General features: G+C 40.2%; 3 protein-coding genes and 1 pseudogene across 9 annotated transcripts; 1 reads left to right on the top strand and 3 right to left on the bottom strand.

Moving 5' to 3' along the window:
• Nucleotides 1-491: 491 nt before the first annotated feature.
• Nucleotides 492-21264, bottom strand: khdc4 (KH domain containing 4, pre-mRNA splicing factor). 6 transcript variants are annotated; one of them, XM_084047682.1, is made up of 15 exons: nucleotides 21107-21264; nucleotides 16612-16798; nucleotides 15916-15954; nucleotides 14989-15108; nucleotides 13272-13351; nucleotides 12938-12990; nucleotides 11820-12016; nucleotides 10538-10749; nucleotides 9870-9930; nucleotides 9082-9139; nucleotides 6998-7203; nucleotides 4559-4708; nucleotides 2984-3093; nucleotides 2121-2203; nucleotides 492-1092 (listed from the first exon to the last, which is right to left on the bottom strand). In XM_084047682.1, exons 1-15 carry the CDS (start codon nucleotides 21133-21135, stop codon nucleotides 839-841), a joined length of 1839 nt encoding a protein of 612 aa, XP_083903808.1. In that variant the 5' UTR covers nucleotides 21136-21264; the 3' UTR covers nucleotides 492-838. The 6 variants fall into 6 exon arrangements, 5 of the variants coding, with proteins under 5 accessions (XP_083903808.1, XP_083903809.1, XP_083903807.1 ...); XM_084047681.1 differs by having other exon boundaries at nucleotides 493-1092; nucleotides 2121-2206; XR_014600041.1 differs by having other exon boundaries at nucleotides 1031-1092; nucleotides 2121-2206; nucleotides 2984-3065.
• Nucleotides 21265-22249: 985 nt separating this feature from the next.
• Nucleotides 22250-25071, bottom strand: LOC311042296 (E3 ubiquitin-protein ligase TRIM39-like). The gene is made up of 2 exons (XM_084052942.1): nucleotides 24949-25071; nucleotides 22250-24320 (listed from the first exon to the last, which is right to left on the bottom strand). The coding sequence occupies exon 2, from the start codon at nucleotides 24316-24318 to the stop codon at nucleotides 22705-22707; it is 1614 nt and encodes a 537-aa protein (XP_083909068.1). The 5' UTR covers nucleotides 24319-24320; nucleotides 24949-25071; the 3' UTR covers nucleotides 22250-22704.
• Nucleotides 25072-44998: 19927 nt separating this feature from the next.
• Nucleotides 44999-54214, top strand: LOC311039527 (uncharacterized protein; the record flags this gene model as incomplete). Its single annotated transcript, XM_084049460.1, has 3 exons — nucleotides 44999-46585; nucleotides 47177-47220; nucleotides 52401-54214. The coding sequence occupies 3 exons, from the start codon at nucleotides 44999-45001 to the stop codon at nucleotides 53971-53973; spliced, it is 3204 nt and encodes a 1067-aa protein (XP_083905586.1). The 3' UTR covers nucleotides 53974-54214.
• Nucleotides 54215-55614: 1400 nt separating this feature from the next.
• LOC311039517 (free fatty acid receptor 3-like) lies at nucleotides 55615-56532 on the bottom strand (annotated as a pseudogene). The gene has a single exon. The product of its transcript is annotated as a free fatty acid receptor 3-like (transcript).
• Nucleotides 56533-60948: the final 4416 nt, after the last annotated feature.

Here is a 60948-nt window from a genome sequence, read left to right as displayed (position 1 = left end):
CAGCGGTTCTCAAACTTTTTCATGTCAAGGACCCCCAAAGTGATATGTATTTGGCCGTGGACCCCCCCATCTGTTCCAGGGACCCCCAGAAGCAAAGATTGGAGTTACAAATGTTCCCTTTAAAAATATATATTCAAAAGGTTTGCACAAATTTTCACGAATAAAAAAAAAATAGCAGATCTACAAGCTCATAGCCCTTCCAGCTCCAGACCTGCCCAGCTGGGAGGAGGCCAACGGGGCAGGCCGAGAACCAGGTGGAGGGATCACCTCCAGGCTGGCCTTAGGATCCCTCAGTCAGAGTAGGCTGGTTCACCAATAAACAATACTGGAATATTCAGAAAATATCAATGAATCACAAAAATATGACACACACTGCTTCATAAAAATTATCAATTTAAAAAAAGTTAAAATAAAGAAAAACCTAAATAGCACTTTTTGAATTATAAATCTTCCTTATAATCATTACATGAACAATTAATACAGACAAACCAGACCATGACAGAGATTAAAATGCAGCAATAAGTTACGTTTATTTCACAAAATTCAGTCTTCTACATAGAAGTCCAATCTGATCTGTACAAAAAGACTACATGACAGTTAAGGAAATGGAGAGGTTCTAGAGAAGGAAAAGAACAGATGTACAACATCATGTTATATTTATTTTAGTTTTTTGCGCTTCCTTTATCCGGAAAGGTTCATCATTCCAAACTAAACTGAAACCAGCTTTAAAAATCAAAAGTTTAAGAGGTTCACAAAATGTGTGTTGAGAATACAGAGAGGTGTTGAGACCATTTCTAATGTGACCCCCCGCCAAATGTCACTGGGTTCATTCCGCTCATCAGGGTGCCATCCAGAAAGGCATGGGCTGCGGCTGCTGCTGCTGGGGGGGGTGTGTTTTGGGGCGGGGGTGCGGTGGAGGCGGGGGGCAGCGGTAGCCTGGGGTCCAGGCTGAGGAAGAGGTGGGGGGAGGAGGGGGGTTGAGCCCCCCGGGTGGGTTACCTGACCCCCCCACCGCTAAGAGATCCTCCTCTTCGTCAGACGAGTCTCCGGTGTACGCGACCAGGCCGGCCTTCATCCTCTTTGCTGACGGCTCTGCGAGGAGGAGAGAGAAAGAGAGAGAAGGAGAGAGAGAGAGAGAGATGGGGGGAGACAAAAAGAAACAGACAACAACAAAAGAAAGAGAACAGAGCATGGTGGTGTGGGAGAAACGGGTTTCGTTAACGGTCAACATTCAAACGTTAATTAAATGTCACAAGGAGAGCAGCCATTGGTCGGTATAGGGGCCGTCCAATGGGAGTGGCAGGATGGCATCACATGGGCACCCCAGCCAGCATCGGTCACGCCCCCACAGAGACATGGAAGAGAAGAGAAAACACAGAAGAAAGAGAAAAACACAAGAACAGGAGAGAGCGTGGTTAGTGAGGAAAGAATACACAACCACAGACACTCCACACTGATGATGTCATCAGAGAGGACGGTACGGTAGGGGAGGAGGGGGTCCGACGGAAACCAAAGTCAAGGTCCTATTTTGTCCCGTTTTTCAATTAACCAGAATAACAGAAACATTAGTAATGATAGTGTCACTTTTTTTCCATTTTGTTTACCTATTCTTTTTAATGCAGCATTGTGTGATTTGGTTTATTTTATTCATAGTGTAGTATGGTAGAACTTTATATTTGATCTCATTAGAATCGTATGACTTCATTTATTTGTAATAGCTGTAATGCTGGATAGCTTGTTTGGATAACAATCCAGTCTAATCAATTGCATAGAATTTAAAAAAATGATGTTATATTGTTTTGAGTTATACGCTTTTTTTTATTACTTGTATGCAACTACCCGATGAGTCATAGATTACATACATATTTACAACTACCAGTATATTAATATTATTACGAGTATATTTACAACTATGAATAGATTCATATTACCAGCATATTCATATATTTTTACAACAACCTAACTGGAGGTGTGATTTTGTTTTTGTGTTTTCCAAAGGTTATACAAATAATGAAGTTGATGGTTATGAAAGGCTAATGGACTAAGGAACTCTGTCTATGAACTCTGTCTGCGGTCGTTTGAGTCAGAGGTCAGACAAGGCCGTGACATGAGGCCCTTACCCAGAGGGCTTTGCAGCACTCTCCTGTCCTCCATCTTGGGTCTCACTCCTCCACTTACAGGGATGGGTGGAAGCATCAGCTGCCTACTGGAGGAGGAGGGAGAGAGAGAGAGAGAGAGACAGGGAGATAGTTGAAACCATTACTTGATAACGGTTTTTGATACTTTTGTTTTGTAAATCCATTTGAAGAAAAAGATGACATTACAAATGAATTATGAAGCATTTATAAACCTTAATTGAAGAAAACTAAATAAATTCACAGGGAGATGTTTAACTATTTGACTGCCAGAGTATTTTCATAATGTACTCACCCAGTGCCAAGCGATTTTCGAGCGATTTTCGTGTTTTAGTAGTTTTAAAGTTGTCATAAATAGTTTACATCCATATTTATCGATCGATTCACTGTGTGTTTCCGGAGCAGGAGTCTCTGACTATTGCTCCGGAAGCAAAACATTGCATCCGGAGCTAGTGTCCCCTTCGCTACAGCCGGTTGGAAACACGCGTCTAGTAATCCATTATTTCCGTATCCGTTTGTGCTACAGTTTTACTGCTCCCTTCGGATTCAAGATCAGACCGTGACGGTCTATAAAACAACATTAAGTAAAAACTCGGGATTTCTCGTTCTGGCACTGAGGGCATTCAGAAAAAACTCGGGATATCTCGGGGCTTGGCACAGAGAGTTAAATGTGACAGCAGTAGAGAAAGGTAAATACAGGAAAAACCCAGAAAGAAATGGAGGGTTGACGGGTGTTGACTGTTACCTGCTAAAATCCCAGTCATAAAAACAAAATGATGACTAAAATTGCTCCTGTGTGTTGTGGCTTCTATAATTGTATTATTATCATAACATCATTATGAACTAACCTGTCCCTCTCACTCGGTGTGCCAGAGGAACTCTGTGTCGGGGGTCCTGAGGTCTCAGGGCTGTCCACTGGGAAGCCTGCACCTAAATGAGTCATATGAATGGGTCCATGCTATGAGCAGAAAGACACACAGGCAGGATTAGCACACAACACTATCTATGCATATGAATAAACCAACCTAATGTTTGATAAAACTACATCCACTTATTAAAGTCATTATGCACTGAATAAACCAGCCTAATGTTTGATAACACAACATCCACTTATTAAAGTCATTATGCACTGAATAAACCAGCCTAATGTTTGATAACACTACATCCCCTTATTAAAGTCATTATGCACTGAATATACCAGCCTAATGTTTGATAACACTACATCCACTTATTAAAGTCATTATGCACTGAATAAACCAACCTAATGTTTGATAACACTACATCCCCTTATTAAAGTCATTATGTACTGAATATACCAGCCTAATGTTTGATAACACAACATCCACTTATTAAAGTCATTATGCACTGAATAAACCAACCTAATGCTTGATAACAACACAACATCGACATATCAAAGTAATTGTTGCAAAAACAAATGATTTGTTCCTGAAACTTCCAGATTGTAGAGCTGTTAATCAGCAGTGTAACCCTGGTAACCAAGTCTACAACATTACGTCTCTATTGGAGGAAGAATGACACAGGGTTTAACTGTAGACGAGACACAACCAATAGAGAGAGGAGGAGGAGGAGGAGGGGAAAGTGCAGGAAAGAACAATATGAAGAGTTTCTTTCTAAATCAGAGATTCGCCTTTTAATACAAACCCAGACACATCTATAACATTATGACCATCATTAAGCTACTGGTAAGAATCCATCTACCCACCATTACCAGTTAGACACCTTTCTTAGCTTATCAAATGATTAAAGTTACAAAAGTATTACACATTTTTACAAACTTTCCTGAAGTTAGGGATCTTATTGATAGAATAAAAAGGACCAGGAAACATACTAAAGTAATAAACCAACCAACACATTACTTAAATAAATGTTTGCTTAAAAGGATCACTTCACCCATTTTCAACACATGTTCATTCAATTGGTCCTCACTAATTAATGCTCATCACAAAATGGTACCGTTTCCTTTCACTCACTCTGTGTCTCAGAGGAGGGCTGTGGAATCCTGCCTACCAGTGACATCATCGGTAGGCAGGTTTTGTCATATCAAACAATGTAGATTTTTTTGTCAATGCAAGAACAATGGCTTCTACTTCAGCATGCTAACTGTCTGGAAGAGAAAGGCTGTACTTTCTATTAGCTTGGAATCCCTATCGATGATGTCACTGGTAGACATGTTTCTGAACTGTCAACAGCCCACCAATGAGAGGCAGAATGAGTCGACGGAAATTGTGCCATTGAATAATGAGCATTAGTGAGGACCGATTATATGAATACATAAGGTTGAGAATAGGTGAAGTGCACCTTTAAGTGAAGCAGAGTGTGTATGTACTGTTTTGGAAGTCAACTCTTCGTATAGACAGTGAGAAAAGGTCAGATCTGAGCTGAGGTCAGACGCTGATGATCACCTGATATCCCAGAAGTCCACTGTCCTTCTCATCGTCAACTTCCTCTTTGAAGCGTCTCTTTTGAGTGGCTAGGGCTGTTGGAGGCGGGGCTTTGGGCGGGACCGGAAGTACAGGAGCAGACGGTGGGAAGGGAACAGGAGGAGGAAGAGTCTGACGAGAGAAACGGTGTAATTAAACTCTTCTGACAGGAACACAGCTTCTTTGTAACACAGGTGATGTACAGCCAGTCAGTAATAACATCAAATAATAATAACTTGAATTTATATAGCGCCTTTCATGAAACCCAAGGACACATCATTGCCTGACAGCAGCCCTCAATAACAACCACGTATTAAGAGATTATTATTGTATATATACACAATAGGTGTGATTTTGCTCACGGCGGATAGCAAAAATAGCCGATGTACAGCAAGCTCACAACGTATCACCCATGAGAAACGTTCTGAGTGTGTCGATCTGCTAGTTTCACGATAACAATAAAAGATTTAGTTAGAAAATCCACTACTGAAAATAGCTTGAACTAGCTCCTCGGAGCACAGGTCTCCGCCAGTACTGTTCCTGATTAATCCTGTCTTACCTCACTTCAAAAGATATAAATGATCTTTTGAAGTGACACACCTATTTAGGTCTCTATTTCATCATGCGTCTCGCTAGCCAATCAAAGCACACCCTTTCAACATATTGTCACGTGTCACGTGAAGCTTGACCAATGTTAGCTTGGTGGACACACGGAAGGACGAGAACGAAAACATAGTCTCCTGGCGGAGACAAAAAGAGCAGTGAGTTATGAGCAGTGAGTTATGGGTTATACTGGGCAACTAGGGCAGGTGTCAGCAATCTGCACTTACACAGAGGAGCTTCATGTGTGGCTTTTCAATGTTTTCTGATTATCGACATGATAGCGTTTGTTCATGAGAAGTCCCCTATTCCTTAAGTTCCAGTGAAATATCGATATTATCACGCTAATAGCATAAGACTACTTTAGCCCCGTTTCATGTTCCGAGTTTATGACACTGAGGTCTCGTCTCATTTCAATTTAAAGCTGCAATCCATAATTTGGTCCATCCTCACTTGGTCAGGGAAGATATTGTGCATCAGAGTTTCCGGCAGGACTACTACAACAGCAGATGTACTAGTTACACTGTACAGACACTCTTCCATTACAGATTGGTTAAAATGTTTTATTCATTCAAATACGTTCTGGATTGCAGCTTTAATACTTTATTTCAATGAAAATAATTAAAGGTAAGCTCAAACGGTTCATGGTCCATTGAGACATTGCTAAAATGTGATCGCTAAATGTACCCAAACTGGATGCATCTTAACATTGTTCTGAGCTTTGCAACTAAAAATGTCTAAGGGCAGAATCAGAATCAGGTTTATTGTCACATCACAGGTTTACAAGGTAAAAAAGTGGTTAAAATTCGTTTTGGCAGCTACACACTGTAGGACTTTTAAAGTGGTCGGGAGTCATCTGATTGTTAAGCATTTCACACTACAGGAGTCTCTTTCTTGAAATCGGCTGTCATATATCGTTGTGCTTTTCACTACAAGATTGATTAGGGATCACACACTGCAAGAGTTCCCTAGGATGTGATCCAGACCCGATATACATACATTTATTTTTATTCCAATTCATTTTAACCGACATCTCAAGAAAACGTGCAAGGCTCCTGTGATATATGCTCGAGACCGGACGCTATTGATTGTCATTTTGTCAATTCATTAACCATTTCTCTGCAAGTCTATCTCTCTCTCTCGGGAATACACATGACCTTTTTTTGGCAAACTATCCATATATCTGTCTGTTAAAACACACACACACACACACACACACACACACACACACACACCTCGGACTCTCCTGGCACTGTTCAGTCGGCGACAGAGACAAATAGATAGATCTAGAAACGCTCGGGAAGGCATAGCCGAGCCCTATTATTGCGGCCAGACCCTCTCGCAGAGCCTTTCAAACACAGCGAGCAAAAGCTCAGCAATCAAAGCCCGATCTGCGCCAGATCGGGGGTTCTGTCGGCGAGTGCCAAAAAAGGTCCCCGACAGCATAATCGGAGCAAATATCCTGCAGTGTGTACTAGCCCTTAGTGTATACAAATATATAAAATAGCATTTGGACCAGCCATAACATACAAACATACAGGATATCGTCTCTGTCAGGTGGAAACCTCATATGTCCAAAACTATTACTTTTCAGTATTCAAATAAAAAAAATTGCAAAAGCAGCAGATCTACAAGCTCCAAACGTGTCGCTTCGCCCTGCGCTTCGAGCTTGTGGATCTTCTACTTTTGATGCTTTTGTGTGACACTGTAGTATGATCAAGTAGAGCGTTAATTTATGGGGAAAAAACACAAAACGTTAGAATATGGAGATAAGAGGTTTCTGCCCGACAACAACGATACAGTAAAATAACTAGGTCTTACCTGTGGAAGGGCAGCGGCTGGGATAGGAGGGACCGGGAGGGGGTACTGGGGCGGGAGGGGAGGGGGAACAGAGTAAGGGGGAGGGGGGGCAGGTTGGGGTTGTGTAGGGGGAGGAGGGGGCATGGGGAACCCTGGCTGGTAGCCAGCAGGGGGGTAGTATGGAGGCTGGGGGGGCATCCCGTTTAACACCGGGGGCTGCATGAACCCTGAGGAGGAAGATGAGGAAGACGATGAAAGGTTGCTCTCGAGGGTCCCCATTAACCAATAACAAGCTCATGTTCATCAGGCTTAAGGCGTAGGCATGGTATGGTAATCACTTACCATACCTTTAAAGAAAATACATTTTTCGGTAGGTGTCAAAATCTCAGCCATTCAGGAGAAAGTACCCATTTTTAAACTTCATTTGTATAGTGTTCCAGTTCCAATTTTGTCTAATCATTTCTTAGTGTCATCACGTCCAATCTCACTTGTTTAATCTATATCCTGATTGAGTTCTCTGTCCTGGTTGGACAAAAATTGGAAATGAAACTGAAACTGAAACGAAAATGCATTTTCTGTTTAATAAAGAGGTGGAGAGACAAGGAGACTCCTAATACTGAACAAACACTCTATAGCAATGAGTACTATCAGAATATAGAGCTATTTAACACTTATTTTAACCAAAGTAAATCACTTACCCTACCTTTAAGTATTAACTTATTAAATATGTCAGTCATTTCTTTGTATATTTAGGTTATTTGTCATATCTGCCCTGTGCAATTTCAAAGCCAAACGGGAATTAAAAAAATATTCATATGCTCCAGTGTTCCACGACAAAACCACAATTAATCGTTGATCGTAATTATTTGTGTGACTATTAATCGTCATGTAAAATGTCACAATCGTGACAGCCCTATTAATGTAAGACCTGGAACGCATCTGTGTCACTTTAGATTTCTTTGGCTATTCAAAAATAGCAGATATACAAGCTCATAGCGCGGCACCAAGTGCCGCGCTGTGAGCTTGTAGATCTGCAATTTTTGAAAAATCGTGAAAACAATTTTCTTTGATTTTTTTTTTCTTCCAAATACTGTTTTTTTTTTTTTAAGAATCACCTCATGTCTTAATGGATTAAGGCGGCACTTCATAAAAGAGTAGAGTACAATATTATGCATCATGCAAATATCTGACATAACACTCTCCAATTTGTGTCAAGAGCTAACCCAGGGTTTCTCCTGCATAGAGGAATTTTGAACTCCCTTTAAATAGTTATTTAGGAAGACACACAGCACTCTTGTTAACACATTGACTGCCTAGATCGAGTTAACTCGATATTAGCTTTTCATCACTTGCCTTTTTTTTTTTTTTTTTTTTGACCCAAAGACCAAGGAGATATGAATTTTCGAAGATCTTTACTCTCATCCACTTCCTTGTTAACTTAAAACTTTAAAATTTTGTATCTCGGCTCCTGAGTACTTTTTTTTTTTTTCATTGAAAAATCTCTGGCATGAATAACAATAGGCAGTGAAAATAATTCAGGCAGTCAATGTGTTAAGACCAGAGAAAGGCAAGAGACCAAATAAGAGAAATACTAGAGCAACAAAGTCTCAAAGTGGGGTCCAGCAGGGAACCTTGTGGTTCCTTGAGGGGGTTCCGAATGGACCCTTACAGGTCTGTGAATCTTACGGGTTCCGTTTGGTTCCATCTTTCTAAGACAGGGGTCTTCAACAGGGGGTCCGGGACCCCTAGGGGGTCCTCAGAGTTACTACAGGGGGTCCGCCAAATCTTTGTGTGTTATCTTTTTTTGTTTACCTTAACCACTTGAACCCTAGCCTCCCTTTTCTGAGGAGGACTTTAGCCAAAAATAGCAGATCTACAAGCTCACAACGCCTCACGCTGCGAGGCGTTGTGAGCTTGTAGATCGGCTATTTTTGGGCTGAAAACGTTGAAGACCCCTGGTCTACGAGTTATGGAGGTCCTTGAAATTAAAGACTGAGAACGTCTGGACGAGAGAGAGAGCTCAGACAGGAGAGAGAACAGACATCACCGGACACAAGCGAGACCCAGACCACAGACACATACTAGAGAGAGACCAGCGTCTGTACCTTGTGGTGGCATCATTGGACTCATCTGACTGAGGAAGCGTGAATACTCTGCATGGACCTGGAGAGACCACATTTAAAATCAAAACATGACAGTCATTTAGCAGACGCTTTTATCCAAAGCGACTCTGCATCCAAAGCATTCTCTTCTGAAACAAGCAACTAAGAGTATACCTAGCGCTCAGGTAAAAGTGCAATATATCAGCTGGCTACTTTCATAAACAGATGAGACACATAGGAAAATCAAATAAGTGTATCAAATAAACGAGATCCAATAAAACAAGAGCTTGTACAAATAATTAAGCTTCATTGAAACAAGTGTGAATGTAAGAGTGTGTTCACCATAGTTTAGCTTTTTGAGGGGTCTATCAGGGTGAAACATGTGACAGTCCAGTAAGAGGCTCCTGTTACCAGCTTGTTAACAGAGTCTGGATTCTGAGATCAGTCAGAGGACTTTTGTCTGCTATTTTAACATTTATTCGGCGGTGCAGACAGTGTAGGAGAGACAGACAGTAGGGAAGCTGAGAGGGAGACAGTCTAGGAAAGGCCGTAGGAAAGCTGAGAGTTGTGACTAAGCTTTAAGTCAATGTAGCTCCAGATGATCGGGGTTCACGTCTGTGTCATTACACCCAACACAGTGGGTGTAATGAATGCCTGTCTGTCACAGTGATAACTGGGGACAGTTTATATCCGATTTGCATTTTTTCTAATTATCTCTCCTCTGAATCATCTTCCAGTTTGAATGTGTGAGTGAAAGAGAGAGAGCTAGATAGCTTCATTATAATCCTCACCGTCTGTAGCAGGTTCTCACACAGAGTCTTAGCTGCTGCCAGTCCTTCAGGTTTAGGATGACTGTGGGGGAGAAAAAAACAAGCCCTCAAGCACTGATGTAACATTTAAATGCATTAAAATAATCTTAAGTTTAACTGCTAACTACCGTCCTCTTATAACCAACCTAAAACCTGACACATACAAATTGTATTGATAAATACAGACCTGTTGGTAGATGTACATACTGTAAGTTTAAAGTCATACTGTGTAGCGTTTATTTTAGGCTTTTTGGTGACAGCTCCGTTGTCATTATAATGCTTGTCATCAATACCCACCTGATATAGAGGTACATTAGTTCTCAAATTCTACCCGAACCCGACCGGGCCCGACCCGACCCGACATTTTCGGGCCGAGCCGGGCCTCAAAAGTATGCTAATTGGTCGGGCCGAGCCTCGGGCTCCATGAAAAAAAAAATGTATATATTTTTTAATGTTTTTTTTAAATAATAATAATAATAGATAAATACACATTCAGAACAGAAAAAAAAATCTTATTTTTTCCCCCCTCAGGTTTTTTCGGGCTTTCGGGCCTAACATGATGGTAATAGTCGGGTTCGGGCCGAGCCTCGGGCCCAGTTAGGGCCGAGCCTTAATTTTCAGGCCCGTTGAGAACTCTAGTCAATACCCACCTGATATAGATGTACATGGGCTCGAAGGCCTCTCGTCCAGAGGTTGGTTCCAGACATCCAGAGCCTCTCCCCCTCAGGAAGACTTTGGCTCCGGTCTCAGCCTGGATGTGCTGCAGGTACGAGCAGCCTGGTCCCTCCACGCCTTCCTTCACAACAAACCCTGGGATGGCGTGTTCCAAACCCACAAACAGCTTGTCCTGAACGTAATGCATCTGGCGGACACAGAACACACACACGTTTGCTCCAGTGTTCATGAAGACACATTTGGAGTGAGTGATTTAGATGTGCAATAGAGATTTGAGACAAAGCCGAATTGCGGATTTACAATGGCTCTTTAGTCTTTTCGCATTAATCTAATAACCCTTTATATTCCAGGCACACAGACCAACACACACACAGACCCTCTTAGAAACAACTAGCCTACAGCAGAGCTATGCCATAAAACACATTCTAAAAGTTAACTATCAATTTAATAATATTAAAAAATATATATATTGTGAATATTTAAACCTCATTTCATGTTTAAAAGGGAGCACTAAGCAATTTTTGGGATCGCCCAAAAATGTATTATACTGTATATAGAATTGCATACCCTGCCTAACCAAAGTGCAGTAACTACGTTTTTGGACACCGACTTATTTGTGTATCCCGAAGTTCAAATTAGCTTTTGTGATTTTGGGGGATAAACAATTACCTCAAGAACAGATGTACAATTAGTGTAATATCACTTATATGCCGATATCTCATTTGTCTGACCAGTTGAATCACTTTTAAACTTTTATTCAGTGATTTTTTTTCTCGTCGTTACTGCACTTTGGCTTGGCAGGGCACTGCTTAACAAGAGGTTTTTAACTCAAATGGAAATAACTCGCCTTCCCAAACAGCACCAGATTTTGACATGTGGGGGACCCTGGGTAGGATATATTAAAGTAAATAAAAAGGAGTTCTTGAGTTCTTACTGTATGGTGTGTGTGTGATATGAAATGTGAGCTTACCATAATCACAGTAATCCTTAATCATATACCATCATATTCAAACAAAATCACTGTATTTTATTAGATATTATATTGATATTATAGCTATTTTCTCCAGCTCCATGTGGTGCATGAACCCCCCCACCACTATGGTGTGGGCTGGGGTCTATGATGGACCCACCACGCACACTAGTGGTGGTCCCCAGGTTGCTCTTAGTCAGGACGGTGGTCCCTGGGGTCAAAATCAGTTGAAAAGCCCTGAAATAAAGCATGCTAAGTGCTAAACATGAACACAAACAGGTTCTCACTCCAGAGTGGACGTGTGGTTTATGGTGTGAGATGTGAGGCATGGAGGTGAGCGGAGGCATGGAGGAGCTGATGGGAGGAGTGCTGTGCTGCTGGACGGCCATCATGCCTCCGCTGGGAGAGAACGGCGAGGAGGAGGAGGCTGTGGCTGCCTTCACCACCCCGTTGGTTATGATCTCCTTTATTCTGTTTACTGCTTCTGGAGAGCGCAAAAAGTCATAAAATATATTAATAATACATAATACATAGATTTAAAATCAAATAAACTTCATAAAAAGTATTTATAATAATAATAATGCATATAATTTATATGCGGTTAAAATCTAAGAATATAGAAAGATAGACGCTCGGGTGGTGCAGGTGTAAACGTCCTGTCTACCACCACGAGGTCTAAAGGTTGTGACAGACGGGAAGCGGTCCACGTGGGCATTACCGCTCGGATCAGCGGTGATCGCCATTTTGTCCTCCTGCGTGGTGTGGGGGAAAAGGAAAGCTCACCACAATCCAGCTCTTGCCGCCCGCGCGTGCACAAACGAGCATTTCACGGGACCGCACCCGCCTGCCTCACCGCCCCTCAGCCCGTCCCAAATAATCGCCCGCCTCTCACTTGAAAATGAATTACATAGGCGCGTTGGCCGCTTCCCGTCTGAAATGACCTTAAGAGTGTGAATCCACCACAGTGTTTCCACCAAGGCCGAGCATCCAATACGAACACAATTGGCCGTGTTCGGGGGAGGAAAGGTTGTGAATTGGCTATTTTCACAAATGTATTAAAGTATGAAATAGGGCTTAACAATAAAACCCTATATACAGTTCACCGGGGTCCTTCGGTTCTCTATACATCATCAAATCTCATACAGGAAAAAAATAGCAGATCTACAAACTCACCGGTGCGTGGTGAGCTTGTAGGTCTGCTATTTTATTTCCAAATGTGGTTATGTGGTTACTTTTCATTTGGCAGTAGTAAATATAAATAAAAAGGTTCACAGAGTGATAACACGTGTTATTAGAGGTTGCTTTGCACCAGCATTCATAAAGGTGTGACTTGACATTCTGATTTGCCTTGAACACAAAACGTTTGAAAACCACTGGTGCAGATTGATGTAGGAGAGGTACTTACTGTCCACTAGTTGTCTGGTCTGTCCCTGGACATGCAGGTACAGAGGTCTGTCCCTGTGGAGGCAGACAACATTAAACACTTTAACTCTGGTGTACCAATGTTTGGCATGTCAACATAGGCATACCATCTTTTTAGTGAAAATGTCTTATTTAGTGAGCTTGAGCTTGCTTATTTTCGCTGTATGAACACTGTCCTATGGCAACGTATAAAATATCACCAGAGAACTATGAAGACCACAGGTCTATGTGTTCTTCATAGTTGCTTAGTACCTCTGTGGCTGTGCTGCGTGGTTGCACGGGTGTAATAAGACAGGATCACAATATAAAGGACTCACCCTGACAGCGCTTTGCCCTTCTCCTCTGAGGCCATGTAGCGCCCCCTGGTGGACACGGCAGCGCCACTCACTTTACTGATCTGCACAAAGACCAGTGAAACACAGACTTTACTAAAACTGTCCAGAAACATCAGAAGTATCTAAGTATATTTAAATGTCCAATATGACTTCATTTTACAATATGGAACAAAGACAAGCGAAACAAATGGCATGATCCATCGCTAAACACATCAATTATTTCCATTACTAACATTTTATTCAATACATTTTCTGCCATTCGATTAATCAGCTATGTGTTGAATTGTTGCACTCCTTCAGTGATGTTTAATTTACGCTCCTCTGTCTGACAACGGCGTTGTGCACAAAACAGCCGATCTACAAGCTCAGAATGCGTCGCATTATGAAAAAAATATTAATATCCACTCAGGGTGAAGTGTTGACAATTTATTGAAGAAGATTCAAGCATGAAAACAGAATTTCAGCACCATAGCCACAGGCCAGGAGGCCCGGGCTCCACACACCACTCTAGCCCCCAGCCGGTCAAAAGCACCCGGAGCACCAATCTCAGAACCTTCTTATAGTTGTCCACTCTAACTAGTGGTGGGAAAAAAAAGTTCATTTCAGTGAACGAACGATTTCGTTCACGTTCACGGCAATGATTCATTCACGTTCTCGTTCAGTAGCGCTATCTAGTGTTCAAAATTTACTCGAGTAAAAGTACAAAAGTATTGGCATCAAAATATACTTAAAGAACCAAAAGTAAAAGTGCTAACATATTTGAAAATAGCAGATCTACAAGCTCACAACGCATCGCGATGCGACGCGTTGTGAGCTTGTAGATCTGCTATTTTCAAATAGCCTAGGTATAAAATAAGGCTAAAGTGGTTAATGTATGTTTTATAATGTGTGTAAAACACCATCGCGGGAGCGTTTTTTTTACATCGCACGTGAACGTAACAGTTTCAGAAAGTGAACGAGCTCGTTCGCGCTCACGGCAAATTAACTAGTTATTTTGAACGAATCGATCATGAACGACACATTACTAACTCTAACAAAGATGCTGCCCTTGAATGGTCATATTCTTTGTACAGGCATGTTACACTTATTGACAACATTAATGGTATTACTGAACCAGCTAGAAAGACAATAGTAGAGCGGAAATAGACCTTGGAGCAGTTGTTGACTAGACCCTAATGACAGCAACAGAAGCTTGTTACAAGACTGCCTGCTGTGCGGTTAACCTCTATGGTCCAAATACAATTAAATAGAACAGAAATTATTTTGACACAGATTGCCATTAGAAAAATTCTATTACATCCGCGACATGCTGCGAGCTTGTAGATCGGAAATTTTCGCCGCACGACACATCACACTTAAAATGAGCAGTTGAGTTGACCCAAAAAATGTACACCGCATGAAGCCTTGAATTCATGGAGATGTTTTTGTCACGTTCCTAAGCCAATAATTTGATGGCGGAGACTCAATTGAGTCAATTGAGTCTAGTAGTCTACCGAGTCTCCTACTGACCGATGACCAGGTCATCATATTATTGGCTTAGAAATGCAACAAAAACTAAAGAATCTCCATGAATTCAAGGCTTCATGGGGGTGTGTAATTGATAGAAAATAAATATTTATTTGGGTGAACTACTCGTTTAAGTGTTCCTGTTCTGACACTTGATGTGATCAAACTGTGTGAGTGTTGCACTGTGCATGACCTCGTCCTGCGTCTGTCCTCGGGTCAGAAGGTTACGACAGGTCAGAGGAACGTCGTTGATCTCCACCTCGGCCACCACCAGGTCGTCTTTGGCTTTGTTTGGAGCCTGAGCTCCTAGGACCTGGAGGACACAGAGAGAGAGAGAGGCATCACAGGTTCAAACCCCACATCAATGCAATGTAGAGGTACTCTGTTACAAGTAAAAGTCCGGAAATCAACATTTACTTGAGTAAAAGTACAAAAGTATTGGCATCAAAATATACCTAAAGTACCAAAAGTAAAAGTACTAAAATGTTTGAAAATAGCAGATCCACAAGCTCACAACACGTCGCGATGTGACGCGTTGTGAGCTTGTAGATCTGCTATTTTCAAATAGCCTATGTATAAAATAGGGCTAAAGTGGTTTTAATGTATGTTTTATAATGTAATAATTTATAACTGCAAAGTAACTAAAGTTATCAAATAATTGTAGTTGAGTAAAAGTACAATATTTGCCGCTGAGATGTAGTGGAGTAGAAAGTACTGACAATTGGAAATACTCCAGTAAAGTAAAAGTACCTCAAAAGTGTACTTAAGTACAGTACTTGAGTAAATGAACTTAGTTACTTTCCACCACTGGCGATGTGGTTTCCATAAATCACTGAACCCAGCCGGCACAGAGCATCATCACACCCCTAATAGTATATATCAGGGGTGATGCAACTTTGATGATGTAGAGGGTAGGGGTGGGACGATAGCGATATATCGTCCCACCCCTAATAGCAAAAATAGCAGATCTACAAGTAGCTTGTAGATCTGCTATTTTTGAATTGGAATCCAGAACTTTTTTTTGTGCTATTTTTGAAGGTGTGACTAGCTATGCTGTGCTAGCTAGCTAGTATGTTGACAGCAGTGCTTGTTAGACTCGGGCGGCCGTTTCAACACTCACCCGCCGTTCTGCGTTCCTCCAATTTTTTTGATTAGAATCCTGAAAAGTAACATTTTTATTTAATTTCAAATGCATTTAGTTATACTTAGGTTTATTTTATTTTTTTTGTTAAAAAGGTTCAAGTACTATAATCTGATAGTAATCATTGTTACAGAGCGTTTGTTCGGTCACAGGGGTCTCTCCAGCTCTTTAGTAAACAGAACACAGAACATTTTCAGGTAGGTGACACATTTTAAGCCAATCAGGAGAGAGCACTGAAAATGCATTTTCTGTTTAACCCTTTAAGACCTGAGGCGATTCTTTAAAACAATCTAAATCCTAGAGTTTTTTGGAAACAAAACTAAAACATTTTTTTTCCAAGATTTTTCAAAAATAGCAGATCTACAAGCTTGTATCAATGGGTTAATAAAGAGCTGGAGAGACATGGGAGACTCCTTTTACTGAACAAACACTCTATAGCAATGAGTGCTATCAGAATACAGAGCTATTTAACACTTATTTTAACTAAAGTAAATCACTTACCCTACCTTTATGAACTTAAATACAAATACATTGGACATAAAAAAGACAATATAATTGTAATACTAGTCATTAAGCTACTATAATATAGACTGAAGTAATTTAAAGCGGGTCATGTTTGCATGTTTGGAATTGTAACAGCTGAAATCAATAATATATCAGTATTCCCATATTGACCTGCGGGCCGATCTTGTCTGGGTGTCCGGGGGTCCCTATCTGTGAGGGTTTGAGTTTTCCTTTGGCCACCAGCATGGCATTGATCTTGGCTGCCACCGCCGCTGCTGCATCCAGCGCCCCGGTAGGCGCCTCCGCCTCCCCGGCACCACCCGTCCCTGGACCGGGCTGGTCCCATTTACTGCGGCGGCTAGGACACAAGCAAGACATTACAGAGAAACGCATTAGTCTGACTGTCTGGGACAATAAAACATTATTATCTCTAATGCACTGTTTCCCAAACAGTGGGTCGGGGCCCATGTTTGGGTCGCGGACCAATTTAACCCATTGAGACCTGAAGCCGATTCTACACGTCTCCTAAATCTCAACAGTATTCTGAAAAACGTATGTTTCTATATCAGTGGTGCTCAATCTTTTCCATGTCAAGGACCCCCAAAATTATATGTATTTGGCCGCGGACCCCCATCAAAATATTTTGTTCCAGGGACCCCCCAGAAGCAACGATTTGAGTTAAAAATGTTCGCTTTAAAAATATATATATTCAAAGATTTGCACACATTTTCAAGATTTTTCAAAAATAGCAGATCTACAAGCTCGTAGCGCGGCACTCGGTGCCACGCTATGAGCTTGTAGATCTGCTATTTTTTAATAGCCCAAAGTGTAAAACAATGCTTTTTTTAGCTCAAATCTAAAAATGACACAGTTCCAGGTCTTAATGGGTTAAAAAATGTGTCCGCGACCACGAGTGAATATTTTCCTTTTTTTTGTTTCCTAATTCCTACATTTAAAAATATATTATTACAAAAGATTTTAAAAAGTTTAAACAAAAGAAGAAATCCCAACTTTTCACAGCAACTAAAAACAATGTTTCAAAAGTATTTCATAAATAAAAATGTATAAAATTTATAATTTCCATAAACAAAATAAAAAAGGTTAAGAAGTAGTGAAAATAGCAGATCTATAAAGCTCACAATGCGTCGCTTCGCGTTAGTTTGGGGTCCCGGGGAAACTAAAAAGTGTGGGAACCACTGTGCTTCCAAACTCCAACACATAGAAACATCGCTGCAGGGAATTTGACAGAAAGTTGTTCATAAGATGACACCGGTGGATTTCTATCAAGCAAAGACTTGAAAGAGACAGAGATAGGTGAAATATTGGTGAGTATCTACGTACTGTAGATGCAGATAGCATTCATAGCTTCTAGGTTGCTTAGGCTATTATGGTCTACTGTCTGTCTGAATGGATGTTGTGTCTAATGTATAGTCTACTGTCTGAATGGATGTTGTGTCTAATGTATAGTCTACTGTCTGAATGGATGTTGTGTCTAATGTATAGTCTACTGTCTGAATGGATGTTGTGTCTAATCATTAGACACAACATCCATTCAGACAGTAGACTATACATTAGACTCTAATGTATAGTCTACTGCATAGATATTCAACTGGCGGCCCGCGGGCCACGTGCGGCCCGCGAGGAGCTTCCTTGTGGCCCCTGGCCATATTCCAAAAAAAAAATATATATATATATATATATATATATTTTTATTTTTTTTAATTTTCATAATTATTATCTATTTTAACTTTGATTTATGTTATCAAAGTTAAAACAGTACAAATTATTTATCCTTCATTAGTTCTTGAAAGGCCATCTTTCATTGGAACTTAACTTAGAACCTTAAATAGAACCGAATTAGACCGAATTAGACCCGAAAAAAGGTTGATTTATATTGGTCAAATAGAACCGAATTAGACCCGAATTAGACCCGAATTAGACGAATTAGACCCGAATTAGACCCCTGCCTAATCTAGTTGAATACCCCTGGTCTACTGTCTGAATGGATGTTCTGTCTAATGATTAGACACAACATCCATTCAGACAGTAGACTATACATTAGACTCTAATGTATAGTCTACTGTCTGAATGGATGTTGTGTCTAATGTAGTGGTCCACTGTCTGAATGGATGTTGTGTATAATGCAGGGGTCTTCAACGTTTTCATCCCAAGGACCCCCTAGCTGTGAGAGAGATGAAGCAGGGACCCCCCTCTATATTGTATAAAATTGTGTTTCAGATTCAACTTTTTTTGTTTACGTGGTCTGCTCTTTTTTCCCCTCTACACCTATACCTCTTTGCCAAAAATAGTTGATCTACAAGCTCACAACGCCTGCGAGGCGTTGTGAGCTTGTAGATCTGCTATTTTTTGGCTAAAGTTCTCATCAGAAAAGGGATGCTAGGGTTCAAGATGTTAAGGTACATAGATGTGTCTACTTGTATAGTCTACTGTCTGAATGGATGTTGTTGTACAGGATCTCCTCTCTGGTCAGTAGGAAGTCTAGGAACACACTGATGACTCTAACAGGAGCACTCATCCAATGACACTTTGACTATGCATGCACCTCATGGTACCATAGCACCACAAAAGGCCTTAAAAACAAGGCTCCAGACATCCCTAAACAAACTGGTAAGGTTGAGGTTACTACTTGGCCTTACTCACACCTACAACTCATTTAACCCCTGTTCACTTTGCTAGGGTGGGATGGCTCAGGGTAGAGGACAGAGAGAGTACCGCAACTTGCAATGGCCCTGGTCTACAAGATACACGACACCACAAAGACATCCATGTACCTGTCAGACTACTACCAACCTTGGGGGGGGGGCACAAACGGCGTAAAAAAAAAAAAAAGAAACGGCGAAGAACGCCGAAATGTAGATGCAGGGCAGCGTGCTACAACATTGAAACGCGCCGGTGAAGCGTTCGACCCCCCCCCCCCGTTGGTCCAAGCACCGGGCAACACGAAGTCTTAATCCGCCCCTGCCAACAGTCATGAAAGGTGTGAATCCTTACTTTCCTTCAAAACCGCTCTAAAAGAGCACTTACAGGTGTCTGTAATTCATACACGGCCCTTGTAAAGTCTATCACAAGAAATGACCCCCCCCCCCCCCCCCAAATGTTTACTGTACATATTTTTCTTTTTGATTACTACTCAATAATGTTTTTGCATATTTTGCATAACATTGTTTGTCTTTAGATGTTTCGATGAATTGAATACACAGGAGCCTAATGGAAACAAGCCATGGTGCTTTCATGGGTTTAATCCTTTTAGCATCCTTTTGTATGAAATGTGTACCTCTGGGCTATCTTTGCAAACTGTTAATTAAGTATTCAATCAATCAGTGTCTAATATTGTTCTACCTGCAGACTAATGCCTGCGTGACTTTGTAAAGTTAGAATGCTAATGTTAAACAAAATCACCTACGGTCACGTTGCCATGTCACGCAACGTAAAGTGCAAAAGTTTGACTTTAGTCAACACGGGGTCTTCAACACAGGGTCCGGGACCCCTAGGGCAGTGCTTCTCAAACGTTTTCATGTCAAGGACCCCCAAATTGAAATGTATTTGGCCGTGGACCCCCCATCTCAAATATTTTTGTTCCAGGGACCCCCGAGAAGCAAAGATTTGAGTTTCGAATGTTCGCTTAAAAAAAAAATACATATATAAAAATTATTCAAAGATTTGCACAAATTTCAAAAATATCAGATCTACAAGCTCATAGCTTGGCACTTGGTGCCGCGCTATGAGCTTGTAGATCTGATATTTTTGAATAGCTAAAATATAAAAGGTAACATTTTTTGTGATGCTATATTATCACATTTTGCTGGGGACCCCCTGGAACCCCACCAAGGACCCCTGGGGGTCCCCGGACCCCACTTTGAGAACCAAGGCCCTAGGGGGTCCTGAGAGATACTACAGGGGGTCCGCCAAATCTTTGTGTGATTTTCACATTAACCACTTCAAGCCAGCAGCATCCCTATTCTGAGGAGATCTTTAACCAAAAATAGCAGATCTACAAGCTTGTAGATCTGCTATTTTCGGCAAAGAGGTTTGGTGTAGAGGGAGGGGGGGGGGGAGCAGACCAAGTACAGAGTGAAAGGTCAAGTTTACTTAATATTGACGGTTTAAGTGGTCTATGACATTGGTTCTCAAAGGGTCCTTGAGGGAGTTCCAGGGGTCCCCAGCTAAATGATGGATAGGAACCAAATGGACCCTTATGGGTCTGTAACTCTGAGAGTGTACAAATGGAACCAAATGGACCCGTTTTTTTTTTGTACACTCTCAGAGTTTAATCAACATTGATTTTACAATATGAATTGGGGTCCCAGAGATAGAAGTGCCATTAAATGGGGGTCCACAGCCCTAATGCATGTCAAACTGGGGGGCTTATCTTTTCAAATGGGGGTCCGCGGGCTAATATAAGTGTCAATTTGGGGGTCCTTGACATGAAAAAGTTTGAGAACCACTGGTCTATGAAATCTAATGGGGGTCCCTGGATCGTCTCTCTCAGCCAAGGGGTCCTTATTGGCCTGAAAAACGTTACAGACCCCTGCTTTAGATAAATCACGTTACCTAATCATGTGAAGATAGCATGCTAACGTCAGGAAGCTAGCTAGCATGTTGACAGCAGTGCTTGTTAGACTCGGGCGGCCGTTTGAACACTCACCCGCCGTTCTGCGTTCCACCAAACGACATCAATGTCCCTCGATGTATAACTATATGCAGCGGATGGAGTTCAAAATGACTTCTTTTTTTTGTTTTAACGGCGCTGCTGTGCTTAGTATTAAGTTGCTGCTAGCTCGTCCTGCTAGCTGCTAGCCGCTGTTTATCTGATGCTAAACAACTTCCGGTTAAAACTTCTTGTTTACACGTCCGGAATAGTGAAACGCCGCGAGCTCCACATAGCGCCATCTGCAGGCTCGAAGGATTGGGGCGCGAGGCATTAACCGTTTCAACACAAAAAGTTGCAAAATGAAAACGTAAAAGCCCCTGCCACGGTGGCACCTCTTGATGTTTTGTGCTATTGACAGATAGGCTACGTACCAATATACTGTATTTTATGCATAGACTATGTGTTTTTGTCAATAAATACGTCAATCAATCAATAAATCAATCAAGAACTTCGTGGTTAAACTTCACACCTTGAAGTCTAACGGACTCATACTCATTGCTGCCCATGTTTAGGGTCCTCCTAGGCGAACAAAGTGCAAGGAAACAGGGCCCACTTGAAGGTTTTCAAGAGATGACCCGTTTTGTGTGTGTCATGTATTAGATGTTGTAATGTGAGTTCAGTGAATATGCATGTTGTATAATGTTTACATTGAACAACTGTGATTAACATTTTAACATAAAAGTCGCGTGACATTACCGATTTAACCTTTTGTTACAACACGCATTTCCTTTCATGAAATGTAGACTAGAGTTTGATAATATCACAATTAAAATAAAAATGTATGTTAACCACAACCACAAAATTAGCCGATCTACAAGCTTGTGGGCTTGTAAATCTGCTATTTCCACTATTTGTCGTACGACTGAATACAGTACAGGGCTTAAGTGGTTAAGAAAATGTCCCCCCTCTGTGTTTTCTTTACAGAAAATGCCACACACTGCTGTAGGCAGTGTAATTATTATGAAGATGCGAACTGATCTTATGTTCACATAGAAAAGATAGGCCACCCAGTAAAATCATCAGTACAATAAATCGCGTTACTTGGCTATGGGTAATAAATAGAAATCCAAACTAAATTTAAACATAGCTAAGATTTATATATTTATTGTCACAGTGCATATTTTCTTTCTCCTGTAAAAGAGTAACACAAAGCCAAAGGTCATCATTCATATGTGTACATCAACAATGGATTGTATTTTTAATTTTAGTTTCAAATGAACATTTGACAATTTTACCTCCTCCCTCTCGCCCTCGTCTTGTAATTACTGCCTCAACATCATCATCTTAATCACTGTCATGCATAATGTAACTCAACCCTCACAGTGTTGTTACCACTGTAGGCTTGTGTCCCTATAAAGGCCACCAGCATTATATAGAACCATGTCCATTGGAGAAAATCGCATAAAAAAGAAAATCTCGCATCAATCCATTACAGTACTTCAACCACAGTATTCTGTGAGATTAATATTTAGTCGACTATATTGAATATAATAGGGTATTTTTTTTCGGGGGGGATCAACACAAAATATTTTTCTGCAAGTGAAGTTGGCAATAATCCACTCCTTCTACGAAACTCAAGAATAACAGTGTTTTCATTTTTGCTTAACATGAGAGATGATCACAGAAGCATAATTTTCTTCACCATTAAGAATGAGCGGGGAGAACATTGGGAAAATTGAGTTTTTCTTATCAACGTATAAAGAGCCGCGGCAGTGGAGAAGAGCCCTGGTTTCAACATCATAATAAGAGACCTGCCCTCCCTCAAAATCCAAGAACACACCAATCTTCTGGACATCAATTTTTACAGAGCCGGCCTTTATATATTCATGCCTCGCTGAGTAGTTTCCTCCATTGACCACCTGCAAAAACAGAACTGAATTCATACTTTCAATTTTTCTGTTGATGGACTGATGAACCACCCCAATGGTCCACACGGTCTTCCCTTTAAGCTGAACCTCATAATAAACTTTCCCTGAAGAAAAGCCCTCTTTTCCCAGCACACAGGGAATTTGATCAAATCTCCCTGACTTGTCAGGAAGAATCTTTTTCACGTTTCCATATTTCACTTGTTTCCCGTCCAATGACAGGATGAGATTAGGATGTGCTGTGTCAGGGTCTAGTGTCACATCTACTGCATACTGCTGCTGAATCTTCTTCAGCATGACTTCAGGGAGCTTCTCCATTTCTCCATCCAGTGTCTTCTGCAGCTGAGTCGCGATAGCTGTCCTTATATTCTTCACACTCACCTCACATGTCAGCTTAACCTGACTCAACTTGCTCAGGTGTGTTACGCTGTAGCGGGATGGGAAGCTCTGGAGAAGGTGGAGGTGGTCCTCTGTGTGTGAGAGCTGCTCCAGCTCAATACTTTTCCTCTGGAGCTCAGTGACTTCTTCCTCCAGCTTTTTGATGAGGCCTTCAGCCTCGCGTGTTGCTGATCTGGTCTTCAAGTCTATCACCTCGATGAGCTCAGCCTGTGTTCTCTTAATGGAAGACACCAGAGCAGAGCAAACCTGAACAGTGTCAGCTTTTTCATTCTCTGCTGTTATATTATTCTTCTCTACTGTGACTTTGAACTGCTGAATCTTTTCCTGTCGCTCCTGGATCATCTTCTCTAGCTCAGCCTTTGTCTTGTCCAGCTGCGGTCGCTTCTCTTCGTACTCTACCTCTACCAGGACTGTGTCGTGATCTTTATGATCCGTCTTTGAACATGTGATGCAAATGTACTTTTGGTCTCTTCTACAGAAGAGCTCCAGCATCTTGCCGTGCTCTTTACACATCCTGTCCTCCAGTTTTACAGGGTCGACTAACTTGTGCGTCTTCAAGGCCGCAACTCTGTGATGAGGCTCCAGATGCGTCTCACAATAAGAGGCCACACATGACAGGCAGCTCTTCAGGGCCTTAATGTTAGTGTCAGAGCAGACATCACAGGGAACCTCCTCTGGGATGGGAATGGGAGCATCTATATTAGACGTCTTGAAATAAGCAGCCAGCTCAGAGATCAGCGTATTGACACAGAGATCTGGTCTCCGATCAAAAGCTTTTTTACACATGGGACAGTGACAGAGGTCACTGCTGTCCCAGTACTTTGTGATGCAGGCTTTGCAGAAGCTGTGTCCACACGGGATAGCTACAGGCTGACTGAAGAGATCCAGACAGATAGAGCAGAGAAAATTATCCTCTGATATCACACTGCTGGCAGAGGCCATAGCTGTAGGAGGAGAGGAGAGAAGAAGTTTTAGTAACCCATCAGTCATGCCTAAAAACATTAATATTGTTAAGATTGACTGTAAAGCACTCTGAACACATTAACTAAATGGCTGCCGCCATATAGTGTAAATGTAGAAAATAAGTTGTGCTGAACTCACGGTTATAGTCTGAAAAGTGGGTGCTGCTGGATTCTTAAAGTAATTAATAAGAAGAATAGACAAGGAGAGCACTCCAAGTTTACTTTTTAATTACCACACAGACATTTACTGGCAATTTCAAGTGGTTGACATGGACAGTAACAGATTGATACTTTTACTTTTTCCACCACAGATTTTTGCCATGTAGCTAATGTAAAATGCCAACACAAACAACTCAAGTCTAACTACAGAATTAAGTAGGGTACTTTGGAAGGGGAGGCATGCGTTAATCCGACAGACCTTTTCTCCGACTATGTGGCATCCGCGTGCGTTTTTTGGAAGAATCTGTCACTAAAAGTGAGCTATATATCATAACAACCACTCCCCTAGCCATGGTTCACATGATGCCAGTCATGTTTCAGGGCTACCACTCCCCTAAGATCTAAATACAAACAAGAATAGGATTCCGATTGGAGCAAATTCTGAACTAACCTGTTTGGATGTAGAATGTATCTTTCTGTGAAAATCTTTATGTGGACTTGGCTTTATGCACCTTAAAAAGATTGAAGCGATGTTCTTTACTCTGATGTGAAAATCCTTTCAGACCAATTGTAACTAGGCTATAGTTTTGTTTACAGAATGACTGTGTAAGTTTCGTTTCACTGTGAAATGACACTGAAATGCTCCTCCCCCCTCCCTGGTGTTCTCTTCCTGATTAAAGTTAACTCTTTAGAGGGACAAATAGACTGTAAAGATCATAATATGATCTACATATTACTCAGTGGTGGGAAAAGTACTCACATGTTTTACTTAAGTAAAAATATCAACACTGCAATGTATAAATGCTCTGTTACAAGTAAAAGTCCGGAATTCAAAATGTACTTGAGTAAAAGTATAAAAGTATTGGCATCAAACGGGCCAAATCCTTATTTTAACTCTATGGCCAAATCAGATGGGGATGGGGAGTCAGGTGGGTCAAGAATTCCAGATCTCAATAAAATGACTGGTGTCTAAAAACAGCATTGATCAGAAAGAGCAGAGGAGAAAACAGTGAAATAAACTGGGGCAGTGTGGGCAGGTCATCAAGGCCACTGGGCCTTAGGGCATAGATTTTTGGACGGGCATGAGGCCAAACTGAAGGGGCACGGCACTTATAGCCTTCATGGCCTCCATGAAATTCCTGCCCTGATGGCAACAGTAATCTATATAGGCCTAGTATTTGTAGTTTTGAGAGGCATGTGAGAAATTGGTGAAAACCACACTTTGTTCAAAAAAAAACCTTTGATTTTGCACAACCTTGAAAAACCTCAACACAAAGACATCACAGATGAGATGGCACAGAGCAGTCTAGGAACGTTGTTATCTGGTACAATAAAAGTTTTCACTGTCCGTAAATGGTTCACTGATAAATAAATAAAAAATGTCCACCTCGTCTGTGAGTTCAGTCCGCATGCATGGATGGATACAATGGAGGAGGTATATGTGGTGATATATATTTCAGGACTGATTGACAGATAGGCTACGTACCAATATGTGTTTTTGTCAATAAATACGTCAGATGGGGATGGAGAGTCAGGCGGGTCAAGAATTCCAGATCTCAATAAAATAAAAGCTTCTTTCTTTAATATGGCAAGAAAAATAGACATGGACAAGTTTACTTTAATCTGGGGGACTGTGTACCCCACGGTACACAGTCATTTTCCCATCCACCCCTATACCCACTGACAAACGTAAAAAAAACAGAACAATAGTAAAAAAAAATGTAATACAAATAAATAATAACGATAACAGTGACAAACAAACAATACATACTATAGGCAGTGACTGTATGCTGAAAATAGCAACGTTTCATAAATAAATGACCCTGTCATGAGATGATTTCTGTAGCCTGAGCATTGATAAACGAGGGTGAAAGCTGTCTAATCTGATACAAAGTAGGCTATCTTGAAGATATTAAAAAGGTCCTCTAATCAAAAGGAGGATCTGTGCGTGTGCATTCTGCCTTTGATTTTCATCAGCAGCCCACCAAACATCACTCCACGGACTTGATTAAGATACGACTTCAGGGAAAACTGGAAATGCACCCGCAGGCAAACAAGCATCAGACCACAATATTAATAGTTCTCAAAGTGGGGTCCGCGGAGCCCCAGGGGGTCCTTGAAAATCCTGCAAAATAGGTTAATAGAACGTCAAAATCAGTTGAACCACTTTGACCCTATTTTATGCATCAGCTGTTTGAAAGTATCCAATCTAAGTGGTGGGAAAGTAACTAACTACCACGTTGTGAGCTTGTAGATCTGCTATTTTCAAACATTTCAGTACTTCAGTACTTTTGGTACTTTAAGTACATTTTGATACCAATACTTTTGTACACCAGACTTTTACTTGTAACAGAGTGCTTCTACATTGCAGTATTGATACTTTTACTTCAGTAAAACATTTTAGTACTTTAAGTCCATTTTGATGCCAATACTTTTGTACTTTTACTCAAGTACATTTTGAATTACGGACTTTTACTTGTAACAGAGTACTTCTACATCGTAGTATTGATACTTTTTTTTTAAATGCTGGTGACGAAAAATGACGAAAAATGCTGGTGACGAAAAAATGCTGGTGACGAAAAATGACGAAAAATATTGGTGACGAAAAATGACGAAAAATGCTGGTGACGAAAAAATGCTGGTGACGAAAAAATGCTGGTGACGAAAAATGACGAAAAATGCTGGTGACGAAAAATGACGAAAAATGACAAAAAATGCTGGTGACGAAAAAAATGCTGGTGACGAAAAAAATGCTGGTGACGAAAAATGACGAAAAATGCTGGTGACGAAAAATGACGAAAAATGCTGGTGACGAAAAATGACAAAAAATGCTGGTGACGAAAAATGACGGAAAATGCTGGTGACGAAAAAATGCTGGTGACGAAAAATGACGATAAATGCTGGTGACGAAAAAATGCTGGTGACGAAAAATGACAAAAAATGCTGGTGACGAAAAATGACGAAAAATGCTGGTGACGAAAAAATGCTGGTGACGAAAAATGACGAAAAATGCTGGTGACGAAAAATGACGAAAAATGCTGGTGACGAAAAATGACGAAAAATGCTGGTGACGAAAAAATTACGAAAAATGCTGGTGACGAAAAATGACAAAAAATGCTGGTGACGAAAAAAATGCTGGTGACGAAAAATGCTGGTGACGAAAAATGACGAAAAATGCTGGTGACGAAAAATGACGAAAAATGCTGGTGACGAAAAATGACAAAAAATGCTGGTGACGAAAAAGTGCTGGTGACGAAAAATGACAAAAAATGCTGGTGACGAAAAAAATGCTGGTGACGAAAAAATGCTGGTGACGAAAAATGACGAAAAATGCTGGTGACGAAAAATGACGAAAAATGCTGGTGACGAAAAATGACGAAAAATGCTGGTGACGAAAAATGACAAAAAATGCTGGTGACGAAAAAATGCTGGTGACGAAAAATGACAAAAAATGCTGGTGACGAAAAAAATGCTGGTGACGAAAAAAATGCTGGTGACGAAAAAATGCTGGTGACGAAAAATGACGAAAAATGCTGGTGACGAAAAATGACGAAAAATGCTGGTTACGAAAAATGACAAAAAATGCTGGTGACGAAAAATGACGAAAAATGCTGGTGACGAAAAATGACAAAAAATGCTGGTGACGAAAAAAATGCTGGTGACGAAAAAATGCTGGTGACGAAAAATGACGAAAAATGCTGGTGACGAAAAATGACGAAAAATGCTGGTTACGAAAAATGACAAAAAATGCTGGTGACGAAAAATGACGAAAAATGCTGGTGACGAAAAATGACGAAAAATGCTGGTGACGAAAAATGACGAAAAATGCTGGTGACGAAAAAATGCTGGTGACGAAAAATGACGGAAAATGCTGGTGACGAAAAAATGACGAAAAATGCTGGTGACGGAAAAAATGCTGGTGACGAAAAATGACAAAAAATGCTGGTGACGAAAAAATGCTGGTGACGAAAAATGACGAAAAATGCTGGTGACGAAAAAAATGCTGGTGACGAAAAAATGCTGGTGACGAAAAATGCTGGTGACGAAAAATGACGAAAAATGCTGGTGACGAAAAAATGCTGGTGACGAAAAATGACGAAAAGTGCTGGTGACGAAAAATGACAAAAAATGCTGGTGACGAAAAATGACAAAAAATGCTGGTGACGAAAAAATGCTGGTGACGAAAAATGCTGGTGACGAAAAAATGCTGGTGACGAAAAATGACGAAAAATGCTGGTGACGAAAAATGACGAAAAATGCTGGTGACGAAAAAATGCTGGTGACGAAAAATGACGAAAAATGCTGGTGACGAAAAATGACAAAAAAAGCTGGTGACGAAAAATGACAAAAAATGCTGATGACGAAAAAATGACGGTGACGAAAAATGACGAAAAATGCTGGTGACAAAAAAGTGCTGGTGACGAAAAATGACAAAAAATGCTGGTGACGAAAAATGACGAAAAATGCTGGTGACAAAAAAATGCTGGTGACGAAAAATGACAAAAAATGCTGGTGACGAAAAATGACGAAAAATGCTGGTGACGAAAAAATGACGAAAAATGCTGGTGACGAAAAAATGCTGGTGACGAAAAATGACAAAAAATGCTGGTGACGAAAAAATGCTGGTGACGAAAAATGACAAAAAATGCTGGTGACGAAAAAATGCTGGTGACGAAAAATGACAAAAAATGCTGGTGACGAAAAAAATGCTGGTGACGAAAAAATGCTGGTGACGAAAAATGACGAAAAATGCTGGTGACGAAAAATAACGAAAAATGCTGGTGACGAAAAATGACGAAAAATGCTGGTGACGAAAAATGACAAAAAATGCTGGTGACGAAAAATGACGAAAAATGCTGGTGACGAAAAGATGCTGGTGACGAAAAATGACGAAAAATGCTGGTGACGAAAAATGACGAAAAATGCTGGTGACGAAAAATGACGAAAAATGCTGGTGACGAAAAATGACAAAAAATGCTGGTGACGAAAAAATGCTGGTGACGAAAAGATGCTGGTGACGAAAAATGACAAAAAATGCTGGTGACGAAAAAATGCTGGTGACGAAAAATGACGAAAAATGCTGGTGACGAAAAATGACGATAAATGCTGGTGACGAAAAAATGCTGGTGACGAAAAATGACGAAAAATGCTGGTGACGAAAAATGACAAAAAATGCTGGTGACGAAAAATGACAAAAAATGCTGGTGACGAAAAAATGCTGTTGACGAAAAATGACAAAAAATGCTGGTGACGAAAAAATGCTGGTGACGAAAAAATGACGAAAAATGCTGGTGACGAAAAATGCTGGTGACGAAAAATGACAAAAAATGCTGGTGACGAAAAAATGCTGGTGACGAAAAATGACAAAAAATGCTGGTGACGAAAAAAATGCTGGTGACGAAAAATGACAAAAAATGCTGGTGACGAAAAAATGCTGGTGACGAAAAATGACAAAAAATGCTGGTGACGAAAAAAATGCTGGTGACGAAAAAATGCTGGTGACGAAAAATGACAAAAAATGCTGGTGACGAAAAATGACGAAAAATGCTGGTGACGAAAAATGACAAAAAATGCTGATGACGAAAAATATCTGGTGACGAAACATGATGAAAAATGCTGGTGACCAAAAATGACGAAAAATGCTGGTGACGAAAAGATGCTGGTGACGAAAAATGACGAAAAATGCTGGTGACGAAAAAATGCTGGGGACGAAAAATGACGAAAAATGCTGGTGACGAAAAATGCTGGTGACGAAAAAATGCTGGTGACGAAAAATGACGGAAAATGCTGGTGACGAAAAAATGCTGGTGACGAAAAATGACAAAAAATGCTGGTGACGAAAAAATGCTGGTGACGAAAAATGACGAAAAATGCTGGTGACGAAAAAAATGCTGGTGACGAAAAAATGCTGGTGACGAAAAATGACGAAAAATGCTGGTGACGAAAAAATGCTGGTGACGAAAAATGACGAAAAATGCTGGTGACGAAAAAAATGCTTGTGAAAAATGCTGGTGACGAAAAATGACGAAAAATGCTGGTGACGAAAAATGACAAATAATGCTGGTGACGAAAAATGACAAAAAATGCTGGTGACGGAAAAATGCTGGTGACGAAAAATGACGAAAAATGCTGGTGACGAAAAAATGCTGGTGACGAAAAATGACGAAAAATGCTGGTGACGAAAAATGACAAAAAATGCTGGTGACGAAAAATGACAAAAAATGCTGGTGACGAAAAAATGCCGGTGACGAAAAATGACAAAAAATGCTGGTGACAAAAAAATGCTGGTGACGAAAAATGACAAAAAATGCTGGTGACGAAAAATGACGAAAAATGCTGGTGACAAAAAACATGCTGGTGACGAAAAATGACAAAAAATGCTGGTGACGAAAAATGACGAAAAGTGCTGGTGACGAAAAATGACAAAAAATGCTGGTGACGAAAAAATGCTGGTGACGAAAAATGACAAAAAATGCTGGTGACGAAAAAATGCTGGTGACGAAAAATGACAAAAAATGCTGGTGACGAAAAAAATGCTGGTGACGAAAAAATGCTGGTGACGAAAAATGACGAAAAATGCTGGTGACGAAAAATGACGAAAAATGCTGGTGACGAAAAATGACGAAAAATGCTGGTGACGAAAAATGACGAAAAATGCTGGTGACGAAAAATGACGAAAAATGCTGGTGACGAAAAATTACGAAAAATGCTGGTGACGAAAAAATGCTGGTGACGAAAAATGACGAAAAATGCTGGTGACGAAAAAAATGCTTGTGAAAAATGCTGGTGACGAAAAATGACGAAAAATGCTGGTGACGAAAAATGACAAAAAATGCTGGTGACGAAAAATGACAAAAAATGCTGGTGACGGAAAAATGCTGGTGACGAAAAATGACGAAAAATGCTGGTGACGAAAAAATGCTGGTGACGAAAAATGACGAAAAATGCTGGTGACGAAAAATGACAAAAAATGCTGGTGACGAAAAATGACAAAAAATGCTGGTGACGAAAAAATGCCGGTGACGAAAAATGACGAAAAATGCTGGTGACAAAAAAATGCTGGTGACGAAAAATGACAAAAAATGCTGGTGACGAAAAATGACGAAAAATGCTGGTGACAAAAAACATGCTGGTGACGAAAAATGACAAAAAATGCTGGTGACGAAAAATGACGAAAAATGCTGGTGACGAAAAAATGACGAAAAATGCTGGTGACGAAAAAATGCTGGTGACGAAAAATGACAAAAAATGCTGGTGACGAAAAAATGCTGGTGACGAAAAATGACAAAAAATGCTGGTGACGAAAAAAATGCTGGTGACGAAAAAATGCTGGTGACGAAAAATGACGAAAAATGCTGGTGACGAAAAATGACGAAAAATGCTGGTGACGAAAAATGACGAAAAATGCTGGTGACGAAAAATGACGAAAAATGCTGGTGACGAAAAATGACGAAAAATGCTGGTGACGAAAAATGGCGAAAAATGCTGGTGACGAAAAATGACAAAAAATGCTGGTGACGAAAAAATGCTGGTGACGAAAGGATGCTGGTGACGAAAAATGACAAAAAATGCTGGTGACGAAAAAATGCTGGTGACGAAAAATGACGAAAAATGCTGGTGACGAAAAATGACGATAAATGCTGGTGACGAAAAAATGCTGGTGACGAAAAATGACGAAAAATGCTGGTGACGAAAAATGACAAAAAATGCTGGTGACGAAAAATGACAAAAAATGCTGGTGACGAAAAAATGCTGTTGACGAAAAATGACAAAAAATGCTGGTGACGAAAAAATGCTGGTGACGAAAAAATTACGAAAAATGCTGGTGACGAAAAAATGCTGGTGACGAAAAATGACGAAAAATGCTGGTGACGAAAAAATGACGAAAAATGCTGGTGACGAAAAAATGCTGGTGACGAAAAATGACAAAAAATGCTGGTGACGAAAAATGACGAAAAATGCTGGTGACGAAAAATGACAAAAAATGCTGGTGACGAAAAATATCTGGTGACGAAACATGATGAAAAATGCTGGTGACGAAAAATGACGAAAAATGCTGGTGACGAAAAAATGCTGGTGACGAAAAATGACGAAAAAAGCTGGTGACGAAAAATGTCAAAAAATGCTGGTGACAGAAAAATGACAAAAAATGCTGGTGACGAAAAAATGCCGGTGACGAAAAATGACGAAAAATGCTGGTGACGAAAAATGACAAAAAATGCTGGTGACGAAAAATGACGAAAAATGCTGGTGACAAAAAAATGCTGGTGACGAAAAATGACAAAAAATGCTGGTGACGAAAAATGACGAAAAATGCTGGTGACGAAAAAATGACGAAAAATGCTGGTGACGAAAAATGACGAAAAATGCTGGTGACGAAAAAATGACGAAAAATGCTGGTGACGAAAAAATGCTGGTGACGAAAAATGACAAAAAATGCTGGTGACGAAAAAATGCTGGTGACGAAAAATGACAAAAAATGCTGGTGACGAAAAAAATGCTGGTGACGAAAAAATGCTGGTGACGAAAAATGACGAAAAATGCTGGTGACGAAAAATGACGAAAAATGCTGGTGACGAAAAATGACAAAAAATGCTTGTGACGAAAAATGCTAGTGACGAAAAGATGCTGGTGACGAAAAATGACGAAAAATGCTGGTGACGAAAAATGACGAAAAATGCTGGTGACGAAAAATGACAAAAAATGCTGGTGACGAAAAAATGCTGGTGACGAAATAATGCTGGTGACGAAAAATGACGATAAATGCTGGTGACGAAAAATGACGATAAATGCTGGTGACGAAAAAATGCTGGGGACGAAAAATGACGAAAAATGCTGGTGACGAAAAATGACAAAAAATGCTGGTGACGAAAAATGACAAAAAAATGCTGGTGACGAAAAAATGCTGTTGACGAAAAATGACAAAAAATGCTGGTGACGAAAAAATGCTGGTGACGAAAAAATGACGAAAAATGCTGGTGACGAAAAAATGCTGGTGACGAAAAATGACGAAAAATGCTGGTGACGAAAAAATGACGAAAAATGCTGGTGACGAAAAATGCTGGTGACGAAAAATGACAAAAAATGCTGGTGACGAAAAAATGCTGGTGACGAAAAATGACAAAAAATGCTGGTGACGAAAAAAATGCTGGTGACGAAAAATGACAAAAAATGCTGGTGACGAAAAAATGCTGGTGACGAAAAATGACAAAAAATGCTGGTGACGAAAAAAATGCTGGTGACGAAAAAATGCTGGTGACGAAAAATGACAAAAAATGCTGGTGACGAAAAAAATGCTGGTGACGAAAAAATGCTGGTGACGAAAAATGACGAAAAATGCTGGTGACGAAAAATGACGAAAAATGCTGGTGACGAAAAGATGCTGGTGACGAAAAATGACGAAAAATGCTGGTGGCGAAAAATGACGAAAAATGCTGGTGACAAAAAATGACGAAAAATGCTGGTGACGAAAAATGACAAAAAATGCTGGTGACGAAAAAATGCTGGTGACGAAAAGATGCTGGTGACGAAAAATGACAAAAAATGTTGGTGACGAAAAATGACGATAAATGCTGGTGACGAAAAAATTCTGGTGACGAAAAATGACGAAAAATGCTGGTGACGAAAAATGACAAAAAATGCTGGTGACGAAAAATGACAAAAAATGCTGGTGACGAAAAAATGCTGTTGACGAAAAATGACAAAAAATGCTGGTGACGAAAAAATGCTGGTGACGAAAAAATTACGAAAAATGCTGGTGACGAAAAAATGCTGGTGACGAAAAATGACGAAAAATGCTGGTGACGAAAAAATGACGAAAAATGCTGGTGACGAAAAATGCTGGTGACGAAAAATGACAAAAAATGCTGGTGACGAAAAAATGCTGGTGACGAAAAATGACAAAAAATGCTGGTGACGAAAAAAATGCTGGTGACGAAAAATGACAAAAAATGCTGGTGACGAAAAAATGCTGGTGACGAAAAATTACAAAAAATGCTGGTGACGAAAAAATGCTGGTGACGAAAAATGACGAAAAATGCTGGTGACGAAAAAAAAGGTGGTGACGAAAAATGACGAAAAATGCTGGTGACGAAAAAGTGCTGGTGACGAAAAATGACGAAAAATGCTGGTGACGAAAAAAATCTGGTGACGAAAAATGATGAAAAATGCTGGTGACGAAAAATGACGAAAAATGCTGGTGACGAAAAATGACGAAAAATGCTGGTGACGAAAAATGACGAAAAATGCTGGTGACGAAAAAATGCTGGTGACGAAAAATGACGAAAAATGCTGGTGACGAAAAATGCTGGTGACGAAAAATGACGAAAAATGCTGGTGACGAAAAATGACGAAAAATGCTGGTGAAGAAAAAATGCTGGTGACGAAAAATGACAAAAAATGCTGGTGACGAAAAAATGCCGGTGACAAAAAATGACGAAAAATGCTGGTGACGAAAAATGACAAAAAATGCTGGTGACGAAAAATGACGAAAAATGCTGGTGACAAAAAAATGCTGGTGACGAAAAATGACAAAAAATGCTGGTGACGAAAAATGACGAAAAATGCTGGTGACGAAAAAATGACGAAAAATGCTGGTGACGAAAAAATGCTGGTGACGAAAAATGACAAAAAATGCTGGTGACGAAAAAATGCTGGTGACGAAAAATGACAAAAAATGCTGGTGACGAAAAAAATGCTGGTGACGAAAAAATGCTGGTGACGAAAAATGACGAAAAATGACGAAAAATGCTGGTGACGAAAAATGACAAAAAATGCTTGTGACGAAAAATGCTAGTGACGAAAAGATGCTGGTGACGAAAAATGACGAAAAATGCTGGTGACGAAAAATGACGAAAAATGCTGGTGACGAAAAATGACAAAAAATGCTGGTGACGAAAAAATGCTGGTGACGAAATAATGCTGGTGACGAAAAATGACGATAAATGCTGGTGACGAAAAATGACGATAAATGCTGGTGACGAAAAAATGCTGGTGACGAAAAATGACGAAAAATGCTGGTGACGAAAAATGACAAAAAATGCTGGTGACGAAAAATGACAAAAAAATGCTGGTGACGAAAAAATGCTGTTGACGAAAAATGACAAAAAATGCTGGTGACGAAAAAATGCTGGTGACGAAAAAATGACGAAAAATGCTGGTGACGAAAAAATGCTGGTGACGAAAAATGACGAAAAATGCTGGTGACGAAAAAATGACGAAAAATGCTGGTGACGAAAAATGCTGGTGACGAAAAATGACAAAAAATGCTGGTGACGAAAAAATGCTGGTGACGAAAAATGACAAAAAATGCTGGTGACGAAAAAAATGCTGGTGACGAAAAATGACAAAAAATGCTGGTGACGAAAAAATGCTGGTGACGAAAAATGACAAAAAATGCTGGTGACGAAAAAAATGCTGGTGACGAAAAAATGCTGGTGACGAAAAATGACAAAAAATGCTGGTGACGAAAAAAATGCTGGTGACGAAAAAATGCTGGTGACGAAAAATGACGAAAAATGCTGGTGACGAAAAATGACGAAAAATGCTGGTGACGAAAAGATGCTGGTGACGAAAAATGACGAAAAATGCTGGTGGCGAAAAATGACGAAAAATGCTGGTGACAAAAAATGACGAAAAATGCTGGTGACGAAAAATGACAAAAAATGCTGGTGACGAAAAAATGCTGGTGACGAAAAGATGCTGGTGACGAAAAATGACAAAAAATGTTGGTGACGAAAAATGACGATAAATGCTGGTGACGAAAAAATTCTGGTGACGAAAAATGACGAAAAATGCTGGTGACGAAAAATGACAAAAAATGCTGGTGACGAAAAATGACAAAAAATGCTGGTGACGAAAAAATGCTGTTGACGAAAAATGACAAAAAATGCTGGTGACGAAAAAATGCTGGTGACGAAAAAATTACGAAAAATGCTGGTGACGAAAAAATGCTGGTGACGAAAAATGACGAAAAATGCTGGTGACGAAAAAATGACGAAAAATGCTGGTGACGAAAAATGCTGGTGACGAAAAATGACAAAAAATGCTGGTGACGAAAAAATGCTGGTGACGAAAAATGACAAAAAATGCTGGTGACGAAAAAAATGCTGGTGACGAAAAATGACAAAAAATGCTGGTGACGAAAAAATGCTGGTGACGAAAAATTACAAAAAATGCTGGTGACGAAAAAATGCTGGTGACGAAAAATGACGAAAAATGCTGGTGACGAAAAAAAAGGTGGTGACGAAAAATGACGAAAAATGCTGGTGACGAAAAAATGCTGGTGACGAAAAATGAAGAAAAATGCTGGTGACGAAAAAAATCTGGTGACGAAAAATGATGAAAAATGCTGGTGACGAAAAATGACGAAAAATGCTGGTGACGAAAAATGACGAAAAATGCTGGTGACGAAAAAAATGCTGGTGACGAAAAATGACAAAAAATGCTGGTGACGAAAAAATGCTGGTGACGAAAAATGACGAAAAATGCTGGTGACGAAAAATGCTGGTGACGAAAAATGACGAAAAATGCTGGTGACGAAAAATGACAAAAAATGCTGGTGAAGAAAAAATGCTGGTGACGAAAAATGACAAAAAATGCTGGTGACGAAAAAATGCTGCTGACGAAAAATGACGAAAAATGATGGTGACGAAAAATGACGAAAAATGCTGGTGACGGAAAATGACAAAAAATGCTGGTGACGAAAAAATGCTGGTGACGAAAAATGACGAAAAATGCTGGTGACGAAAAATGACAAAAAATGCTGGTGACGAAAAATGACAAAAAATGCTGGTGACGAAAAATGACGAAAAATGCTGGTGACGAAAAGATGCTGGTGACGAAAAATGCCGAAAAATGCTGGTGACGAAAAATGACAAAAAATGCTGGTGACGAAAAATGACGAAAAATGCTGGTGACGAAAAATGACGAAAAATGCTGGTGACGAAAAATGACAAAAAATGCTGGTGACGAAAAAATGCTGGTGACGAAAAATGCCGAAAAATGCTCGTGACGAAAAATGACGAAAAATGCTGGTGACGAAAAAAATGCTGGTGACGAAAAATGACCAAAAATGCTGGTGACGAAAAAATGCTGGTGGTGACGAAAAATGACGAAAAATGCTGGTGACGAAAAAATGCTGGTGACGAAAAATGACGAAAAATGCTGGTGACGAAAAAATGCTGGTGACGAAAAATGACGAAAAATGCTGGTGACGAAAAAATGCTGGTGACGAAAAATGACGAAAAATGCTGGTGACGAAAAAATGCTGGTGACGAAAAATGACGAAAAATGCTGGTGACGAAAAAATGCTGGTGACGAAAAATGACAAAAAATGCTGGTGACGAAAAAATGCTGGTGACGAAAAATGACGAAAAATGCTGGTGACGAAAAAATGCTGGTGACGAAAAATCCTGAACCCCACCCCTAATCACACTCATGACAGCAGCTCCATCGTAGCACTGACTGATGATTTCATCTGCACTGTAGCCTGAGTCAGAAAGATGCTTAAGAATTTGGGTGGTAATAAATTCAGCATCTAACTGACTGAGGTCAAGCAGACCAATCAGGTGTTCCTCTGGAATGCCTTGACTGACAAAACGGATCATGACAGAGAGATTTTCCACGTTGCATCTGTCCCTAGTGCCATCACTTTTAATGCAAAACCCAGCATGATCTGCTTTGTTATATTTATCTTATACCTCATTTAATACCATTTTAGCCATTGTGTCAATGATTTCATTTTGGATGTTGTGAGATATGTATTTAGCATTTTGTGGGATGTTTTTGTTAATGTCATTAAATTTGGGGTCCTTTGCCAGAGTGTATTCAACCATTTTTAAGAAGAGTCCTGCAGAGAAATCCTGTCCATCATCATGTGAGCTTTCCAGACTGCCACGAAGTGGAAGTTCATTAACCACAAGGAACTGCACTACTCCTCCTATGGTTTTAATGTAGTACCTATTTTTAGCCGCGAGCTGAAAGCGCTGCGGCTCTACAGACAGCCTCAGACATCGTCATCCGTGACATGTTTTCTGACATGTTTTCGCGACACCTATTTGTCTATTGGCTGTCCTGGCTGTCCTTCACTACTTTACAGCCAATGGGGAGACACTACTTTAAAGCCCATGGACGGCCCATGGACGGCCAATGGACGGCCGTCATTCACAGCACCCGCCTCCCCTTGCAGCACCCCCCCCCTTCCGTCTCCATCTCTCCCTCTCCCAAGTCCCTCTCTCTCTCTCTCTCTCTCTCACACACACACACGCGCGCGCACGCTCTCTTTCTCTCTCTCTCTCTCTCTCTCTCTCTCTCTCTCTCTCTCTCTCTCTCTCTCACACACACACACACCAGCTCCAGCGAAATGTTTGTGGTTGCTTTGTTGATGTGTTAGCAACATGCTATGCTAACCGTAATAGTGAGAGGACAGAGTGAGAGGCTGAGAGTCATAAAGTCATTAAGTCATAAAAAGTCGGCCAGCAGAGAATCTGCTAATCATCTGTGATTTACAACAGCCGCAGGGCTTCAGTGTTGATTTAACTCTGAGGAGCAGTGGAAGTACTCAAATGTTTTACTTGAGTAAAAGTATCAATACTGCAATGTAGAAGTACTCTGTTACAAGTAAAAGTCCGCAATTCAAAATTTACATGAGTAAAAGTACAAAAGTGTTGGTATCCAAATGTATTTAAAGTACCAAAAGTAAAAGTACACAAATGTTTGAAAATAGCAGATCTACAAGCTCACAACGCGTCGCCATGCGACACTTTGTGAGCTTGTAGATAAGCTATTTTCAAATAGCCTTGGTATAAAATAGGGCTAAAGTGGTTAATGTATGTTTTATAATGTAATAATTTATATCTGCAAAGTAACTAGTAACTCAAGTTTTCAAATAATTGTAGTGGAGCAAAAGTACAATATTTGCCTCTGAGATGTAGTGGAGTAGAAGTACAAGTACTGAAAACTGGAAATACAACAGTAAAGTGAAAAATACCTCAAAATTGTACTTAAATACAGTACTTGAGTACATGTAGTTACTTTACACCACTGATGACATGCCTGTCTAAGACAAGTCCCAGAGTATTCCTAAAACTGTATATATCTGTAGGCTATTTTTATTTAGTTATTATTGTCCATTTTATTTTCTTGCTTAATATTTTCTTTTCTTCATTATATCAATTATATGTAGAACCATCTGTGGTACAAGTTCCAACAACATTTCGCTGCTTGTATCTTTTAGCCTGGTAAACCCTCCCTCCGGAAATCTCATTTCAATTCGATTTCAGAAAGGAGTCTGGTCTGAAACGCCTTTCTCCAATAATCGCTCTGCTCGCCGAGCCGACGAGCCTATCAGCGTCGTCGCTCATTGTTCTGTGATTGACAGCGACAGTTGGCCAATCAGGTGGCGAGTTCGAGTGAGCCCGAATGAACCCGAGTGCAGCCTGAGAGCCGCCGAAAAAAGACGAACGGCAGCCATTGTTGTTTGTGCGAGTGCCTTCACTTCTTACTTTCAGTTTTATAACGCTTTCAAACTTCTTTTTTGAGGCACGGAATTTACTTATAAGATATCGTTTGGATAGAATTTAGTTGTTTAACTTCATATATGTGGTCAATTAATCATGACAGAGCCTATTTAAAAATATAAATTTAGAGAACCGGCAGGGGCGGGGAGTGACACGCATGTATCCCAATAAGGTAACCTATTTTCGGCATGGCCGTCCCAAAAGTCCCGTTGCGTCACATAGTCTGGAGCTCGTCAAATTGAACTGCTCATTGGCTGAAGGGGAAAAACGATCATTGGTTGAAGGGGTTGTCAGTCAACGGTATTACTCCCGCCCAACTCCAGCCCACAGCGATTATTGCAGAAAGGAGTTTCAGACCAGACTCCTTTCTGAAATCGAATTGAAATGAGATTTCCGGAGGGAGGGTTTACCAGGCTATGTATCTTTATGAGTCAGTAACAAATGAAGCTTCTTGAATTCTGCACAATCCTAATGTTGTAATTCACTGCAGAAGGACTTGTTTTGTACCACCATAGGTAGGCTAGTCCTATACGGTCGGTTACTTATTTTTATTTTAATGTTAAGACATTTATGCTTGAATGACAGTGATTAGGCCATAACATGTTACAGCACTATAAAAAAACAAGACATGACAAAGTCATAATATAGCCGCAAAATGTCATATTGAGGTATGCCATTTTTTGGCAGAGTTCTTCTACATTGCAGTTTTGATACTTTAACTTCAGTAGTTTGGGGGGGGGGGGGGGGACACACACAATACAGCTGCTAATAATATGAATGTCAAATCATATTCAAAAGGACATATATTTTTTCAAAAATTTCAAAAAAAAAAAATCATTTTTTTTTTTAAATTTCAATTTCTCAACGGCAGATTGGGGCAAAAAAAGCCTGCCGCTCGCGGCTATATTATGACTTTAGTCATTTCTTGTTTTCTATTTGAGTGGGCCCTAGGATATTTGCAATGGTTTCCCCTGTGGCTTCCCTTTGTGTCATTTCAGACCATGCTTTGGCATTTTTCACGTAGCATTGGCTAGATTCGTGTTTAGTGAATCCCTTGTCTTTCTCCAATGCAGTTTTCCAATTATTAAAACCTTGTTTTGTAAAAACCAAATCTCTGTCATTATTTCCCCCAAATTTGCGACAAGGGAAACAAAAGCACGCATCTAGTTTTGCAGAGTATTCCATGGTCTCCCCCGATACCAGCCCGGGCTGAATGTGCGTGCAGTCAGAATACATATTGAACAATAGATTATAAATGATATTATGCATATAGAGCTCTTCACAGGTTTAAATTATTAGTAATGGACCCTGGAATTGCTTCAGAGATCCGAGTGGAGCCGACATAAATACAATAAAAAAGAAATACGCACCAGGACGCAGTGGTGGAAAAAGTACTCAAATGTTTTACTTACTGTAAGTAAAAGTATCAATACTGCAATGTAGAAGTAGACCTACTCTGTTACAAGTAAAAGTCCAGCATTCAAAATGTACTTGAGTAAAAGTACAAAAGTATTGGTATCAAAATGTACTTAAAGTACCAAAAGTAAAAGTACTAAAATCTTTGAAAATAGCAGATCTACAAGCTCACAACGCCTCGCGATGTGACGCGTTGTGAGCTTGTAGATATAATTTATATTTTCAAATAGCCTATGTATAAAATAGGGCTAAAGTGGTTAATGTTTTATAATGTAATAATTTATATCTGGAAAGTAACTAGTAACTAAAGTCAAATAATTGTAGTGGAGTAAAAAGTACAATATTTGCCTCTGAGATGTGGTGGGGTAGAAGTAAAAGTACTGAAAATTGGAAATACTCCAGTAAAGTAAAAATACCTCAAAATTGTACTTAAGTACAGTACTTGAGTAAATGTACTTAGTTACTTTACACCACTGCCAGGACGGCACCCATTATTTTATGGACCGGACAAACCTAACAGTCTGCCAGATGCCAGCTATAGGCTACTCCATGCTGCAGCAGCCTACAATAAGATACATTAACAATGATATTAAAATGCATGTTTTCACCTCGATTAATAAGGAATCCAACGACTTTGTTCCTTGCGGGCAATGAATTGCCATTTGTCCACACTCCATCACTAACCATATCAGTTATAGGTCCATTGTCTAATTGAGAAAACAATGGAGACCAAAGGTCTTGCAATATGTGTCCACAGTTATGCTTTTCAGAGGTCAATTTCTCTGGTGGAAGAAGTTGAGATATCTGATCTTGAAACATCTAAAAGTTGGAGGAGAGTCATTTTTCCAAAACACAAGAATACATTTCTTTGCAAAGTATGTTATAATAATTAACAATCTATGTAACTGTCCCAGAAGGAGAGACAGTAGTTGAGTCATAAATAAATACATGTTTTTGTTTGATTTAAAATTAATGTGCATTCTGGGTTAAAAGGTTAATTTCAATATGAATAAATAGTCTATTAAAGGTGTCAATATGACAACATGTTAAAAGGTCTAATAAAAATGTCTATAATACAATAATTAAGGTTATAATGTTGTGCCCATTAGAGGATGTACGGTAATTAGGGTCACATGGTCAAAGTGAAGCTGTCAATCAATCTCAGAAGCAAGCAGAGCTGCTGATCCACTGCCAGAGAGAGAGGTCACGTGTCAGAGGAATAATAACCTACCTGTACATGGTTCAAGAGGTGCACACGGTAAACGCTTATTGTATTATGTGTCTGTTATTGAGTTGTGATGCATTTGTTGTGTATTATTGTAATGTAAACGGAAACTCAGTGAATTCAGTGTAACATGTCAATAATTGGATACACCTGTGTTAGCCCTGATACATGTCTGTCATGTATGAACTTCAAACTGGTGTTTGCACTTTATCCATTTACAGCCCTTACATCTATATAAACGTTCACTTTTAAAATATAAAGTGCTTACCTGATAGCCACAGATGTTATGATTATGTACGGGTGGAAGAAGTACCCGTATCTTCCGTATTCTTCTATAAAAGCATTTTAATCCGGTCGGTGGCCATTTTCTCCGTATTTTTGCCATATGCTTTCAATTGTGCGACCCTATCGGTTGGGAGGTGTATTGCACTCTGATAAATTATAACTCTATGAGAAAATGGCCACCAATCGGATTACAATGCTTTTTATTGAACAATACGGAAGATACGGGGACTTCTGAGGGCCCGTACGTAGTTGTAACATCTGTGGCCATGAGGTAAGCACTTTATAGTTGAAATCTGAACGTTAATGTAGATGGACGGACCAAACGGGGAGAAAAAGCAAACACCAGGTTGAAGTTCATCCATGACGGTCGTGACAGACGACCGCCGTGTGATCCAAAGCTGTTATATACCTGTCTCAGTCTGTGTGTAGGCTACTTGCTAATCAGAGAACTCTGCCTCACCCCACTATATCATAAGTATGATTATGGACTCGACACAATAAGCCTATGTGTCTTTTATTTCTTTATTGTTTTGTACGGTGTCTGCTTGAAGTGTTTGTTTGGAGAGTTTTATGGACATAAATCCCAGAAAATACATCTGTAAGATGTGTGGCCATTTGTTGGACCTGTGTGCAGCTACAATCTATATTTTTTTGGAATCCATCTGGATCTCGGACAAATCGTTTGGATCTCAGACTAATCGTGTAATAAGTAGACACACGGGGATAAATCAAATTCCATTTACAATACCCTACAGATTTTGTAAAGAGGTGAATCGAATTCCAGATTGTTTTAGATTTTCACAGTACCAAAACATGTAAAAATGTTCCTTCTTTTAATCTAAGACAGTTAAATGAGTTATATTTAGAAATGTTATGCATTTTTATTGGAGTTAGATAATATTTATGGATAAATAAAAGCTTCTTTCTTCTTCTTTGATTTTATTACTAGGCTACTTGTAAATGGAAAATGTGTTCTATCATACTTTCATAAAATGTCATTGTTAGATCTGTCTCCCAAACCTTTAATAAAGGTAAAAAGATGAGTGACATTCTAGATAAAATGTCATCTTTAATGGTGATCGATGACATTAGTATTTCTTCTATTTCAGATAATTCTAGTCTTAACTTATTTTCTTCACTAAGTCAATGTATCATAATAGAATTTGTAAATATTTAAAGTCAAGAATCAGGAAGATTTTCTGTTTCTGAATGCCTAAATTGTGACCCCCCCTGCTGGGATAGACCTGTTATGGCAGTCATTAACCCTACCTGTGTCAGTTGGTTGTGAAATAACAAGCAGTGGACAAAGTATGCAATCCCATTACTTGAGTCAAAGTTTACTATATTACTTTGTTGCGAGTAAAAGGTGCTCAGTCATATTTGTATGTCAGTCAAGTTAAAGTACTGCAGTATATGCTTTAAAAAAAGCATTTAAAACATTTTAATCAATGCATTTCCAGAACCTCGTAACTCTCTGAAACCACCAAATGAATGCACTTGACTTGCTTGTAGAACCATAGAAATGCCTACAAAACATCAGCATAGAAATGCAATCAAATTGACAGCCATTGTCATTGTTTTTGACCCCCCAACACACACACACACACACACACACACACACACACACACACACACACACACACACACACACACACACACACACACACACACACACACACACACACACACACACACACACACACACACTTTTGCCTTGGCCAGGGGCGCGGGTTCGAAGCCCAAGTAGGATATGAAATTTGCAGATTAATAATGTAATGTCCATGTCAACCACTGGAAATTGTCAGTAAACCCAAATGTCTGTGTGGTAATTAAAAAGTTAACTTGGAGCGCTTTCCTATATTAGTGTTATTAATTACTGTAAGAATCCAGCAGCACCCACTTTTCAGACTATAACCGTGAGTTCAGCAGATCTTATTTTCTACATTTACAGTATTTGGCAGCCATTTAGTTTGTGTTCAGAGTGCTTCTTCTTACAGTCTTACAATATTAATGTTTTAAGTTTGGGTTACTAAAATATCTCCTCTCCTCCTACAGCTATGGCCTCTGCCAGCAGTGTGATATCAGAGGAGGATTTTCTCTGCTCCATCTGTCTGGATCTCTTCAGTCAGCCTGTAGCTATTCCTTGTGGACACAACTTCTGCAAAGCCTGCATCACAAAGTACTGGGACAGCAGTTTTCTCTGTCACTGTCCCATGTGTAAAAAAGCTTTTGATCGGAGACCAGATCTCTGTGTCAATACGCTGATCTCTGAGCTGGCTGCTTATTTCAAGACGTCTAACCTAGATGCTCCCATTCCAGAGGAGGTGCCGTGTGATATCTGCTCTGACACTAACATTAAGGCCCTGAAGAGCTGCCTGTCATGTGTGGCCTCTTATTGTGAGACGCATCTGGAGCCTCATCACAGAGTTGCAGCCTTGAAGACGCACAAGTTAGTCGACCCTGTAAAACTGGAGGACAGGGTGTGTAAAGAGCACGGCAGGATGCTGGAGCTCTTCTGTAGAAGAGAACACAAGTGCATTTGCGTCACATGTTCGAAGACAGATCATAAAGACCACGACACGGTCCTGGTAGAGGTCGAGTACGAAGAGAAGCGACCGCAGCTAGACAAGACAAAGGCTGAGTTACAGAAGATGATCCATGAGCGACAGGAAAAGATTCAGCGGTTCAAAATCACAGTAGAGAAGAATGCTATAATGGCAGAGAATGAAAAAGCTGACACTGTTCAGGTTTGCTCTGCTCTGGTGTCTTCCATTAAGAGAACACAGGCTGAGCTCATCGAGGTGATTGAGTTGAAGACCAGATCAGCAACACGCGAGGCTGAAGGCCTCATCAAACAGCTGGAGGAAGAAGTCACTGAGCTCCAGAGGAAAAGTATTGAGCTGGAGCAGCTCTCACACACTGAGGACCACCTCCACCTTCTCCAGAGCTTCCCATCCCCCGACACCTTTACACACCTGAGCAAGTTGAGTCAGGTTAAGCTGTCATGTGAGGTGAATGTGAAGAATATACGGACAGCTATCGCTCAACTGCAGAAGACACTGGATGGAGAAATGGAGAAGCTCCCTGAAGTCATGCTGAAGAAGATTCAGCAGCAGTATGCAGTAGATGTGACTCTGGACCCTGACACAGCACATCCTAATCTCATCCTGTCATTGGACGGGAAACAAGTGAAATATGGAAACGTGAAAAAGATTCTTCCTGACAAGTCGGTGAGATTTGATACAATTCCCTGTGTGCTGGGAAAAACAGGCTTTTCTTCTGGGAAAATGTATTATGAGGTTAAGCTTAAAGGGAAGACTGCGTGGAACATTGGGGTGGCTGATCAGTCCATCGACAGAAAAACCCAATTTCTTAGTTCAAATTTCAGGATGTTGCAGGTGGTCAATGGAGGAAAGTACTCAGCGAAGCATACATGTTTAAACCCCAACTCTGTAAAAATGTATATCGAGAAGATTGGTGTGTTTTTGGATTATGAGGGAAAGCAGGTCTCCTTTTATGATGTTGAAACCAGGGCTCTGCTCTACCGCAGCACTTTAAACTTAACTAAGCAAATCGTCATCCCAATTTTCTCCCCGCTTATTCCTGATGGTGATGAAAATGCTGCTTCTCTGATCATCTCTCCTGTTAAGCAAAAATGAAAACACTTTTTGTATCACCGTCATTCTTGAGTGTCATAGAAGGGAGTGGATTATTGCCAACTTCAATTATGGAAAAAGATGTTTTTCAGTTAAAAATCCAATTCATATTATATCCAATATAGTCAACTAAATATTAATCAGACAGAATATTGTGGTTGAAGTACTATAATGGATAGATACCCCCCCCCCCCCCAATGGATGACTACTAGTCAGTTCTATGTGCAGTAATGCTGGTGACCTCAGGGACATACTGTAGGCTTGTGTGTGAGGGTTGAGTTGTTCATGCATGACAAGATGAGCAATTATAAGATGAGGGCGAGAGGGAGGAGGTAAAATTGTCAAATGTTCATCTGAAACTAAAATAAAAAATGTTGATGTACAATATCTACACATATGAACACTTATGAACGTCTTTGGCTTTTTGTTACTCTGACTGTTGTGTCTTCTCTGCTCTGATGGCAACAGTAATATAGGCATAGTATTTGTAGTTTTGTGAGCCATGTGAGAAATTGGTGAAAACCACACTGTGTTCAAAAACCTACACACAATTCTCTATGTTTGCACAACCTTGAACAGCCTCAACACAATGCCATTCAGATAGATGGCACAGAGCAGTCCAGGTATGTTGTTATCTGGTACAATGAAAGTTTCCACTGTCCGTAAATGGTTCACTGATACAAAAAATGTTTGGTTCTTAAATTCCAAGCTCTCAAATTCTCAATCCAATTGAAGAGTTATTTTTTTCTACCTGGTGTGTGAGTTCAGTCCGCATGCATGGATACAATAGAGGAGATGTGGTGATATTATTTAAGGACTGGATTCACCATGCTAGGATATCATTCTCCTGCTGCTTGCCCACTGAGAACAATGCCTATGATGTTGATGAGGTCCTGTGTTCAGACAGGAACTGAAGACAGGATACTGTACAGCCTACTGTAGTTCATTATTTCTCTTTTACTGTACAATTATTTTCAAGTATTAGTTCTGTACATAATATGTAAATTATATTATGATGATGATGATCTTTAGTAAAGATAATCATAATATGATAACAGTAGATCATATTATGATGATCTTTACAATCTATTTGTCCCTCTAAAGAGTTAACTTTAATCAGGAAGAGAACACCAGGGAGCGGGGAGGAGCAACTCAGTGACATTATACAGTGAAATGAAACTTAAGGTCATTCTGCAGTAACAATACCTGTAGCCTATTAGCCCACTGAAGTCTGAAACCTCAGCTGTAACTGGTCTGAAAGGATTTTCACATCAGAGTAAAGACCATCGTTTCCATCTGTCTAAGGTGCATAAAGCCACGTCTACTTAAGGATTTTCACAGAAAGATAAATTCTACATCCAAACAGGTTAGTTCAGAATCCTTATCTTGTTTGTAGATCTTAGGGGAGTGGTTGTTATGAAATAATAAAATAGCTCACTTTTGGTGACATATTCTTAGTAGTTCTAGTAGTATCTTACTAAGTTATTGCTGTAGTTAGACTTGCATTGTTTGTGTTTGCATTTTACATGAATATGTCAAAAAATAATAGACATGTTTACTTTAATTGCCACATGGACGTTTGGGGAATGATGCCATCCTCAACTTGTGTACTACTATACTGACAATTTCACATTCAGACACAGATGAGGTTAATTAAGTGCTTGGTAAGGGACCAGTCGAAGTTTACAGAAGGGGGTCCCTGGAGGAAAATAGGGGAGGGTCATGCCTTTCTAATTTCAGTCCAAGGGAGGGTCAGCAAATTTTACTTTGAATCCAAGGGAGGGTCATGCAATTTTGAATTGTTAAAATAGTCCGTTTTTTATATACCTTTTTAGTACAGCAGAAAAGTGGTCAATGACCCCTCTCTATTTCAAAGGATACAAATGATTCAAATCAAGTACACCTTGGTCTGTTTAGAATCAATGACGGTCTTTAACAAGCCATCAATGCACAGCCAGTGTGAACGACCCAGTCAAATCTATCAGATTCTTAACGATGGTGGTTGAACAATTACGCAAAACTTCAACAGGCGTTAGGCATATTGGAGAGATGCATTATCCCATTTTCCAACACAGAGATATCCTCTTTTAAGTGTGTTTTTGTTGCTCATAGAATTACATACACCGGGTAGGTTACAATGACCAATTTATAACTGGATATTCATAATCCAGCCTAGCTCCTCAAATAAAACCAGAATAATCTGGCCATAATTGATAGCCTAATTTGTTTTATGTTAGGCAACAGTGTAGTCACTGTAGTTAATAATTAAAAGGGCAGAGTGACAAAACGTTGTAAACTACTGGTTACCAAATACTCAACTTTCTTCAATCTGACCAGGATTCAATGGGTTTACCACATGTAATTTGAGAACACTATCCATTATGCCACCACTACTACAGACACTACACTGTGCACAAGACTGGCTACTGTAATGTTCTAATCAATGTGGAACAGGGCCGTGCAGAGAGTGCTGAAGGGGCAGGTGCTCAAAATGTCCATGAAAGGGCACATATGCACACGCCGGTGGTGTTTTTGTGGGTGTCCCTCGTGCCATTTCACACCAGAAATGTAGTATGTTGGATGTCTTATGCTAATGGAGCAAGATGTTCCACAATAACATGGCCCATGTCATTACTGCCAGTACCCTCTCCTCTGCCTCATTGAGGGTAATGGCAGTAATGACATGGGCCATGTTATTTTGACCAACATTTTAAAAGTTTATATATTTGAAAGTAATGTAAAGTATACATGACGTGAACATGCATGGTACATCATTATCAGATTATCCTTCAACTTATTGTTTATGCCCCAAAATGACTGGATCTGTTTTGTAGCAATTTGTAGCAATTGTAGAAATGTTAGACCTTAATTGCCGAATGTTTAATATTCTAATCATGTACACTTTACTTTAAAGCATTTTCCAAATATTTTACTTGTTTAACATGTTGGACAGAATAGCCAATTTTACACCCTTTGTCCCTAGTGCCCAGCTATCCCGTTATCCCTGCATCATACCACAAACAGCCTAACACGTTAACTTTAAGATGAGGGAAAAGTAACTACAATTTCATTTGACAGCTTCAGTCCATGTGGGACTTTCATCAGTTCAAATTTCAGTAAAATAAGCATTACGTTCTCATTACCATGTACAAATTTAAATAATTAACATTTCTCTATGTAGCCTATTGGCCATCATTCCCATTGTCATCAATACTATACTTCAATACTAATGATCAAATAAAACAGATACGGCAGGTGAAGATCAAAATGTACTAAAATATGTACCTGCAAAACATTTGAGGTGAGAAACTAATGCAGCATGCAGTAACATGCATGCTTCAGCAGTAGCAGACCAGGGAGAAATAATTCTCTAGCTACAGCCAGGAGCCAGTGTACTTAATTATCACATAGATTGGAAATAGGAACCTGACTCTGTACAAACTAAGCTAACAACAGCTAGCTAATCTGCACAGAACGTGGAGTGTAAAACTTAAAGCAACAATTTATTGATGGGGGAGTGAACTTAACATGCTTGCTGCCTGTATCAAATCAAGTTGTTTGCAGCTGCAAGGATAATGAGGTGGGAGCAGGGGTCATCACCATGGCAGCTTGTGATGGACATTTTCATTAATATTTCATTTTTGCCACGGACATGCAAAATAATCATTGTACCAAAAACACAGTGGCCTAGCCCTAAATGTATACTAATGGACTCCTAATGTGTCATAGGGTCTATTCCAATGTGCTGCACATAAAACAATAGTACAGTATGTCTGCTTTAACTACTGAGCGACCAACAAATTAAATCCTAATTATTTTGGATAATAATAGTTGAGTCTCATCAGTACAGACAGTGCTTCAACCTCAAAAGGGCCACTTAGCTGCAAAGGTGAGTGGGTGCGTATTATACATCATATGGCTAATATAGAGATTGCTGGCTTCTCAAAAGACAGTGTTACTTGAGGACAGAAAGAGATCAAGTTCTACCAGCTAAACCATTTGGTTTGGCAAGGTACGGTAGTGCATTCCATTAAGGTGATCAGGTATTCTCTGTTGATGAGAAAGTCCAAGGCATGCACATGTAAGACACACCCTACAAGCTACACTTGATTTGTTTTGATTTATTAGACATAATAATTGCATGGTAAATGCTTCTCACGGAAACGTCAAGGATAAAATGCCAATGGAACACTGCAACAAGGAAACTTGAGACAAAAAAAATATGCACATGATGAGTGATTAATGAAGGGCATGCCAGGATTCTAATTGAATGCAGTGTCACAATAGTTTAATGCGGAGGCACCTGACTTTGATCAGAGGTGAGCTAACTTTTAGGTTGGAGGAGGTCCTAGACTGTGGATGGAGGGTTACCATGGATTATGATTGTGGAGTGTTATTATAGTTATTCTAGTTGGTATAATTGTTATTATTGGACACTTTGAAACACTGTCTCTCAACTAACGACAACCAGCTTTACTTGTCCAGTTCTGCCCTCCTTTGCCTTGGTAGCAAATAGCTCCTTCAGGAGTCATCAACATGTCCGTACATGGACAAACATGTCCATGGCAAGACTTGTCTATGTCCGTGGCACTCTTTTTTTCCTTTTTGTTTTTAAAGAAAAATATATTTAGCCTTCATATTTTTCATTATAATGTAAAAATATATTCTGAATTACACAATTGAATCTTAAAAAAATGTGTTTGAATAATTTTGGTGACTCATAAAGTGTCAGGATGACATTCTCATTAATATGATGCAGGAGATTTGTGGTAAGATTACCTGAAAATGTCAAAACATCCGTTCAGTCCTCTGTGGGATACTAGTATTTTTATTTTTTAAGACAATGGATTAATGGGGTGTATGAGGTGTGTCAGACAATGAAACAATTAAAGTCAACGGTAATGTGAGTGACCACAGTGAAAATGGTGCGGGAAAAGAGCAAAAAGAAAAGGCATGTCATCTGTTGAGAAGGAGCACCGAGGCAAAGGAGGGCAGAACTGGAGTAAAGTAAAGTTGATATTTACAAAGGGCAATTTGAGGCAAAAGGGCAGGTGAGCCCCCCCCCACCCCCCCGCCTCTGCACGTGCCTGATGAGGAAAGCAAAACATCGGACTTATCAGTTTTAAATGTCATGTTGTATTTGATGGGGAGGGTTAGGGGTGTCAAGATTTCACGATACGATACATGATGTTGGGCATATGATATCGATATGCTACATTATTAATGTTCTTTTCTCATGTATCATCAACATTGGCCCTCATCTTTAGTTTAAAATAACTTTATAAAGCACTAAAAAACAATTACAAAGTGCTTTGTACACACAAATAAATACATTTGTGCAAGCTTAAGGGAGAAGTGAAGTTCTCACTACCTATAAACCAATTGTTTCAGAGGACAGATAGACACTAATATAACAAATATAATATAATATAACACTGCATAACTATAAGTTCCACAAACCTCATATTTTTGTCATCTGGACTTTACCAACCAAGTGCAGCCTAGTTATTTCCAACAGCTCAAAACAAATCTATAATACCAGATACAGTATAATACCATGTAAACAATCTTAGATTAGATGTAGGCCTATTTGAGAGTGCAGAGGAATAATTGCTTTGATGCATGTCACATTAACGAGCGTCAACGAGCATCAGCTGACACACAACACCTCCCCTCTGCAGTGCTTTAAACTGAAAGTGACTGGAGTTTCATTTCTCTCCAAAATACCTTGAATACGATGGAAGACATGATTAATAATTACTGATTATGATAAGATTTACATTTCATATCATACACCATACAGTAAGAACTCCTATAACTTCCACAACTTCTGCAAACTTCTGCAAAACTTCTGCAAAGCCTGCATCACAAAGTACTGGGACAGCAGTGACCTCTGTCAGTGTCCCATGTGTAAAAAGGCATTTGACAAGAGACCAGATCTCTGTGACAATACGCTGATCTCTGAGCTGGCTGCTTATTTCAAGAAGTCTAACCTAGATGTTCCCATGCCAGATGTTCCCATGCCAGAGGAGGTGCCGTGTGATGTCTGCTCTGACACTAACATTAAAGCCCTGAAGAGCTGCCTGTCATGTGTGGCCTCTTATTGTGAGACTCACCTGGAGCCTCATCATAAAGTTGTAGGCTTGAAGACGCACAAGTTAGTCGACCCTGTAAAACTGGAGGACAGGGTGTGTAAAGAGCACGGCAAGATGCTGGAGCTCTTCTGTAGAAAAGACCAAAAGTGCATTTGCGTCACATGTTTGAAGACAGATCATAAAGATCACGACACAGTCCTGGTAGAGGTAGAGTACGAAGAGAAGCGACCGCAGCTGGACAAGACAAAGGCTTTGCTAGAGAAGATGATCCAGGAGCGACAGGAAAAGATTCAGCAGTTCAAAGTCACAGTAGAGAAGAATAATATAACAGCAGAGAATGAAAAAGCTGACACTGTTCAGGTTTGCTCTGCTCTGGTGTCTTCCATTAAGAGAACACAGGCTGAGCTCATCGAGGTGATTGACTTGAAGATCAGATCAGCAACACGCGAGGCTGAAGGCCTCATCAAACAGCTGGAGGAAGAAGTCACTGAGCTCCAGAGGAAAAGTATTGAGCTGGAGCGGCTCTCACACACTGAGGACCACCTCCACCTTCTCCAGAGCTTCCCATCCCGCTACAGCGTAACACACCTGAGCAAGTTGAGTCAGGTTAAGCTGTCCTGTGAGGTGAGTGTGAAGAATATAAGGACAGCTATCGCGACTCAGCTGCAGAAGACACTGGATGGAGAAATGGAGAAGCTCCCTGAAGTCATGCTGAAGAAGATTCAGCAGCAGTATGCAGTAAATGTGACACTGGACCCTGACACAGCACATCCTAATCTCATCCTGTCATTGGACGGGAAACAAGTGAAATATGGAAACGTGAAAAAGATTCTTCCTGAGAAGTCAGAGAGATTTCATACAATTCCCTGTGTGCTGGGAAAAGAGGGCTTTTCTTCAGGGAAAGTTTATTATGAGGTTCAGCTTAAAGGGAAGACCGCATGGACCATTGGGGTGGTTGATCGGTCCTTCGACAGAAAAAGTAAATATATCAGTTCAGGTAAGATGTTGCAGGTGGTTAATGGAGGAAACTACTCAGCGAGGAATACATTTTTAAGCCCCAACTCTGAAAAAATTGATGTCCAGAAGATTGGTGTGTTTTTTGATTATGAGGGACAGAAGGTCTCCTTTTATGATGTTGAAACCAGGGCTCTTCTCTACTGCGGCACTGTATACTTAAATAAGAAAATGCCAATCCCAATGTTCCCAATTTTCTCCCCTCTCATTCTTAATGGTGATGAAAAGTATGCTTCTCTGAGCATCTCTACTGTTAAGCAAAAATGAAAACACTTTTTGTATCACTGTCATTCTTGAGTCATAGAAGGGAGTGGATTATTGCCAACTTCACTTGCAGAAAAATCTTAGTTTGTGTTGAATTTCACAAAAAACAATATTATATTCAATATAGCTAACTAATTATTAATCAGACAGAATACTGTGGTTGAAGTTCTGCGATGGATTGATGTGGGATTTATTTTTTATGTGATGTGATATTAAACATCCTTTCTTTTGTTTTGAAATGGACTACTTCTAGTCAATTCTACGTAATGCTTGTAGCCTTAGGGACATGAGTCTACATAAGTATGACGGTGAGGTGATTTAGATGATGTTGATGACGGCAGTAATTACAAGATGAGGAGTAGGTAGATTTGTTACATGTTCATCTGAAACTAAAATAAAAAATAAAATCCATGTTGATGTACCAATATGAACGTTGGTCTTTGGCTTTTTGTGACATTTCTTTGTCAGAAAGGAAATATGACAATACATTTATAAATCATACCTATGTTTAGATTTATTTGTAAGTCGCTTGCTTTGAATTCCTATTAATTATCCATAGCTAAGTAACCTAATGCGATTTATTTTATTAACTGATGATTTTACTCGGTGGTTTGTAAACAGTTGAAGATGAGATAAGATAACTCAACATCTTCATAATAATTGTGCATCTCTTTGTAAAGAAAAAACAGAGGGGAGACATGTTCTTAACCACTTGCCTCATAGCCCTATAGGCTACTGTATACTGTATTTAGTCATACAACAAATAGTGAAAATAGCAGATTTACAAGCCCACAAGCTTGTAGTCAACTATTTATGCTATTTCTGAAATTAATAAAAAATAAAAGAAAATGTAGAAAATCTGCCCAAAATAGGTTAAAGCCAGGGTTATTGTGGTTAACATATATTTTTTTAATTAAATTGTGATATTATCAAACATAAATATATCAGATATCGTCTACACTTCCCATTTAAATTGGGAATCTCACACCACTTAGATTTTATTTTAAAAGGTTACCGTGATGGACTCACCACATGAATGCATGACTGTTTAATGCTCACGTTAACCACAGGTGTTCAATTTAAACATTATGTATATCAAGCATATTTACTAAACTCATTACATACATGGTACACAAATCTTGTGAAAAACCTTCAAGCTAAGGTGGCCCTGTTTCCTTGCACTTGTCCACCTTGGAGGACCCTAAACATGGGCAAAAATGAGCCCGTCTAGACCTAAGATTTAACCATGAAGTTCTTGATTGATTGATGTCTTTATTGACAAAAAAATGCATTAATGTGCAGTCCATTAGTACAATGTGTCAATAGGACAAAACACAATGGAACAGTGGTTCTCAAAGTGGGGTTCCAGGGACCCTCAGGGTTCCTTCACGGGGTCCAAGAACCAAATAGAGTGGTCTTTGAAATTAAAATGTTTGAGAAACACTGCATGCGTGTGTGCGTGTGCCTACAAGTAAACATTATTACAGACAGAAAAATAGAATAATTAATTAAACAATCATTAATAATGTACATTCAAACAATATCCAATGTACAAGACAACTAAAATAACAAAAGACTACATAAGTATATGGACTCTGCTACACAGCTCACCTCAACTAGTTTATGGTTATGAATAGGCTAGGTTCAGCTGCTTTTAAGCCATCTCTTCAAGCAGTTATTGAGCGAGCTCCTGACGGCTGCTGAGGAAAAGTAGAACATAACGGGGTCCAGGCAGGCGTTGAAGGCGCTGGCAAGCAACGCCACCTCCCTCCAACCTCTCCCACCCCGACGGACAACCCCCACGACATGGGCCACGTTGTACGGGCCGAAGCAGACCGCAAACACCGACAGGGTGCCGAGGGCCAGGCCGATGGCGCGCCGCCGGCGCCGCCGCCTGGCGTTGGGCAGTCTGGACCAAATGAGGATGACGTTGACATAGCAGAAGCAACAGATGAGGAAAGGGACGCAGAAGAGAACCACAAAGACCTCCAGACGGACCGGGAGGAGGATTCCGAGCTGGTCCGCGTTCAAGTTTAAGTAGCATGTCGATGGCTGAGCGGGGAGAGGGATGGGAGTGGCGCTGGCATGGCCGTCACCGCCATCGCCAGGGCCTTTAATCCACCCTACGCATTCAATGACGCAGACGATGCCGAGATTCAGAGAACACACCACCCATAAGGAGATGCTGGCCGTCGCCGCGTAGCGCGGCCTGCGAGCCACGTAGTACCTGAGGGGGAAAGCCACGCCTAGGTAGCGGTCCACGCTCACTGCCGTCAGGAACAGCGTGCTGGCGTAGACGGTGAGTCAGGACAGGAAGCCGGTGATGGGACACAGGAAGTAGGGTAGGCTGCAGGTCAGGTCCTCCGCGGCCTCTTTCATTTTGAACGGCAGGAGCGCCAGGAAGATGAGGTCTGAGATGGCGAGGTTGAGAAGGAGAACGTCTACGGGCGTCGGCTCGCGCCGCACCTGGTGGAGGAGGGCGTGAAAAGCCAGGATGTTGCCGGGAAGCCCCATCAGGAGGGTGACGGTGTAGACGGAGAGCAGCAGGTGGCTGATTGACATGGTGGTTACTCTGTTGTTTTAATAGACACCGACAAGACCCTGCTCTGCACAGAGAACATGACATCAGTGCAGTGTTCATTTTGACAGATTTTTTTTATTTCGTCTTAGTCTTTTGAATAACACACCATTTAGTTTTAGTCCTACTTTAAGGTCATTACACACCGGCGATTATGCAAATATACGCAAAATTCGGACTCGTTCCGAATAATTAAAAGACGCTTTTTCGCTCCGTGGAAGCTTGCATTGACTTTATAAGTTTTTTAAAAAAAAACGTATTATTCGCATGAAAAAAACGTCCCCGGTGTGTAAGGGCCTTTAGTCTTCTGAAAATGTTTAGTCTTAGTCTAGTCGACTAAATATCAAAAACCTTAGTCTTTTAGTCTTAGACTTAGTCGACAAAATGAACACTGCATCAGTGATGGCAGAGGAAATGTTTTCGTTTTACAGAAAACCTGTCGCTCACAGATCCACACAAAGATCCACATAGGCCTTAGTCTCGCATAGACAGACTTTTAGAGATCTGCGCCTATTCTGGGGGAGCTGTGAAACGGCTGGATATAATAATAATAATTCATGAATATGAAACGATGAGAAACCCATTCACATGGTTGAAAGGTTAAGGTTTGCAATGCAAACTTTGCCAAATGCAGTATGAGTAAAATCTTTTTTTTTACACTTAGGAACTAAATATTTTGAGATGCAGGTTCGCGGCCAAATAGCCTACATAGAATTTTGGGGGTCCTTGACGTGAAAAAGTTTGAGCACCACTGATATAGCAACAATGTTTTTTCAGAAAACAGTTAGGATTTAGAAGACATTTGTAGAAACCCCAGAAGACAAGATTTGAGTAACAAATGTTCGCTTAAAAGAACATATACATTCAAAAGATTTGCGCAAATTATCACGATTTTTCAAAAATAGCAGATCTACAAGCTCGTAGTGCGGAACTCTGTGCCGCGCTAAAGCTTGTAGATCTGCTATTTTTGAATCGCCAAAGAAATCTAAAAATGTGCGTTCCCGGTCTTAATGGGTTAATAAAAATGGCAAGCTCACCTCAGTCAATGCTGGAGTCTTATTATCACAAGTCTTCACGACGGTCATCCTATAGGTTGGATCTTTTGACAGACTGACAGAATTGACTGTCTTTTGGAAACGCATTGTTTGAACACTCCCCTTCATTTGCACGTGGGACAGAATAACTGCTATAAGCCCTTGAAAGTGGACATTTAATTACCTTCTGCCCCGTGTTTGTTCTGCATGTTCATCAAACATCACATCAGCCACATTGTTCAGGCACAGGTACAAGGAAGTTTGAATGAATGGCATTATCAGACAGAAGTAAACAGACGTTAGCCTGGCAACGTTTAACCCTAGACAGATGTCACATCACATACAGTATCTAATTTGAGATATGGGGGTTATGTATAATTCTCTAATACCCACTAGTAGAATAACATTGATTTGGCCAATTGTACAAACTTCTTAAGGGCCTATACGTGAAAAAACAACTTGTAGCATGTACAATATTATAGTCAATGTATACAGTAACTCATGCACGAAAGTTGCCCCAAATAAACTGGCTTTGTTCTTGTAAATTGGGATTAAATGGGTCTTTTTAAAATGTAACACTCTAGGTTATTCTTTCTGTATATTTTTTACAACGCTTATTTCAAACTTTGTCTTTGACCAACTGTTGGTCCAACAATAATTTCTTTCTGGATAAATAAGTGCAAATATTACGTACTCTTTACTATAGTACTATATTACTTGAGCCAGTCACATACTTGACATTTGTATTTGTTTAGTTAAAAATATTTTCCAAATGTCCAGTTTTACTGAGGTGTAGGCCATGCTATTGTAACAAAGGTCAACTAAAACGGAGTTGTTGATGAATGTACTTTGACAGGATCAACCTAGCCTGGCGTAGCCACCCACTGATACATCTGGTGACAATGCCGGGGCTAAAACTGGGTGGAAAGTCTGGAAACAATTCAGAAAGGTTTAAAATAACTGCATTGCAGAATCAATGCAAAGACTTTCAGTGGGTGTAGGTTTGTTATAGCTGCCATTCTCGCTTTTCTAGCAACTACACTTAATTTCGATTTCTCCAGACATGTCAGTAGGCGGGAGATCTCTGACCTTCCGGCTACGTGGTGGTGACACTAGGTTCAACCTATGTGATATGAGCAGTCAGGGGTCATCAATGTGTCCGTGGCTAGACTTGGCCTTGTCTGTGGCTTGTTTTTTACATTATTTTAATCATAAGACTCAATTACTGAGTGTCTCGGTCTCCAGGTTTTCCTTAGAATACGCATGTCACTTATTTACTATGACACTATGCATGACACATTAGGAGTCCACTGGTACAGTGGTTCTCTAACCTTTTATTTTCAAGGGCCCCCATAACTCTGAGAGTGCACTCTCAGAGTTGTAAAGGTTTGTGTGTTTCTGGTAATATAATTTCCCACAAATGTCCATGGCAAAGATCGAATTTTGACAAAAATGTCCACCACCAGCCAACATGACGATGACCCGTGAGCAGCATTCAGTCGGTTCACACAGTAGTACTGCCGTAAAGAATCTGTGCTGCTGCCTAATATCTTATCTGACAGACAGACAGACAGACAGACAAGAGGTGTGTCTGCCCTATTTATGGAAGGACCTCCTGCTGTTTGCTGTAAAGTGGGACCTCCCAGCCTGTGTATGTGTTTGTTGTAGTACCATCTGCTGGGTGTGTCTGTATTTTCTCTAGTGGACTTTGATGTGACACACAACCCATAATTCTCTCTCCCTCTCACACAAACACACACAAACACGTGTGCGCGCGCGCGCACACACGCACGCACACACACACACACACACACACACACACACACACAAACAACACAGGACCACTTATCAGAATTTCTGGAAGGTTTATGAACAGCACACAGTAACAGGAAATCAACTGGGAAATGATAAAAAAAGGCAATAAAATTACAACATAAAACATTTACAAGGTCATTTTTTTCCCCCAAACGACTGATCAAACATTTATACAGACAATTAACTTTACTTAAAATATAATAATCGTGCAATATGTGAGGGGGAAAATGACATAGATATCCTAATGAGTCTGATCTCAACCCTAGTGTGTAGGCCTCAGGTTCCCAAACCGTGTGCAGCGTTGACGCTATACGTTCAAGGTGAATTCACACTGAACGCGATAAAAAACAATTGTCACTTGAATCGTGGTAATCGCAACACACAGGGTGTGTGTGTGTTTCTGTGTTCTCTTCAGTGAAAACCGCTTGAGTTGAAAATGTTTCAACATATGTATCTAAATTCGCGTCGCTTCGGGCATGGACGTGAAATATCACTTCATATCGTGTCTTCATATTGACTTAACACTGAGTTGGTTGCTCCCAAAAACAATTTGCATCGTGTCCGGTGTGAATGCCCCTTAAAAAAGGTGTCTACAGATGTCTTAACCACTTTCAACCTGGCATCCCTATTTTGTCATAATAGGCAAGTTCAAAAATAGGATTATTGAAATAGAGCTCAAGTGGTCAAGGCCGTCCCGGATTTCAGACGTGGGCAAAATTGAAGTGATCATTAACGACGGTTCTCCGTTTTGGGTCGTTCAGAATGACTTGGGTCAATGGCTATCTGAGCCGGTCGAGTCCTCGGCTCTGACCAAGATCTGACACCGTCAGAAATGTTCGGGGCATAAATGTGTAACCTGACGGGTGATAGGGAATGACCAATAGGTATAGAAGTGCATTTGGTCGGTGTACCATCAGCTGATCTGTGTCACATCACTGCAGTCTGTAGACACCTTTTAGATGGCCGGGAACATGGACTTTAAGGGTTGAACGCGAGAACCAGACGTCATTTGTCATGCTGCTGGTCAGGCAGTGGTAGCTCAGAGGTTTGACCAAAAAAATAGCTTTTGAGCAAGACCATTACTAACCCCCGATCATGATAATGGAGCTGATCAGTGGCCGAACAGCCCAGTCCAAGACTATATAGTTCTGGGCAGCTCCCAGATGTGACCGTGTGTGTGTGTGTGTGTGTGTGTGTGTGTGTGTGTGTGTGTGTGTGTGGCAGGACATTGCTGTGAGAAAAAAAAACATTGTTCAGTCAACTTTCCCAGGATTATATAATATTAAAATAATATTAAGACTTATCGAACAGAGTCATTCAGACCTGGGTTAGTCATATGGAGCACTAGCCCTGAACGAGCCCACAATATGCTTCATGTATACTTCATCGTACGACGGCGTCGCATGCCGAAAAATAGCACCTCTATGAGCTCACGACGCGTCGTAGGCACCGCCGTAAGGCGAAGTATAGATCAGGCTCGAGAGGTTAAAGGTCAGTCCTGGGGTTAGCCCTGTACAGCTATCTTGACCCCTGACCCCTTGCAACGCTTCA

This window comes from Gymnoscopelus microlampas (assembly GCF_963454915.1).
Source record: "Gymnoscopelus microlampas genome assembly, chromosome: 3".
In the NCBI taxonomy this organism is placed as follows: domain Eukaryota; kingdom Metazoa; phylum Chordata; class Actinopteri; order Myctophiformes; family Myctophidae; genus Gymnoscopelus; species Gymnoscopelus microlampas.
The sequence above is the reverse complement of the archived record's forward strand: the minus strand, read 5'-3'. Positions and strand labels throughout refer to the sequence as shown.

Coding starts and splice junctions, on each gene's coding strand:
- khdc4 (XM_084047681.1), bottom strand. CDS start 21,135: ATGTCGTTTGGTGGAACGCAGAACGGCGG. Junction 12,017..12,937: donor GACCAGACAACTAGTGGACA/GTAAGTACCTCT, acceptor TGCGCTCTCCAG/AAGCAGTAAACAGAATAAAG. Junction 3,094..4,558: donor GTGGACTTCTGGGATATCAG/GTGATCATCAGC, acceptor TTCTGCTCATAG/CATGGACCCATTCATATGAC.
- LOC311042296 (XM_084052942.1), bottom strand. CDS start 24,318: ATGGCCTCTGCCAGCAGTGTGATATCAGAGGATAATTTTCTCTGCTCT.